This window comes from Dioscorea cayenensis, chromosome 5 (genome assembly GCF_009730915.1).
Source record: "Dioscorea cayenensis subsp. rotundata cultivar TDr96_F1 chromosome 5, TDr96_F1_v2_PseudoChromosome.rev07_lg8_w22 25.fasta, whole genome shotgun sequence".
NCBI lineage: Eukaryota > Viridiplantae > Streptophyta > Magnoliopsida > Dioscoreales > Dioscoreaceae > Dioscorea > Dioscorea cayenensis.
The window spans coordinates 9,975,687-10,047,775 of NC_052475.1; the positions used below are offsets into that span (position 1 = coordinate 9,975,687).

Genomic DNA, 72,089 nt, shown 5'->3' on the forward strand with positions numbered 1-72,089 from the left:
TTAATGCCTTGTCTTCTTGTGTTGTCCAGAAGTGCTTGTTTAGACCCCTACCCCTTTGTTGTGAGTCAGGTTCCATTCTATAATTAGGAAAAAAAAATTTAGCAAAAACACATATTATGCAAACTCATAATTTGCAAATAATACACATGCAAACCCAAGCAAATCCAATTTAAGTCACACATAACCAACATTAAAAAGGAATAATACACTCATTAATTATATAGTACTAGTAAGCATTCAGCAACACACACAAAGTAACATTCATTTATTTGTATGTATATATATATATATATATATATATAAAACAAAGTTGCAAGCTTCATTTATTTTTATGTATGTATCTAGCTCAAAGAACATTACCACTACCTTACATTCATAAAAGCATATTTGCAAAATAAACAAATTACAAAAACACCAGTGTGTCCATTATGCACATTGCACAAAAGCATCCATATTTAGTACATGCATCCTATTTTTTTTGATCAATTTGATCTCCATACATTAAACATGTCCGTAGCCATGTCTAGCCTAAATTGGGTCCAACCATCAGTTGGCTCAATAGTTGTAATGCTATCGTTGTCCTCTTCGGTGCTCTCCTCAAATATTAGATTGTTCATTTCATCCTCTGCAGGGTCTTCTGTCATTTCTCTTCTAATAAAATTGTGGAGTAAACAACATGCGTTAATGATACGCCTTTGAGTGATAATATTGTAAAAAACTTGGACTTGCTAAAAATCTTTCCAACGAATTTTTAAGAAGCCCAAATGTCCTCTCGATCACATTTCTAGTCGCAGATGCTTCATATTAAAAAAACTCTTGAGTCAGTATTTGGTTGTCGACCATTAGCCCAAGAGCTTAAGTGATATCACTGACCTCTAAAAGGTGCAAGAAACCCGGGTGAATTTGCATATCCAGCATCGACCAAATAATAACAACCTAGACCACAAATGAGTAGTTGATGTTAGCTAGTGTTTTTTGTTAATTTTTTCATTAGTAATGTTATATTCAATTGAAGAACACATTTATCTACCATTTGGAACCTTTAGACCGTTGGGCTTTGTAATGGCATCCCTAAGAACTCGACCGTCATGTGCTGAGCCTTCCCAACCGAACAAGACATATATAAATTGCATGTCTTGACTGCAAACACCGAGTACATTTGTAGTTATTTCAGATTTTCTTGTTCTATATCTTGGTCGATCAACTTTTGCCACATTGACACGAATATGTGTTCCATCCAATGCTCCAAGACAATTCTACATTTGTAAAAACAAATTATTACTACTAAGAAATCTATTGTATTTTTTAATCCAAATAACATGAATTTAGTAGTATTACCTTAAACATTTTCCACCTATAATCATCTGAATTTTTCAAGAATAGGTTCGAGGTTTCTTCAACGAGGACACCATGGCAAAGGATAATTGATTTCAAAAGCTGCATGGAAGTGTCTACTAACTCGTTTTTGACCCGATCGGACAAAGTCAAATTTAATTATCCTATTTTTCACATGATGGGCCACAATGTTTAGAAACATTGCTATCATTTCCTCTACCATGACATTTCTTGTACCGCATAGCCCACCGGTAATTGTTAATAATTGACATAGGCTATGAAAACAACGTCGATCCATGCGTACTTTATCAATACACTTTATGTCACTTTCGTAAACTACCCAATAAAGATACTCATGTTGTCTGCGGCGTCTAGTAGATGTTGATTCAATCTCATAATGGATCACATTTTCTCTATCACTTTCTTCACTTATTACACATACAGTGATAATGATGTTCACAGCAAAAAAAATGCATGCATACATCATGTAAAGTACTTGTTCCACTTGGACATCTTCCATATTTCCATTATCCATAGCTAACAAAGAAAACAATATTCATTTTGTAAGAAACTTATTCATGTCGAGGAAAACATCAAATAGACATTAAAATTGTAATTTTTAATAGTACCATAACACGTATGATGTAGTTTGTTTTGCATTGGAGATCCACTTAAGGTGTAACAAAATGTTGAAAGATACCAACAAAAATCCAAATTTTAGGGAAAATTTGAATTTTTTTTCCTTCTTTTCTATGCTTACTGTCAAACATGCCCCAAATAATTGAACCAAATCGAGATATTAAATGCAGAAATATATAGATAACAATTTTCCATTTCTCATACATGCATTAAACTTTGGGGAAAAAATCCAGTTTTTAAATACTTTGGTTTTCTTGTTTCTGCCAAGGTATATGCAGGTTTCTTGAATAAGGATGAATTACATGTTGAAATTTCAGCTTTTTTGTTGAACTAGGATGAAGTAAAAGTCTCATGTAGACATTGCTTTGTTAATGTACGATGTTGCAGTAACAACTTTGTTCAGGGTATTAGTTAGCATATGTGGGTGTCAACTCTAGTCAAATAGTATGAACTTCAAACTATTATACTGAATAGATGTGACTTTATATATATATATAAAAGCATATCTTTGTTTTAACTATTAAAAAGATATAGGGACTTAATATCATATTTATTATGTAGTTTGCACCAAACAAAAATCTAAAAAAACATGATAATGGTATTAATTAAATCAAAAATTAATAAATTAAAAATTTATGGAGTTATCTAATTAGTTGTAAGTTGGATTTTTATAAGGATAATATATATATATTTAAAATTTTAAAATAATTTTAATAATTTTTTTTAAAGAAGATCCGTTTAAAATAAGTCAATTAATTAAGATTATTGTTAATACATGAATATGTGATAATTTTAAAAATAAATATCATCCTAAACTGGTCATTTAAGTCAACACAAAATTATACAATTTATATTCTTTATTTATCCATTATCCTTTTCAATTATGGTTGAGAATTTTAAACCTAAAGGTTTTAACTTTTTAAAATCTAATAGTACTTGTACTAAGATTTGATTTTTTTATTTTTGTTTTATTAACACTTAAGATAAAAAAATAAAAATTTGTTAAAAAAATATAATATCAATTGGTGTCTCGGTTATCACTGTCTGACACACTGGTTAGGGTTTTCTCTCATCCATACTTCAAGGGTTACCAACACTGCCCCATTATATACTAAATTATCCACAAGTACTATGCTAATAATCCTAGCCATAAAAAGAAAAGTTTTGGTATGCTAGTATGAGAATCTTGTACACCTTGTTAAAGCTAATTCATAATATCATACTCATCACTCTGATAAATTCCCAATATATAAAATTCAAGTAAAATGTTATAAGAATAAAAACCAACATTTTCATCAATTATATAACCAAAGAATCAAATGTTGAAGACCCATTTAATTTCAAATACTATGGAAACTTTCTACACTAGATCCAGCCATCAAAGCAAACCGTGTGAACCTTATCTTCAATAAACAAACAGATTTCAAAAACAAAAAACAAAAAAGAATTTTTAATTATAATACACAATCACAAGATCCTCAAAGACATACGCATAGATAAATAATAAAAAATTTGATATAATACTAGATCTATACCTTGTGCCTGGAAAAGAGATTGTATGACAATAGGACAGACGAGATCCAGTCGATTGGCAATGCCCCAAGCCTCCGTGATCTGCTATGCCGGCCATTATCAATCACAAAATCCATTGACTATGATAAAATGAAATCAAAGAAGCTTGAAATGAAGGAAGGAAAAGTACCTCTTGGACGCGCAGGAGGGTGCGAGATAGCAAAACCGGGATTAGGCAGGGGTTCGGCTGGAGTAGGGTTCGGCTGCCGGAGAATGGGAAAGAAAAAAGCGTGAAAGTGAGAAAAGAGGCTTTATATATGCTAAGGGTAAATTAGTACTTTCATAACTAAGGCATACTTCTCCTCTCATTTTTGGGTGGAATAGGATGCCTCTCCTGGGAGTAATCTTCTTCCCATGCATGGAGGCAACCTATGCCTCTCCTGGTTACCAAACAAGGGCTTGGGAATAAGATTCTCATTCCCAAGCCCTCAATCCATGATCCAAACGCCCCCTAAGTGTGTTTGGATGGGGGTAATGGTTACCCCCTTGGGGTAACCATTACTTACACATTCCCATATTGGGGGGAATGAACCATTTTACTATTATGCCCTTGTAAAATATGAAACTTACTATTATGCCCTTGTGAAACATAAAATTACTATTATGCCTTTGTAAAACATAAAATTACCATTATACCCTTGTTAGACACAAAATTACTATTATACCCTTGTGAAACAAAAAATTACTTTTATGCCCTTGTGAAACACGAAATTACCATTATGCCCTTGTTAAACATTAATTAATAATAATGAAATATATATCTATGATTTAATTATTTTATGAATAATAATTATTTAAAATAAAGATTATCAGAAATTAATTAAAAAATTCTAGTACGGAATGTAAAAATGTTATTTGAGATAATTACTCATTTAAATTTAATTAATAATAATAAATTAAATATTTATGTTTTAATTATTTTAAAATAATAATTATTTCAATTAAATGTTATTTGAAATTAATTAAAAATTTTAGTTATGGAATGAAATTAATTATTTGAAATTAATTTCTAATTAAACATTAATTAATAATAATAAAATATTTATGTTTGATTATTTTATAAATAATAATTACTTATTAAAAATATCATTTTTTATACAAGGGGTAAAAATGTAATCTTAGTATAACCCCACTTTTTTCTTTTCCCATTCCCAATGAATTATCTCTCCAACCAAACACTTTTTTCATTACCATCCCCTACCCATTCCTTTCCCTTCTCTTTCATTACTTCATTCCCCCTTATTCCATTACTGTCATCCAAACGCTACCTAAAAGTTTTGGTATATACTATTCATACCTTACCGGTTGCCATAGGGTTTGCTTGGTTGGAGGTTTTTGGGGGTAAAGTAAGGGAAGGGTTTTTAAAAACCCATGCTTGGGTAGGAGGTTTTAGGGAGAGTTAAGGGTTGAGAAGTTTTAATGGAGGTTTCAAAACCTCCACTTTTCTCTCATTTCTCAACTCTCCAAATTGGAGAGTTATGGAGGTTTTGAGTACCAATATTTTTTTATTGACCAAAATGCCCATACTCATTTACAAAAATTACAAGATATTTGATTAATTAATAATATAATACTATTAATTTATATTATTATATTATTCAATTATACATATTAATATTGTTATATTAATTAATATCATTATTAATATTATTATATAATATTAATTTTATAATTGTATTAATTAATATTAATATTAATAATATTAATTATAATAATTATTATATTAATTATAGTAGTTAATATAATTATATTATTTAATTATATTAATTAATATTTAGTAATAATTAATGTTGAGATTTAATTAATTAATATTATTATATTAATTAATATCATTAATAATATTACTAATAATAATATTAATTATAATAATTATTATATTAGTTAATATTAGTTTATATTATTATATTATTTAATTATATTAATAATAATAATTAATTGTGAGATTTACATAAACAATTAAGTGAATGATGTATAAGTTTCATGTAATTGTAAATAAAGTTACAATTTTTGTCTTTCATCTTAAGAGTAATTTAGTAATATTACTATATAATCTTACCTCCAATTACCTTCAAATCAAACACAACAAGATTTCAAAATCTCCATTTACCTTACCTTATCCCAAGCAATAAAAGGTTTAAAATTTCCTTTTACCTTCCATTACTTTAACTTACTTTATTTTATGAAACCTTCTTATATCTCCGTCCAAACAAGCCTAAATGGTTTCTAACAAATGCCTCGTGATCCGTTCTGCGATGATGAAAGTGACCGAATGGCAGCTGATGAGAATAACTTGGGTTATATATCTACCGTCAAATTTCGATCAGACCGTCAAGATCTACTGTCAAGCTCGAAAGTAAGCCCTGATTCCCGCGTCCAAGATCAAAAAAGAAGCCCGCAACCCTAATGCCATTACCACCACCTCGAAGTTCACATCCTCGCCGCCCTTCTTCTCCCTCTCCGACGGCATCCGACACGCCGATGGCGAACGGAGACCAGTTTATGGCGGAGGTGCCGGCTTCGGTCGACAAGGATGTGGACTTCGCGAACTACTTCTGCACCTACGCGTTCCTGTACCACCAGAAAGAGATGCTCTCCGACCGCGTTCGCATGGAAGCCTACTACAACGCCGTGTTCAGGAACCTTACTCACTTCCGCGATAAGGTTTTCTCTAATTCGAATCAAAAAACCTTTTTTTTTTCCTTGTTGGTGTCTTCTTCGATCAGGTGACCTAATCCTGTGTTTTGGATGAAAAGGTTGTGTTGGATGTTGGTACTGGCAGTGGAATCCTTGCAATATGGTGTGCTCAAGCAGGAGCGAAGAAGGTGTATGCTGTTGAAGCTACGAAGATGTCGGAGCATGCTCGTGAGCTTGTTAAAGCTAATAGCGTCGGGGATGTAGTTGAGGTGATTGAGGGGTCGATGGAGGATGTTCTTTTGCCGGAGAAAGGTGTGGACTTATAGTTTCATACCATTTCTGTTTCTTGAATTCTTGGAGTACAGCTTAAATTGTGACTATTGGTTTGGTTTTTGTTTGCAGTTGATGTTATAATATCGGAATGGATGGGATATTTTCTTCTTCGAGAGTCAATGTTTGACTCTGTTATTTGTGCAAGAGATCGATGGCTTAAGCCAGACGGAGTAATGTAAGCTTTTTAGATGAATTATTGCATTTTTTTTCCATATCTACTCTTAAGTATGGCAATGTAAATGATTAGTAAAGTTTTAGATTTTAGTTAAGAACATGTCACTAAAACATAAAAGTAAATTCCTGTTTTTATTGGCAGGTGGCCATTCTTAAAATGTAAGTGATAAGAATTTCAATTTGTGAATTTCATATTAAGTGAACTGTGCATTGTATTTTGTTTGTTGCAGGTATCCTAGCCATGCTCGCATGTGGATTGGGCCTATAAGATCTGGCTTATCTGAACAAAAAATGAATGACATGGAAAATGCAATGAGCGACTGGTATTGCTTTGTTGACGAGATGGAAAGTCAATATGGTGTTAACATGAATGTTCTATCAAAGCCTTACCGAGATGAAAATGAGAAATACTATCTAAAGGTGCATTCTAATTTTCTTCAACCTCATGAGTTTGGCCCTTCTTTCATTGGAACCATTTAATTGGATGTAATCAAACAGTATCTTAAATCTTGCCTTGGCTGTTATCTTGCTTTAGTCCAGATCATATTTACTTGATGTCTTACCATATATATATATATATATATATATATATATATCCTTAATGTGTTGCAATATATATATTCTATGTTAAAACTGTACCTTGGTTTGCTTATTCTCATGCTGATAGCATTCTCGTATATTCCTTTTCCAGACATCATTGTGGAACAACCTTCATCCCAATCAAGTCATTGGGACCCCTGCTGTTATCAAGGAGATTGACTGTTTGACAGCTACTATAGATGAAATTCGTGAGCTTCGTGTAAAGTTTTCATTAAGAATCAACCTAGACAGGACGAGACTCTCTGGATTTGCTGGGTGGTTTGATGTTCATTTTCGGGTATATTTCTAGTGTAAATGAGCTGCTATTCTGAATGCTTTATAGATTATTCAGTTATTTGACTGATTCTTTCAGGGTAGCCATCAGAACCCAGCAAAAAATGAAGTTGAGTTAACTACTGCTCCTAGCGAAGACAATCCGACACATTGGGGCCAGCAGGTTGGTTTCTTTCTTGAATTTGAATTCCTTTGATAGTTTGGTGATCCTAGACTGGATTATGGAAATAAATATCTTCACTAAAATTGTGCGCAATCCATATAAGCCTGTTTGTTCATTTTCTCCTGGCTAAAAGCATTATTAATTGAAGCCATCTTTTTAGGTGTCAGTGAATGGATATTTGTTATTACAATACCTTGGCCTCCAGAAGACATTTGATATTCATGAAAAATAACTCTTCATAAACCTTTCTAACAATATCTCTGTTTTACTTTTCTTTTCAGGTGGATTTTTTATTTACTTGGCATATTCAGTAACATTGTGCTCCAAAGACTAATCTTAATATTGTTTTGTTATAGTTTTGTCAGTAAATTTGATCATCCTCTTCAAGTGGCATGATATTGTTTTCATACAAGCAAAGCAAAGTTGTTTGGATCATTAATTATTGGCATTCATGTTCCTCTGACTGTAATTTGAGCAGACATTCCTATTACATCCTCCGCTAAGAGTCAATGAAGGGGATAAACTGGCGGTCTCTTTCTCAATGGTTCGCTCCAAACACAACCACAGGCTGATGGATGTGGAATTCACTTCTGAATTGCAGCAGTCATCTGGGAAGATGCATTCACCTGTCTTCTCCAAGTTCTATATTGAATAAAGATTCAATGATTCAGGTACTTATCTGTATCAGTCGCTTGTTTAAGAAGTCATTCAATTACATTGCTTCAACTGTATAACTTATACAATTCCCCATATCATTTTTGGTTTCTATTTCACATTGTTCACATTTCTCCTGCTAAGTCATGTGGCCTACCTTGAAATCAACTTATTGATGTGGAGGCCTGTTTTGAGAACTTACGCCACAGTACTACTTCTCATACCTATTGACAATTTACACCCCTCCTTGCTTCTACTTGGAAATGAAAATGGACGGATAACTGAAACAATAAATGTATCATTCATTACTTCTTTTCTCTCAAGTGAATTGAGTTGCATGTGCTCTGCTACTAGAGTTTCACCTTTTTCTTTGCTTCGCCATCTCTTTAGTTTAATGTCATGCATTACATCGATATGAGGATCATTCTGAATTGCAGCACCAATTATGCAGGCATATTTCACCAAATATTCAAAAGAACTGTGTTTTAATTACTTATCTTTTGTTGTTTTTAATTTCAGCTGAAATTTTTTGATGCCGTGCAGATTTTGTTGCAGGAGGGAATGTAACCCCACACGTTAATCCTGAAAGCTACAAAGTCATGCATTGGTCATGCACAACCAATGTGTGAGACCCCTTTCACCGGACACCCAAGCCAACATGTTGCAAACCTTGCCAAACCGTAGGGTGCAGTGCTTCTTTCTAGTTTGTACTATGCAAATATCTTTGAATCAAATTGTGTGGTTGATGAGAACTTTCCCTATTTTTTATGAGGACAAAGCATGTATCTGTCACTCTCGACCAGTGTTAATTGACTCACTGAAATATCTTTAACTGTTATTCTGCTAATTACATCACAGTCTTATAATATCAAGCTGAGTACACAAAGTTCATTAGTAATAACATGCTTTAATCATTATTAGTATTATAAATTGCAGAGCTTTGTCTCTTTGCTTAGGAATTCAAAAGATTAGTGAAGTCCCATTCTTGAAGTTACGACACATAGTTTGACCCGGTTGAAATAATAATAATAATAATAATAATAATAATAATAATAATAATAATAAAAAATCCAAGAACCTCTAAGCGGATCTAAAACAATTGGATCCGATAAAGAGGGCATAAAAGGGAAGACGTCTGTCTCTTGGAGATCCATCTCTAGCTTCAGTGACGCTGCGATGCACAGGTCTGGGAGCTCAACTCACGTCGGAGTGGCCCGAGAAGCCAAGGCCTCGTCTCCGCCCTCGGCCTCCAGATTGATGCCGGCCCTTCAGTTGCCACCGGACCTCCCCACCTATGATCCTCTGTCTAACCAGACGACGTCTGTTTAGATCAACAAATCTAAATGAATATGTAAAAAAACTAAAAAAAAAATTTAGACAAACAAAAAGGACCGAGGGAGTATTTAACATGTTAACTTTAAGCACATGAATATCCACAAGCAAAACAAGGGATGGGCAGGACTTTCTGACTTTTCTGAAGATAAATACAAAAGCAAAACAAAAATAAATAAATAAATCCTTTAACAACCAATTCCTTGAAAAACTTTTCAATCTGATTAGAACCATGAATGACATGGCTACGAGTTGTTAAATTGTTAATGGCTGAATTTATATCATTGGCATCAACAAATGTTACATCTCAAAAGAGCATGGCATAAACTACATGGAAAAACAAATGGATTAGACCTTTCTTAAAAAAAGTATACTTATGATGGAACATACTTCCACATCCAGAGTGATGCAACAAACCAAGGACATCATGCCATTCTGGAAGATGGCTGTCTCATGTCTCATAAGGGTGCTCTGTGATCTTATTCTGCAACACTGCCAGGGATTGGATAAACTTAGCATTGCATTATTTGTTAGAGAGTTGAACATGACTAAGATCTCAAGAGATAAATATATCCATATCTCAAGCAATTGCACTTTTATCTTCATGTCCCTGCACCCACTCAGCTGGCCACCAATCTGGTTTAGTAGCCTTAACCTTCACATTGTTATCTCTGATACTTAAAGCAGGTGAAGGCTTGAAAACCTCTTCCAACTTCACTAGGCCCATTCCCCGGCAGCCCAGGGTGGTCCTGACAGTGCCGATCAACAAACTTTAATGGAACTAAGCGCTTGCGGATAACACCACGATGGTGTGTTCGAGCAACTAGCTCTTGGCCGACATAGCACCCTTTATCGAAGGAGATGGCATTTAATGCAACAAGATTATACTCAAGAGGTATAGCTTCACCTGTAGAATATTAAACTAAAATTAGGAGCTAATGAGGTAGTTAAGAAGGTTTTAAATGCAAGTCAAATTCCCACAGAAGCAGGTTCACTGACTAAATCATGATAATTAATAGGATAAAATGGCAAAGCAATCACAAGATTCACAAATCTGTGAAAGGTCTAAGATGCATGATGAACAAGTTACAGCAACATGGCTATTAATATGAGAGGCTAGTCTAAATATGGCAAGCACAGTTGCATGGAAGATTTAAACATGCAGGGAACAAGTTACAGCAACAAGGTGAGATTCAGGAGCAAGCAGAGCAAAATCTATAACATTAACATAACCATTCTCATAACAAGGACTCATTCAGGAGAAGTTATTATTTCAGTAAGTTTAAACTCAGTTATACATAACAAAGTTAAAGAGTTCTAGACAGGAAGCTAGCAAGATAAGGAATGGGTATGCCACTCAAAAAAAGGACCTTACTTATACAATAATTAAAGCTATATGGGTGCATCACAGACAGCGAAATCAACCCATTAATGGCCTTCATCAAACTGCACTGGAGTCCTACAGGCATATTTGTCCTGTTAAGGACAAATGAAATTGCATTGGAGTTTTAACATGTAAAGTTATGTAGTACAAAGAATTTCCATATTCCTTTCATATTACAATATAGCCTGCTATCATGTTTGCCACCATGACATCACACACTTGACATAAATAAAATTCCAAGCCAATCAATCTATCTACCACTCTAAATTCAGGCATTAATACACATTGCATCCATGAAACTTAATACTAGACGGCCAAATATGATGCATAGTTACTGGTTAGGATTCTTAACCAGCCAAGACACAAATGAAGACATAGGAGGAGTTTCCTTTATTTTTTTCTCCCTTTTTTGATAATCATGTTATCAGCCTCCGCACAGCTCACTCATCAAAATTATATATTACAAATTCTTGCTGAACTATTAAGTTGCCAATAAAGGAGACGTCAACATTTTCTATATAAAAGCTAAGGGATTCTACAAACGTTAATGTGAGATTCTACAAAGCAACACAGTAATATCATGTTGTTATCATTGCAGTACATGTAGCTTTGTTTCATGTCATCTTGCTCATGGATGACAAAACCCTAGCAAGTTCTTTAGTTTTGCTTCAAAGCTTTTCAACCTACCATTAGTCACATATTGAACAAGATACCGCGATTGAGAACAATGTCTAAACATTTTTCTTTGAAAACCAAAACAAGCTCTTTATAGACAATTGCTGACACAAAACTGGAGTGAAAACAAAGCAGTTCCTATTGATAGGATGAAAGGCAGGTACCTTGTCGAGGCCAACCGGACCAAGCGATGATTTGACGATATTGGCAACCGCTTGACAGGCCACCACTGAAATCAATGAGACACAATCACTAAGGATCCAACGAGAAGGAGGGACTGCGAAAGCAAGCTAAGGAAGAGAAGAACACAAGTACCATTTTGGGTACGAATGTCCTGGCCATACTGGCCATCGCCTTGGATATCAGGGCTCCGAGAAAAGATCGCCATCGTTTGTGGTTGAAGGTGAGTGGCAGCGACAATAACCCCGGTGAGAGGGAAAGAGGCCCAGCGGCGAAGTGAGGCGCGAAGGACATTTTATGTTACTATAAGAATTGGCAGTTTAAGCACTTAAAACAGTAACAATTTGTAAATTACTGCAAAGTGAACATCAGATTCTCCATATATTCCTCGTGGTAATCAAGATTGAAGGTTTATTACATAAATATGGAATTAAAATCATCATATAAAACCAGAGATTCCACAATATACCCATAAAACAGAAGCATAAACAAACCAGCCAATTGTAAATTTAGAATCAAGGGCCTTTCCAACATACTCAACAGACATGATTTTTATTCAAAATAGAATTCCAAGCATTGAGAAATCTACAATTCTTGATTTTATGGTTAGTTTTTTCCAAAAGTCCACTGTTTGATCACAATGAAAACTACCATCCACCTTTGTATCAAATTTCATACCACTATCAATAATAAAATTTTAAAACAATACACATTAGTTTATTTTATTTGTTTATTTATTTTCCACACTCAATGGCCAGCATCACACATTACCACATCTAAATGGTCAGTGTATAGTTAGCAATTCCAAGCTTTTACATAGAAAAAATGCTCAATCATCTACCATGAACCCTGGTGGATAAATGAAATACTCATCAACCAGGTATACAAAGACCAATCATCGATCCAAAATTTCAGCTTTGAAAAGGTATGGGTTGTCTCCCAGGCCATGTTTCAATCTTCTCGAAGAATTTGACAGGCACAACACCATTAAAGCCCTCCGTCAGGATAACTTTGTTATCTGATATATATAGCTTCATGTCCTCTAAAAATGAAAGTTGATCCTTGTTAGGGCATAAATTGGACAAAGATTTCCATTTGACATGAGACAGGGCAATCTATATACCTTCCAGTGCCTTTCTGACGTTCAAGAAGACCAAGACATTAACATCTCTCCGCATACCTAAGAAAGCACAAATAAGAAAAAAAATTGCTATCAAAAGCAATGAATGCACTGAGTTGGAATTAATAGTAATGGCAATAGCTAATCTATTAAAGTTTTTGGGGAACAAAAAAAAAAGGTATGGCGAATCACAGCCACTTAGCCGGCAAGTATGATAATAACTTGGACAAAATCAATGAGATAAAGCAAAAGATCTACATAGTTCAAAACATAGATATTCAGTGGACGAGCTACCTATCAATTCAAATTAACAAAAGTAATTTTCTATTTCAATTGTAGAATATCAAGGAGTGATGCTACAAGTAAAAACTAATCTTTCAATCAGACCTTGTTCAGATTCTAACGTGGATATGTTCCCTCACATAATTACACAAGCGTCAAGCCTACATACCAAAGGCATGCTTTATAAGAAAATTATGTCTCAAAGTTTTGTTCAAGAGACAGAGATTTGATCTTCAACATGTATATTGAAAAGATAATGATTTGGTATGAAAATAAGAAATCTATACTTCATAGAACTACTCACAAGTTCCACAACCACTCACAAAAGAACCACTAAGGTGTTTCCCATAGTCCTCAAGACATAATCCTATCTATAAACTACTAAGAGATTGTTTGGTAATTAACAAATAAAAAATTCCAGGTGCTTGCGTGCAAAAATCTCATACACCTTATAAAACCTAAATATAGGTATAATGAGCAAAAACATAATAAAAAAAAACCAAAAACCAGGTTTACATGATCCTGTTGCGGTTTTTCTTTTCCTTCACTAAAAATAAGAAACAAAGCAGATTAGCCAAAACATGATACCAAACAGGCCCTAAAATTTCTGCAATTTAATTGACAATTGCAGCATTCCAGCCTCATGTTTGGGATTTCCAAACTGTGTGCATGCAAGCAAATTTCCCTTTCCTCGTTACCCACATCTCACCCTATATCCACTACTTAAATTTAAAGTAGAAGAAAATAAAGGAAGTAAACTGTTTTTAACAGTGTGCATCTTCACTATACCAAAAATAAAAAGAAAAAGAGTGGCGTAATTACACTATTTCCAAATGAACTGATAAGCACAAGTGACTAACGGGAAAAGGAAAGCTTTGTTGTCAATTGTAATGGCAGATCTAGATAAGTCATGTTATTATCCAGTTCGTATACTTTTTTGCAAAATCCATAACAATTGTATACAATAAGAATACTACACTGAATGCCTTCAAGAGCATACCGCTAATTATTTGACCATCTGTAGGCAATCCACATGAGAAATGGACGTGTAACCTTGCCATTCGCTTTAACCCAAATTGCAAGATTGATTCCAAATTCTTCTTATAAGTGCCATGCACACAAACTGAATTGTGAAGGATATAGAAATTTTAACAAGCCATAAAAGCACTTGAAACATAAGAAAACTTAGTCCAATTGCTTTACCTAGTTCATCAACTGACAAGATGGGCTGTAATAAGCTCTCAGAGCTGATAATCTACAAACAAATGTAGCAAAATTTTCAAGATATAAAAGTGAATGATAAAGAACAAAACTTTAAATTCACTTAGAACGAACAAATTCCTCAAGGTGAAAAGTCTAAATCAAATGCAAAAAAAACAAAAATTGCAGATCAGTAAAACCTCCACCAAAAAATATTCTGTATCCATCAATGCAACAAGAAATTATCATATCAAAACCAACTAGGTAAATTTTTATGAAAAAAAAAAAATCTGATTTAAGCAAACTAGGCATTTCTACTTATTGGAGAACCTCAAATAATTAATGACACTCTTTACAATATTCAACCACTGCTAGGAAACAACAAAGAACCAACAAATCTATGATTTTTAATTTTTATTTTTATTTTTTTTTTTGGGGAAAAGAAAACAATACCGATATTGTGTGGCCCTGATTGGCACGGATCAAAAGCTCCCCATTTTCTTCCAAAAGGCCGAAGCGTTGTTTGTTATCCCTCCTCACTGCCTAATTCACAGTAGACACACGCATAAACACAAATTGTTAGGCATTTCTCGTGATTTATAGAAACTGAAAGCAAGAGAGCGACTAACCTCCTTAACTTCATCCACTGAGTGGGATCTCAAAGGGACCTTCGCAAGCGTCATCACATTCAACATTAACAAATCATGAACCCTAACATAACCATCGCTCCTCATATCCAACTTCAACTCTAAAGCCTGGTGGCGCAAGATCCTTGTCCTAAACCCAAACAAATTCCATAATTACCAATGAATTAGAAAAAAAGATCAAAGACAGAGGATTACAAGAGTCTCCCAAGAGCATCGATCCGATCAATGCCGCCTTTTCCACCGTGCGGGGACCGATCATCCCTAGAGCCAAAACCTCGGCCCTTTCCTCGAGAACTATAAAGCAACAATATAAGAGCAATCAGAGAAAAATTTGAAGACGGTGGTCAGAGACAAAGCAAGGTCATGCTGCTACCTTGAAGCTAATGGGGAGGAGGAGAAATGATGAGGTTCAGCGGTGGAGCTTTGCATTAGGGGAAAAGGGCGAGGGTTTGAAGAGAGAGCGGAGAGGAGGAAATGGTGGGAGAGCCGGAGAGCAGGGGAAAGAAGAAGGGATGAAGAAGAAGAAGAAGCAAAACAACAGAGAGCTCGAAGGGACAATGATGCTGAAGGCCACATTGAAGAGCGGGTGTGTTTTGGTTTCGGGTTCAAACGCCTGTCGAAATTAAATTTTCTTTTGTGTATGATCACATCCATAAATTATTTTATTATTATTATTATTATTATTATTATTATTATTATTATTATTATTATTATTAAGCAAACTCCCTAGCTCCGCATTGCGGTTTTACAATTTTGAATGTTTTGAGGTAATATAGTATATAGAATACAATGGAAGCCAATATGATTAAATAACTTTTACAATATTAATAAAAAAACTCAGAATGAAAACTATTGGTAAACCTTGGTTTTGAAAGGTCTCATGAAAATTTATTATACAAATAAATAAGTGTAATTAAATTTTTATAATCATTGATTTCATAATTATTCTAAAAAAAAACTTAAATGGTATAAAAAATTGCATTTGTTCCTTGAAATACTATAGGAGCATATTATACATCTACTTTAAAATTTTAACTACGTAAATTCCCTTGCTCCGCGTCGTCTTTTTTTTTACAATTTTGATAATTGTAAGGTAATATAATATATAGACATAATTTAAAATATAAATAAAGTATTTTATTACAACATTATATACAGAGTTCTTATAAGAAAATGAATAAAACAAATGCAAATGAAACAATACCCAGTAGAAGAACCATTTATAAAAAAAGAAAAATAAAAAATGAAAGGGTAAGCAAAATTTAATCACACAATAATAAATATCACAACCTCTACAACTCATTAAAAAAATCAAAATCAAACCCAATGATGTTAGGATTATGACCACATGTTTTATTAGAAATTCATATAGGTTCTAAAGTTTCAACATCTCTCAAAGTTTAAGTTTCTATATTTCAAAATCTTCAATTTCTTCTAATTTGCTTAGATATAAAGAAAGACAAAAACCCATTTTCTATTATAACTTACAAATTGGCCTTAAAAATATGATTACATAGCTCATAATATAGACAGTTGGCTTACATTTTCCACAAACCAAATATCTTTCAATCACTATAATTGGTTTGTGAAAGCTTTTATAAAATATTTAATGCAAAATGCGATTAAAATTTACTAATGTCATAATTAATGCAAACAAATATTTAAGCAGCAAATTTCTGATAACCTAATATTGGTTACATATACTAAATACAATCTTAATAGGGGTAGATGATGGCATATCAACCACCAAAATCACTCTAAAAGACCACTGTTAGCATGAAACTTGATCAAGCTTCCAGCCTTAATGAAAGAGTCTATCGGAAGACTTTTACACATCTATTTGTAAGTATAACTTAACTGGCACCATAGCATCATCATGGGTTCTACTTCCTAAAAGTATATCAATGTTAGGATTAGTTGCCTTCATATCTTGTGTATCTCTAAGTTTAGCATGAAAACAAATACACGAGAAGGCATAATTGGTTCCAAAGCAAGATCTGTTAATTGTCAGGAACTTATGAATGAGTGCAATTGTCAATGGTGTATCAGGCGATAAAATTGCTTTCCTTTTCTTTTCTTTATTTTTCTTTTTTTCTTTTTCTTTTTTTGCATGAAATAGCCCATTATCTTCTACAACCTAGCTGACATAAACATAAAAGGCAGACTGGTTTTGAAACACAGGCTAAACCAAAAACCTTAATAAACTAAAATCTATCAGGGCTTGCAATTTTTTAAGACAAAACTGTATGATATTCAGTTTGAATGTACCTCCAAAAGGAGTTCAAGGTATAGAGGGTTTGGTGTCAAAGAGGTGTCAAGACTTAATGGGCTATATTATGGTCCATCAACATTTTAGAAGTTTCATTTAAAAAACAAAAAAAATTGCATTCATTAAATTAGAAAAAGCAACACAAGTTTCACCTTCTCAACCCCTTTGAGGGTTTGGGTTTATGAAATTTAGAGATGGTAATAAATACCCTATTCGATGGGTACATCTATACCCATACCCGATCAAAGAGGGTATTACCCGCTTTGACAGGTACTAGTAAGAGTATTAATCGTTATTTTTGAGCGGGAACAAGTCGGTTAAAGATATGCCCCTACCTTACCCATACCCTGTACCCTTACCTGTTGAAAAGGGTACGGGTTTTACCTATACCCATACCAATACTCGTACCCTCATATATATATATATATAACGTTTTATTACTTTTTGTGATATGTTATATAATTTTAAATTTATAGACATGTATTTAAACATTGTATTGTAATGAATTATAAATTATTATTATTATTTAAATTTAATTTAATTTAATTTAATTTAATAATTTGAACAGAAGTAAACAGATATTTTATAAATATAGATAAACGTACGGATTTATTTTCCTGAAGGGTACCGGCATAGACTAGAGTTTTGACAAACCTTGCCTGTTTCCATCTCTTGAAATTGTTTCTAGCAAATGCCTCGTGATCCGTTCTGCGATGATGAAAGTGACTGAATGGCAGCCGATGAGAATGACTTTGGGTTATATATCCACCGTCACTTGTCGATCAGACCGTCGAGATCCACTGTCAAGCTCGAAAATAATCCCTGATTCCCGCCTCCAAGAACAATGAAGCCCGCAACCCTAATGCCATTACCACCACCTCGAAGTTCACACCCTCGCCGCCCTTCTGCTCCCTCTCCGACGGCATCCGACACGCCGATGGCGGACGGAGACCAGTTCATGGCGGAGGTGCAGCTTCGGTGGACAAGGATGTTGACTTCGCGAACTACTTCTGCACCTACGCATTCCTGTACCACCGGAAGGAGATGCTCTCCGACCGCGTTTGCATGGACGCCTACTACAACGTCGTGTTCAGGAACCTTACTCACTTCCGCTATAAGGTTTTCTCTAATTCGAATCAAAAAACCTTTTTTTTTCCTTGTTGGTGTCTTCTTCGATCAAGTGACCTAATCCTATGTTTTGGATGAAAAGGTTGTGTTGGATGTTGGTACTGGGAGTGGAATCCTTGCAATATGGTGTGCTCAAGCAGGAGCGAAAAAGGTGTAAAATGTTGAAGCTACGAAGATGTCGGAGAATGCTCGTGAGCTTGTTAAAGCTAATAGCGTCGGGGATGTAGTTGAGGTGATTGAGGGGTCGATGGAGGATGTTCTTTTGCTGGAGAAAAGTCTGGACTTGTAGTTTCATACCATTTTTGTTTCTTGAATCCTTGAAGTTTAGCTTACATTGTTAGTATTGGCTTGATTTTGGTTTGCAGTTGGATGTTATAATATCAAAATGGATGGGATATTTTCTTCTTCGAGAGTCAATGTTTGACTCTGTTATTTGTGCAAGAGATCGATGGCTTAAGCCAGATGGAGTAATGTAAGCTATTTTAATGAATTACTCACCAGTGAGCCTCCTATACCTTGAATTTTGATGTCTTATTTCTAATTTTGGATGAAACACCTTTGTAACTCCCAACTTACTTTGTGAAACCCTTTATACCTTGAACTCCTTTTGGAGGTGCATTCAAACTGAATATCTTATAAGATTGCAAGGCCTGATAGATTTTAGTTTATTAAGCTTTTTGTTTTAGCCTGGGTCTCAAAACCAATCTGTCTTTTATGTTTATGTCGGCTAGGTTGTAGAAGATAATGGGCTATTTCATGCAAAAAAAAAATAATAATAATAATAAAAAAGAAAGGGAAAACAATTTTATCGCCTGAAACACCATTGACAATTGCACTCATCCATAAGTTCCTAACAATAACATATCTTGCTTAGGAAGCACAGTTGACAAATCTATTACCTAAGTTCTATAGTGGACATCATTCAAATTCAAAGCTTGTATCAACAACCATATGGAAAATAAATAAAAACCACATAAAAATTTGTTGACATGCAAATCAAGTTCTACAATCCAATGTTATGAATGATGCTTTTGCTAAAATAACAAGTAGACAGCAAGTTCCAGTGCACAGCAAAAAATAAGTGCACAGGCAGTATGCTATCTCAATAAATAAGAGCAACAAAAGGATAGGTGGTCAATTAATTTACCTTGAATTGGAGAGTGTTGTTGATAGCATTGCTCACTAGCTCCCAATTTGGGCCCAAATCATGAACAAGGACAACAAGTTCCTGATGAAGCATTTCATTAGCATTTCATTAACTTAATAAATTAAATAAGAGGATGAGGAAAATGATATTTAAATCAAACTAATAAAGCAACCTGGTCCTCAAATGCTGCCCATGGATTTCTAGACCCTAATTGTCCTATAGTCATCTGCTAGAGAAAAATCTATAACATTAACATAACCATTCTCATAACAAGGACTCATTCAGGAGAAGTTATTATTTCAGTAAGTTTACACTCAGTTATACATAACAAAGTTAAAAGAGTTCTAGACAGGAAGCTAGCAAGATAAGGAATGGGTATGCCACTCAAAAAAAGGACCCTACTTATACAATAATTAAAGCTATATGGGTGCATCACAGACAGCGAAATCAACCCACTAATGACCTTCATCAAACTACACTGGAGTCCTACAGGGCATATTTGTCCTGTCAAGGACAAATGAAATTGCCTTGGAGTTTAACATGTAAAGTTATGTAGTACAAAGAATTTCAATATTCCTTTCATATTACAATATAGCCTGCCTGGGAAACACGGACACGGCAAAACTGCCGACGTACCGGTGTCGTGCCGGTGTCGGACACGGTCGGATACCGTCTCCGACACCCTCTCATACGATTGAACACCTCTCGACATGCCTGGATACGGCCGAACTAGATTTTTGGTGGGGAAGCTTCGTCTTACCTTAGGTTGCAGAAGTTCGGGTTGAGATTTTCGCCGGCATGAGGCTTGTAAGAGGATGAAATTGAGGTGATGAGAGGTGGAGCATGATGACAGAGACGGCAATTGCGAGGGTTCGAGGGAGGGGCTTTATGAGCCTCTACGCGCGGAGGTGACGAGGGCTAGAGAGGTGGATGACAGGAGCTGCGCGCGGCGGTGACGAGGGCTAGAGAGGTGGTCCGGTGGAGGAGAGGCGCCACGCGGGTAGGTGACGAGGGTTGGAGAGAAGGAGAGGCGGGGCGGCTCATAGTGTTCCAAGCCTTTTAACATCTAGGGTTTCTCCACAAACATCAATCCTGACCGTTCATTTATTTTATTTTTATTTTTTTTAAATTTTGTTTAGACTCATTTGCACTTTATTTTTTTAAAATATTTATTATAAGATATTATAAAGTGAAATATCAAAATTAAATAACAAATTTAATATTATTATAATTATACATTATATTATATTATATCATTATTTATTTTTAAATTAAGGAAACGTTTTTTAATATTAGTGTATTTACTGTTGTTATGTCAATGTTGAAGACTTTCCTTTGGCATAATTGCAATAGATTTATTATAAAAATTATTTATATTTAAACAATAAATATAATTATTTATATTTATAATAAATATTTTTCATTAAATATATATATTTATATTATTTTTTTATTGTCATGTCCCGCTATACCCGTGTCCTTAATTTTCAAAAATTACCGTGTCCGTGTCGTATCGTGTCCTCATGTATGTGTCCATGCTTCATAGTAGCCTGCTATCATGTTTCATAGTAGCCTGCTATCATGTTTGCCACCATGATATCACACACTTGACATAAATAAAATTCCAAGCCAATCAATCTATCTACCACTCTAAATTCAGGCATTAATACATATGGCATCCATAAAACTTAATATTAGGCGGCCAAATATGATGCATAGTTACTGGTTAGGATTCTTAACCAGCCAAGACACAAATGAAGACATAGGAGGAGTTTCCTTTATTTTTTTCTCCCTTTTTTGATAATCATGTTATCAGCCTCCGCACAGCTCACTCATCAAAATTATATATTACAAATTCTTGCTGAACTATTAAGTTGCCAATAAAGGAGACGTCAACATTTTCTATATAAAAGCTAAGGGATTCTACAAAGGTTAATGTGAGATTCTACAAAGCAACACAGTAATATCATGTTGTTATCATTGCAGTACATGTAGCTTTGTTTCATGTCATCTTGCTCATGGATGACATAACCCTAGCGAGTTCTTTAGTTTTGCTTCAAAGCTTTTCAACCTACCATTAGTCACATATTGAACAAGATACCGCGATTGAGAACAATGTCTAAACATTTTCCTTTGAAAACCAAAACAAGCTCTTTATAGACAATTGCTGACACAGAACTGGAGTGAAAACAAAGTAGTTCCTATTGATAGGATGAAAGGCAGGTACCTTGTCGAGGCCAACCGGACCAAGCGATGATTTGACGATATTGGCAACCGCTTGACAGGCCACCACTGAAATCAATGAGACACAATCACTAAGGATCCAGTGAGAAGGAGGGACTGCGAAAGCAAGCTAAGGAAGAGAAGAACACAAGTACCATTTTGGGTACGAACGTCCTGGCCATACTGGCGCTCGCCCTGGATATCAGGGCTCCGAGAAAATATCGCCATCGTTTGTGGTTGAAGGTGAGCGGCGGCGACAATAACCCTGGCGAGAGGGAAAGAGGCCCAGCGGCGAAGTGAGACGCAAAGGACATTTTATGTTACTATAAGAATTGGCAGTTTAAGCATTTAAAACAGTAACAATTTGTAAATTACTGCGAAGTGAACATCAGATTCTCCATGTATTCCTTGTGGTAATCAAGATTGAAGGTTCATTAGATAAATATGGAATTAAAATCATCACATAAAACCAGAGATTCCACAATATACCCATAAAACAGAAGCATAAACAAACCAACCAATTGTAAATTTAGAATCAAGGGCCTTTCAAACATACTCAACAGACTTGATTTTTATTCAAATAAGAATTCCAAGCATTGAGAAATCTACAATTCTTAGTTTTATGGTTATTTTTTTCCAAAAGTCCACTGTTTGATCACAATGAAAACTACCATCCACCTTTGTATCAAAATTCATAACACTATCAATAATAAAATTTTAAAACAATACACATTAGTTTATTTTATTTGTTTATTTATTTTCCACACTCAATGGCCAGCATCACACATTACCATATCTGAATAGTCAGTGTATAATTAGCAATTCCAAGCTTTTACAAAGAGAAAATGCTCGATCATCTACCATGAACCTGGTGGATAAATGAGATACTCATCAACCAGGTATACAAAGACCAATCATCGAAGACGTATCATTTTGACTTAGATGTTTTTCATGGCTTGGCATCAAGTTCCATTTTACACAATAATTAATCCAAACTTGATAACCTATGTAAAACAATAAAATTACAAACTCACCAAGGTAAGGCCATCCAAAATTTCAGCTTTGAAAAGGTATGGGTTGTCTCCCGGGCCATGTTTCAATCTTCTCGAAGAATTTGACAGGCACAACACCATTGAAGCCCTCGGTCAGGATAACTTTGTTATCGGATATATATAGCTTCATGTCCTCTAAAAATGAAAGTTGATCCTTGTTAGGGCATTAATTGGACAAAGAATTCCATTTGACATGAGACAGGGCAATCTATATACCTTCCAATGCCTTTCTGACATTCAAGAAGACCAAGACATTAACATCTCTCCTCATACCTAAGAAAGCATAAATATGAAAGAAAAGTGCTATCAAAAGCTGGCAAATGAAGTGAAAGAAATTGGTCGGTTATAATTAGCAATGAATGTACTGAGTTGGAATTAACAGTAATGGTAATAGCTAATCTCTTAAAGTTTTAGGGGATAAAAAAATAGGTATGGCGAATCACAGCCACTTAACCGGCAAGTATGATAATAACTTGGACAAAATCAATGAGATAAAGCAGAAGATCTACATAGTTCAAAACATAGATATTCAGTGGGCGAGCTACCTATCAATTCAAATTAACGAAAGTAATTTTCTATTTCAATTGTAAACTATCAAGGAGTGATGCTACAAGTAAAAACTAATCTTTCAATCAGTCCTTGCTCAGATTCTAACGTGGATATGCTCCCTCACACAATTACCCAAGCGTCAAGCCTGCATAACAAAGGCATGCTTTATAAGAACATTATGTCTCAAAGTTTTGTTCAAGAGTCAGAGATTTGATCTTCAACATATATTGAAAAGATAATGATTTGGTATGAAAATAGGAAATCTATACTTCATAGAACTACTCACAAGTTCCACAACCACTCTCACACAAGAACTACTAAGGTGTTTCCCAAAGTCCTCAAGAAATAATCCTATCTCTAAACTACTATGAGGTTGTTTGGTAATTAACAAATAAATAATTCCAAGTGCTTGTGTGCAAAAATCTCATACACCTTATAAAACCTAAATATAGGTATAATGAGCAAAAACATAATAAAAAAACCAAAAACCAGGTTTACATGATCCTTTTGCGGTTTTTCTTTTCCTTCACTAAAAAAAAAAAACAAAGCAGATTAGCCAAAACATGATACCAAATACACCCTAAAATTTCTGCAATTTAATTGACAATTGCAGCACTCAGCCTCGTGTTTGGGATTTCCAAACTGTGTGTATGCAAGCAAATTTCCCTTTCCTCGTTACCCACATCTCACCCTATATCCACTACTTAAATTTAAAGTAGAAGAAAATAAAGGAAGTAAACTGTGTTTTAACAGTGTGTATCTTCACTAGACCAAAAACAAAAAGAAAATGAGTGGCGTAATTACACTATTTCCAAATGAACTGATAAGCACAAGACACTAACGGGAAAAGGAAAGCTTTGTTGTCAATTGTAATGGCAGATCTAGATAAGTCATGTTACTATCCAGTTCGTATTCTTTTTTGCAAAATCCATAACAATTGTATACAATAAGAATACTACACTGAATGCCTTCAAGAGCATACCGCTAATTATTTGACCATCTGTAGGCAATCCACATGAGAAATAGACGTGTAACCTTGCCATTCGCTTTAACCCAAATTGCAAGATTGATTCCAAATTCTTCTTATAAGTGCCATGCACACAAACTGAGTTGTGAAGGATATAGAAATTTTAACAAGCCATAAAAGCACTTGAAACATAAGAAAACTTAGTCCAATTGTTTTATTTGTACCTAGTTCATTAATAGACAAGATGGGCTGTAACAAGCTCTCAGAGCTGATAATCTACAAAGAAATGTAGCACATGTTCAAGATATAAAAGTGAATGATAAAGAACAAAACTTTAAATTCACTTAGAACGAACAAATTCCTCAAGGTGAAAAGTCTAAATCAAATGCAAAAAAAAAAAAAAAATGCAGATCAGTAAAACCTCCACCAAAAAATATTATGTATCTATCAATGCAACAAGAAATTATCATATCAAAACCAACTAGGTAAATTTTTATGAAAAAAAAGAATCTGATTTAAGCAAACTAGGCATTTCTACTTATTGGAGAACCTCAGATAATTAATGAAATTCTTTACAATATTCAACCACTGCTAGGAAACAACTAAGAACCAACAAAACTATGATTTTTAATTTTCATTTTTATTTTATTTTTTGGGGAAAAGAAAACAATACCGATATTGTGTGGCCCTGATTGGCACGGATCAAAAGCTCCCCATTTTCTTCCAAAAGGCCGAAGCGTTGTTTGTTATCCCTCCTCACTGCCTAATTCACAGCAGACACACGCATAAACACAAATTGTTAGGCATTTCTCGTGATTTATAGAAACTGAAAGCAAGAGAGCGACTAACCTCCTTAACTTCATCCACTGAGTGGGATCTCAAAGGGACCTTCGCAAGCGTCATCACATTCAACATTAACAAATCATGAACCCTAACATAACCATCGCTCCTCATATCCAACTTCAACTCTGAAGCCTGGTGGCGCAAGATCCTTGTCCTAAACCCAAACAAATTCCATAATTACCAATGAATTCGAAAAAAAGATCAAAGACAAAGAGGATTACAAGAGTCTCCCAAGAGCATCGATCCGATCAATGCCGCATTTTCCACCGTGCGGAGACCGATCATCCCTAGAGCCAAAACCTCGGCCCCTTCCTCGAGAACTATAAAGCAACAATATAAGAGCAATCATAGAAGAATTTGAAGACGGTGGTCAGAGACAAAGCAAGGTCATGCTGCTACCTTGAAGCTAATGGGGAGGAGGAGAAAGGATGAGGTTCAGCGGTGGAGCTTTGCATTAGGGGAAAAGGGCGAGGGTTTGAAGAGAGAGAGGAGAGAAGGAAATGGTGGGAAAGCCAGAGAGCAGGGGAAAGAAGAAGGGATGAAGAAGAAGAAGAAGCAAAACAACAGAGAGCTCGAAGGGACAATGATGCTGAAGGCCACATTGAAGAGCGGGTGTGTTTCGGTTTCGGGTTCAAACGCCTGTCGAAATTAAATTTTCTTTTGTGTATGATCACATCCATAAATTATTTTATTATTATTATTACTAAGCAAACTCTAATATAGTATATATATTGAATACAACAGAAACCCCAATATGATTAAATAACTTTTACAATATTAATAAAAGAACTTAGAATGAAAACTATTGGTAAACCTTGGTTTTGAAAGGTCTCATGAATATTTATTATACAAATAAATAAGTGTAATTAAATTTTTATAATTATTGATGTCATAATTATTATAAACAAAAACTTAAATGGTATAAAAAAATTAAATTTGTTCATTGAAATACTATAGGAGCATATTAGGCATCTACTTTAAAATTTTAACTACGTAAATTACCTTGCTCCGCGTCGTCTTTTTTTTTTATAATTTTGATAATTGTAAGGTAATATAGTATATAGACATAATTTAAAATATAAATAAAGTATTTTATTACAACGTTATATACAGAATTCTTACAAGAAAATGAATAAAACAAATGCAAATGAAACAATACCCAGTGGGAGAACCATTTATAAAAAAAGAAAAATAAAAAATGAAAGGGTAAGCAAAATTTAATCACACAATAATAAATATCACAACCTCTACAACTCATTAAAAAAATCAAAATCAAACCCAATGATGTTAGGATTATGATCACATGTTTTTTAGAAATTCATATAGGTTCTAGAGTTTCAATATCTCTCAAAGTTTAATTTTCTATATTTCAAAATCTTCAATTTCTTCTAATTTGCTAAGATATAAAGAAAGACAAAAACCCATTTTCTATTATAACTTACAAATTGGCCTTAAAAATATGATTACATAACTCATAATATAGACTGTTGGCTTACATTTTCCACAAACCAAATATCTTTCAATCACTATAATTGGTTTGTGAAAGCTTATATAAAATATTTAATGCAAAATGCGATTAAAATTTACTAATGGTGTGGGCTCCTTTCATTCCACCCGGCCTTTGATTAGGATTGACCGGATAAAAAGCATGGATCACAAATCAAATTTTAATATTTTGTAGACTTCAAGAGATTGTGGGTTCATGACTTCCATTAGGGGCAAGCCCCTAATGTTAATTACCCTAGACATTGTCACATGAACCTCCGATTAAGAAAATAAGTGTGAAGAAAGAAACATATTCCAACAAATAAATTTTATTCATGAAATCATAGACTTCGTTGAAAATACAAGAAGTTTGGAATTTAATCATAGTGACGCAACAATAATTGTAGCCTTTTATCTCCTTCCGACTATTTTGCCAAAAATCGTGCTTTGACTTTTGTTGACTTTTGGTCTTCGTCAACGGTCGAAATATGCATCTTGAACATGACTTAGAAACTGGTGAAGTTGTGTTTTGGATATTTGAATTTGCATCTTGGACTTGATTTGGAACTTGATTTAATTCTTCATAAGCTTCGGCTTTCAGGCTTGTGAAATTTTTCGCAACTTGTGAACTCTCCAACGCTTTATCCTTAATGTTGTTGAGCTCATTTGTTGATTTATTTGAAACTTGAAACTTGGACATTTGATCTTTTGCATCTTAGATCTTGATTTGGATTTCAAGCTGTGGATTCTCTATGTTGATGAATCACAAACTTGGTTTGACTTTTCATGAGCTTCGGCTATCATGCTTGTGAAGCTTCTTTTTTTTTTTGCAACTTGTGAACTCTTCAACGCCTTAGCTTTGAGGTTGTTGAACTCATTTGTTGACTTGTTTGAAACTTGGAACTTGGATTTTTCAGTTTGCATCTTGAATTTGATTTGGAACTTGATTTGATTTTTTTTATAAGCTTCGGCCTTCAGACTTGTGAGGCTTTTTGCAACTTGTGAACTCTTCAACACTTTAACTTTGAGGTTGTTGAGCTCATTTGTTGATTCATTTGAAACTTGAAACTTAGATCTTTGACATTTGACTTTTTGCATCTTAGATTTTTGATTTGGAACTTGATTTGATTTTTCATAAGCTTCAGCTTTCATGCTTGTGAAGCTATTTACAACTTGTGAACTCTCCAACACTTTATCCTTGAGGTTGTCGAGCTCATTTGTTGATTTATTTGAAACTTGGATCTTTGATTTTGTATCTTAGATTTAATTTGGATTTCAAGCTGTGGATTCCCTATGTTGATGAATCACAAACTTGGTTTGACCTTTCATAAACTTCGGCTGTCATGCTTGTGAAGCTTTTTTTTTTTGCAACTTGTGAACTCTTCAACGTCTTAGCTTTGAGGTTGTTGAACTCATTTGTTGACTTGCTTGAAACTTGGAACTTGGACTTTTCAGTTATCATCTTGAATTTGATTTGGAACTTGATTTGATTTTTTTTTTTACAAGCTTCGGCCTTCAGGCTTGTGAGGCTTTTTGTAACTTGTGAACTCTTCAACTTTTCATCCTTGAGGTTGTTGGGTTCATTTGTTGAATTTGAATTCTTTGATTTGATTTGGAACTTCATTTGACTTTTCATAAGCTTCGGCCTTTAGGCTTGTGAAACTTTTTGCAACTTGTGAACTCTTCAACACTTCAACTTTGAGGTTGTTGAACTCATTTGTTGATTTGTTTGAAACTTGAAAACTTAGGTCTTAGACTTTGAACTTGCTCCTTGGAAATTTGATTATGTATCTTAAACTTTGATTTGGATTTCAAGTTGTGGATTCTTTGTATTGATGAATCACAAACTTGGTTTGACTTTTCATGAGCTTTGGCTTTTATGCTTGTGAAGCTTTTTACAACTTGTGAACTCTTCAACTCTTCATCCTTGAGGTCGTTGAGCTCATTTGTTGATTTATTTGAAACTTGAAATTTGGACATTTGATCTTTTGTATCTTGGATTTGATTTGGAACTTGACTTGACTTTCCATAAGCTTCGGCTCTTGGGCTTGTGAAACTTTTGTGCAACTTATGAACTCCTCAATGCTTCAACTCTGAGGTTGTTGAGCTCGTTTATCTTGGATGTTTTGAGTTTGTCTTGAATTTGATCTGGACTTTAAGTTATAGATTATCTGCATTGAGGAATCGCAAATATGGTTTGGCTTTTCATGAACTTCGGCTTTTATGCTTGTGAAGCTTTTTACAACTTGTGAACTCTTCAACTCTTCAACTCTTCATCCTTGAGGTTGTTGGGTTCATTTGTTGAATTTGCATTCTTTGATTTGATTTGGAACTTGAGTTAATTTTTTTTATAAGCTTCGGCTTTTGGGCTTGTGAAACTTTTGTAACTTGTGAACTCTTCAACACTGTAGTCTCGAGGTTGTCGAGCTCATTTGTTGATTTATTTGAAACTTGGAACTTGGACTTTTTAGTTTGCATCTTGAATTTGATTTGAAACTTGATTTGATTTTTTTTACAAGCTTCGGCCTTCAGGCTTGTGAGGCTTTTTGTAACTTGTGAACTCTTTAACCCTTTAACTCCGAGGTTGTTGAACTCATTTTCTGATTTGTTTGAAATTTGTATCTTGAACTTTGAAACTTGCATTTTGGGCATTTGAACTTGAATCATGGATTTGATTTGAATTTCAAGTTGTAGATTCTCGCGATTGATGAATCACAAACTTGGTTTGGCTTTTTCATGAACTTCGGCTTTTTATGCTTGTGAAACTTTTTTGCAACTTCTGAACTCTTCAACGCTTTAGCTTTGAGGTTGTTGAGCTCATTGGTTGATTCATTTGAAATTTGCATCTTGAATTTTTGAAACTTGCATTTTGGATTTGATTTGGAACTTGATTTGATTTTTATAAGCTTGACTTTCATGCTTGTGAAGCTTTTTAGTAACTTTCGTGAACTCTTCAACACTTTAATTCTGAGGTTGTTGAGCTCATTAGTTGATTCATCATTTTTTTTGATGCCTTGATTTTGATTTGATTTTTTTTTTCTCTCTTTTTTTTGTTTTAAAATGCTTGGCTTTTGAAGATCTTGAAATATCTTCATCACTCTTAAAAGAATCAATGGCCTCAAACAGGGTCCATGAGCTCAAAAAGAGTTTTATGGGTTTTGAAATTTTTCATCACTCGAAAGAGAGTCAATGACCTCAAACAAGGTCCATGAGCTCAAAGAGAGTTTTACCGGTTTTGGAATTTTTCATCTCTCGAAAGAGAGTCAATGGCCTCAAACAAGGTCCATGAGCTCAAAGAGAGTTTTATCGGTTTTGGAAATTTTCGTCACTCCAAAGAGAGTCAATGGCCTCAAATAGGGTCCATGAGCTCAAAGAGAGTTTTAAAGAGTTTTGGAATTTTTTGTCACTCGAAAGAGAGTTAATGGCCTCAAACAGGGTCCATGAGCTCAAAGAGAGTTTTAAAGGGTTTTGAAATTTTTTGTCACTCGAAAGAGAGTTAATGGCCTCAAACGAGGTCCATTAGCTCAAAAGAGAGTTTTTAAGGGTTTTGAATTTTTCTATCACTTCTAAGAGAGTTAATGGCCTCAAACAGGGGTCCATCGACTCACTCAAAGAGATTTGTCGTCACTCCAAAGAGAGTCGATAGCCTCAAACGAGGGTCCAAGAGTCGAAAGAGAGTTTTTAAAAAGGATCTTCATAGCCGATCCGGCTTAGTGATTGTTAAGAGGCAATGAAGAGGCCCTCCAAAAGAGAGCAATCGACATGCATTAGACATCACGGTAAGCTTAAGGGGGTCTTGTGAAATTACCAAAGTACCCCTCATCTTCGCTAAAAATCCTTCTTTTTTTCTTTTCTTTTCTTTTTTTTTTTTTCTTCTTTTTTTTTTTTGCATTGAGGCCCTCTAACTTTTCATTTTTTCACATTTTATGAAATTTTTTGCAAATGAACCCCCAAACTTTCATATTTTTCATATTTTTCCATGGCTTTTTGCGATTAAACCCTCGAGCTTTCATATTTTTCGCACATTTTTCACAATTTTTGCATATGTGTCCTCAAATACTTCGCTTTTTTTACTTATCCATAGATTTTTGCAATGAAACCCAATTTTTTTCTACAAAAATTTTTTTGCCCAAATTTTATAATGAGGCCCTTCTCTCTTTTTTTCCTCTCTTTTAACAAAGAATCCAAATATCGAATGAATAACATTCTGTCTCGGATTACATCGAAATATTAGCCAAATCTAAAGGCCAAGACATGAGATGGAGGTTTTGATTACGAAAGCATGCTGGCAAGTAATACATAAAGACATGCTACTATGGTATATAACTCATTAATAATTTAAGCAAGGAATGCATGGTTCACAAAGCAATCCACAGTGCATGTCCCACCATGACTAATATTCACATAGGAATGAATGAGCGATGAAGCACGGGTTATGAGAATTTTTTTGTTTTTGTAAAACTAAAATCTAGGCATTTTTGCATGGATGCAACTAGAACATGTATATGTATAAATATTTTTTTGAATAGAATTCTATAAGAGCATCTACCTCTTCAAGTCATAAGCACTCGACGAGTTTCTCAAGCATGCCTCGAGATTTGTGCTAGGGTTCTGAACATCATCTTGCTTGTCGTGGTGGAGCAATTGATCTTTTCTTTCTTTCTTTTTTATAGGGAAACATCAAAATGCCAACAAGTCAATTTGATGAAGAACTTCATCGATGATCTTATGATTGAATGTTGTCTCTCGCCATTGATCTTCTCATTGCCTCGGGATTGAGATCGAGATATGGGATCGGAGAAGAGAACAAGCAACGAGGCTTCTTAGGTTCTGCCAGGGTGGTGACGGCGGCAGAAGCCATATACATCGTCACCACCACGCTGTTGTACTTCATCTTATCCTTGACTTTCTTTGGCTCATCTCGTGGTAGAGAAAAGAGAGTGGGAGAGGAACTAATAGAGCCGAAGGACCATTGTCAGACTCTTCTTTCTTCCTTTTCGATCTCCCTCCTTCTCTTCTTCTCGTTCCCCTCTCTCTTTTTTTTTCCCCGTTTTTTCCCCCTTTTTTCTCTTCTTTTTCCACAAATCCTCAACTTCCCCCCAAAAATCCTCAACCCCCGAGAGATTTTTTTCCTTCTTCACTTTTTTTTTAAAAATTTCAAAATCCCTTCTTATCTTATCCATTTCTTTTTATTTCTTTTTTTATATTCTCACTCGTTTTTTTTAATTTTGATTTTAATTTAGTTTATTATTTTTTTTCACGTGACAATTTGTGCCGCACATTTTTTTTCATTTTAGCCCTCATATATATTTTTTTATTTGATTTTTTTTCTAATATTTTTTTCTTCTATTTCTTCTTTTTTTTTAAAAAAAAAAAAAGTCTATATAAACAAATGGCATAATTAATGCAAACAAATATTTAAGCAGAAAATTACTAATAACCTAATATTGGTTACATATACTAAATACAATCTTAATAGGGTAGATGATGGCATATCAATCACCAAAATCATGGTAAAAGACCACTGTTAGCATGAAACTTGATCAAACTTCCAACCTTAATGAAAGAGTCTATCGGAAGACTTTTACACATCTATTTGTAAGTATAACTTAACTGGCACCATAGCATCATCATGGGTTCTACTTCCTAAAATTATATCAATGTTAGGATTAGTTGCCTTCATATCTTGTGTATGTCTAAGTTTAGCATGAAAACAAATACACGAGAAGGCATAATTGGTTCCTAAGCAAGATATGTTATTGTCAGGAACTTATGAATGAGTGCAATTGTCAATGGTGTATCAGGCGATAAAATTGCTTTCCCTTTCTTTTTTTTTTTGGCATGAAATAGCCCATTATCTTCTACAACCTAGCTGACATAAACATAAAAGGCAGACTGGTTTTGAAACCCAGGCTAAACCAAAAAGCTTAATAAACTAAAATCTATCAGGGCTTGCAATCTTATAAGACAAAACTGTTTGATATTCGGTTTGAATGCACCTCCAAAAGGAGTTCAAGGTATAGAGGGTTTCACAAAGTAAGTTGGGAGTTACAAAGGTGTTTCATCCAAAATTAGAAATAAGACATCAAAATTCAAGGTATAGGAGACTCACTGGTAATCAAGGTTTTTAAAAACCCAAGGCGGTTTCGAGGCGCTTCTCAACCATGAGGCGAGGTGTAAGCCTCGAGACGTTTTGAGGCCTAAGCCTCAATTTTTTGGAAAAAACAACAATAAAATTATCTATCAAATACAAAGTAATAAAATATTATCAATTAATCCTAATTTCCATAATTCTATTGTCAAAATCACAAAACAAGTAACAACAGTGAAAAACCACAAAAAATGTCTGGCTTGCTAGAAATGACTGTGTTTTTAATGGCAATGTTATGCCAGTTCATGCTATTATTATAAAAATTAATCGCATGTTATTACTTTGGTTTTCTTCAGACATGGACAGTGGTCAAGGTCAGCTGGATGAATCCTTGAGGTGTATTCGTCGCAGCTTAGAGTTCTTGGGACCGAGGGCGACAGAGTTCAGTGAGGGTGATCAGATCGGTGGCGAGGAGTAGCTCTTGTTTTTCTTTTGGGTTAGGAGGAGACCCGTTGTTCCTCCATTTCTGCTTTTTTTTTGTTTCCACAGCTAGTGGATGGTTTGTTGTACATTTTGTTTTTTCTTTAATGCATGTGGTTCATCCACCTTTAAAAAAAAAAAACCACAAAAAATGGCACTGAAATAAGTTCAAATAACAAGCAACCTAGTAAACAACATTGGAAAAATAACACCAAAAAAAAAAACTGAAAAATACCTACTGGAAAAATACAAACAAAGAAACTTACCAAAATTAAAGACTGAAGATTGGTTCAACACTGCTCCGTTGCTTTGTATTCTTGGCTGAGATCCATAGAATCATTAGATTTTATTATTTTTATTTATAAAATAAATATTTTTTAAAACTTATCTTAAACGTGAGGGAACTTATCTGATTAAACTTTATTATTTTTATTTTTATTTTTAAATAATAAAGAAATGACTTCTTGTTTTGTTTTAAAAAATTAATAATATTATAACTTATCGTGGTAACTTATCTTAGTTAAAACTTATCTTAAAAAGTATTTTGTTTTTCATCAATTAAAAAATATATATTTCACAGTTAATTCTTTTAATTTTTCTCTATTAAAAAATATCATTTATCATATTTCACTCTTATTTCTCTTAATTTTTCTTTATTTGTTTTCATGTAATTAAAATTTTGGAAAATATAAAATTTATTCATCTTGGGAGGTATGTGTGAATAGTTTTTAAAAAAATACAATTACTTAATTTTTTTAAAACATGAATATTTGTGTGTATCTTGATAATTTTTTATGCTCATGCTTCCTTCCCCAGCTTCCCCTAAAAAAATGAATAATTATCATTAAATCTAAAAGAATAGTTTATCTTGATAATTTTTGTCATTACATAATCTAAAAAATCAAATTGGTATGCACTACATGCAAAACTATAGGTGTTGATGAGTTTTTTTTTAATTGAATTTTACCTATATAAATTTTTATTAATGATAGTATATACATATAAATATTTTTTATTTGCTATATTACAAAATCTAGATTTTTGAGGCTTAAGCCTCACGCACTGAGTGACCGAATTGTTTCTAGCAAATGCCTCGTGATCCGTTCTCCGATGATGACAGTGACGGAATGGCAGCTGATGAGAATGACTTGGGTTATATATCTACCGTCACTTTTCGATCAGACCGTCGAGATCTACTGTCAAGCTCGAAAGTAAATCCCTGATTCCCGCCCCCGAAGATCAATGGAGAAGCCCGCAACCCTAATGCCATTACCACCACCTCGAAGTTCACATCCTCGCCGCCCTTCTGCTCCCTCTCCGACGGCATCCGACACGCCTATGGCGAACGGAGACCAGTTTATGGCGGAGGTGCCGGCTTCGGTCGACAAGGATGTGGACTTAGCGAACTACTTCTGCACCTACGCGTTCCTGTACCACCAGAAAGAGATGCTCTCCGACCGCGTTCGCATGGACGCCTACTACAACGCCGTGTTCAGGAACCTTACTCACTTCCGCGATAAGGTTTTTCTCTAATTCGAATCAAAAAAACCTTTTTCCTTGTTGGTGTCTTCTTCGATCAGGTGACCTAAATCCTGTGTTTTGGATGAAAAGGTTGTGTTGGATGTTGGTACTGGGAGTGGAATCCTTGCAATATGGTGTGCTCAAGCAGGAGCGAAGAAGGTGTATGCTGTTGAAGCTACGAAGATGTCGGAGCATGCTCGTGAGCTTGTTAAAGCTAATAGCGTTGGGGATGTAGTTGAGGTGATTAAGGGGTCGATGGAGGATGTTCTTTCGCCGGAGAATGGTGTGGACTTATAGTTTCATACCATTTCTGTTTCTTGAGTTTTTGAAGTTTAGCTTAAAATTGTGAGTATTAGCTTGATTTTGGTTTGCAGTTGATGTTATAATATCAGAATGGATGGGATATTTTCTTCTTCGAGAATCAATGTTTGACTCTGTTATTTATGCAAGAGATCGATGGCTTAAGCCAGATGGAGCAATGTAATTTATTTTGATGAATTAGTGCATTTTTTTTTATCATATCTACTCTTAAGTATGGCAATGTAAATGATTAGTAAAATTTTAGATTTTAGTTAAGACCATGTCACTAAAACATAAAAGTAAATTCCTGTTTTTATTGACAGGTGGCCATTCTTAAAATGTATGTGATAAGAATTTCAATTTGTGAATTTCATATTAAGTGAACTGTGCATTGTATTTTGTTTGTTGCAGGTATCCTAGTCATGCTCGCATGTGGATTGGGCCTATAAGATCTGGCTTATCTGAACAAAAAATGAATGACATGGAAAATGCAATGATTGTCTGGTATTGCTTTGTTGACGAGATGGAAAGTCAATATGGTGTTAACATGAATGTTCTATCAAAGCCTTACCGAGATGAAAATGAGAAATACTATCTAAAGGTGCATTCTAATTTTCTTCAACCTCATGAGTTTGGCCCTTCTTTCATTGGAACCATTTAATTGGATGTAATCAAACAGTATCTTAAATCTTGCCTTGGCTGTTATCTTGCTTTAGTCCAGATCTTATTTACTTGATGTGTTACCATATATATATATCCCTAATGTGTTGCAATATATATATATATATATTTTATGTCAAAGCTGTATCTTGTTTTGCTTATTCACATGCTGATAACTTTCTCTTATATTCCTTTTTCAGACATCATTGTGGAACAACCTTCATCCCAATCAAGTCATCGGAACCCCTGCTGTTATCAAGGAAATTGACTGTTTGAAGGCCACTATAGATGAAATTCGTGAGCTTCGTGTAAAGTTTTCATTAAGAATCAACCTAGACAGGACGAGGCTCTCTGGATTTGCTGGGTGATTTGATGTTCATTTTCGGGTATATTTCTAGTGTAAATGAGCTGCTATTCTGAATGCTTTATAGATTATTCAGTCATTTGACTGATTCTTTCAGGGTAGCCCTCAGAACCCAGCAAAAAATGAAGTTGGGTTAACTACTGCTCCTAGTGAAGACAATCCGACACATTGGGGCCAGCAGGTTGGTTTCTTTATTGCATCTGAATTCCTTTGATAGTTTGGTGCTCCTAGACTAGATTATGGAAATAAATGTCATCCCTAAAATTGTGCGTAATCCGTATAAACCTGTTTGTTTATTTTCTCTTGGCTAAAGGCATTGTTAATTGAAACCATCTTTTTAGGTGTCAGTGAATGGATATTTGTTATTACAATGCCTTGGCCTCCGATATTCATGAAAAATAACTCTTCATAAACCTTTCTAACAATATCTCTGTTTTACTTTTCTTTTCAGGTGGATTTTTTATTTACTTGCAATATTCAGTAACATTGTGCTCCAAAGACTAATCTTAATATTGTTTTGTTATAGTTTTGTCAGTAAATTTGATCATCCTCTTCAAGTGGCATGATATTGTTTTCATACAAGCAAAGCAAAGTTGTTTGGATCATTAATTATTGGCATTCATGTTCCTCTGACTGTAATTTGAGCAGACATTCCTATTACATCCTCCGCTAAGAGTCAATGAAGGGGATAAACTGGCGGTCCCTTTCTCAATGGTTCGTTCCAAACACAACCACAGGCTGATGGATGTGGAATTCACTTCTGAATTGCAGCAGTCATCTGGGAAGATGCATTCACCTGTCTTCTCCAAGTTCTATATTGAATAAAGATTCAATGATTCAGGTACTTCTCTGTATCAGTCGCTTGTTTAAGAAGTCATTCAATTACATTGCTTCAACTGCATAACTCATACAATTCCCCATATCATTTTTGGTTTCTATTTCACATTGTTCACATTTCTCCTGCTAAGTCATGTGGCCTACCTTGAAATCAACTTATTGATGTGGAGGCCTGTTTTGAGAACTTACGCCACAGCACTACTTCTCATACCTATTGACAATTTACACCCCTCCTTGCTTCTACTTGGAAATGAAAATGGACGGATAACTGAAACAATAAATGTATTATTCATTACTTCTTTTCTCTCTAGTGAATTGGGTTGCATGTGCTCTGCTACTAGAGTTACACCTTTTTCTTTGCTTCGCCAGCTCTTTAGTTTAATGTCATGCATTACATCAATATGAGGTTCATTCTGAATTGCAGCACCAATTATGCAGGCATATTTCACCAAATATTCAAAGAACTGCGTTTTAATTACTTTTCTTTTGTTGTTTTTAATTTCAGCTGAACTTTTTTAATGTCGTCATCACTGATTTTGTTGCAGGAGGGAATGCAACCCCACACGTTAATCCTGAAAGCTACAAAGTCATGCATTGATCATGCACAACCAATTAGTGAGACCCCTTTCCCCGGACACCCAAGCCAACATGTTGCAAACCTAAAGCCTTGGATATTGCCCTTTGCACAACTCTTAGCAATCAGCTCCAAATTCGCCACATTTTCACTGCCAGTAAGGAGATCTTGCAAGTCTTAAACCCCATCAACAATACCATTACCTGGCGCTTCTCTCCAGCCATCACTGCTGTCAATCTTCATCTGGAGCAAGCTGGCCATCCCAAGATTGTTGTCGTTCCGAGAAGCTGGTTGTCCCCTGCCACATCACTTGCTGTTCTGGGAGCCAACCTTCATTGCCTTAACCTCTTCTTAACCGGTCGCGACCTTACCCGTTGGGTGATGAAGGGCTTCATTGATGCCGGTTTCTTCATCTGAGTTTTCCCCCGGTTCCTTTCTTTTCAGTGCTATTTCTAGTTCTTGTTGTATAGCTGTTGTTTTGTTGGTTTTCTTTTTTCTCCAGGTCTTATCCTTGTTTCTCTTAAACTTTTGCAACTTTTTTCTTGATTAATGGAGCTCTTTTATAAAAAAAACATGTTGCAAACCTTGCCAAACAGTGGGGTGCAGTGCTTCTTTCTAGTTTGTACTATGCAAATATCTTTGAATCAAATTGTGTGGTTGATGAGAACTTTCCCTATTTTTTATGAGGACAAAGCATGTATCTGTCACTCTCGACCAGTGTTAATTGACTCACTGAAATATCTTTAACTGTTATTCTGCTAATTACAACATCACATTCTTATAATATCAAGCTGAGTACACAAAGTTCATTAGTAATAACATGCTTTAATCATTATTAATATTATAAATTGCAGAGCTTTGTCTCTTTGCTTAGGAATTCAAAAGATTAGTGAAGTCCCATTCTTGAAGTTACGCCACATGGTTTGACCCGGTTGAAATGATAATAATAATAGAAATCCAAGAACCTCTAAACGGATCTAAAACAATTGGATCCGATAAGGAGGGCATAAAAGGGAAGACGTCTGTCTCCTCTTGGAGATCCATCTCTAGGTTCAGTGACGCGGCGATGCACAGGTCCGGGAGCTCAACGCGCGTCTCCGACGAGTACTACGTCGGAGTGGCCCGAGAAGCCAAGGCCTCGTCTCCGCCCTCGGCCTCCAGATCGACGCCGGCCCTCCGGTTGCCGCCGGACCTCCCCACCTATGATCCTCTGTCTGGCGCTGGCAAGAAGGAGGCCCTTCGAACAAGGTTCGCTGAATCCATGGTTCATCTGATTCCCCTTGTCCTCATCCTTTGCGCTGTTGTTCTATGGTTCTTCTCCCATCCTGGTCGGTAATATTCTTTGTTGCTCTTATTTGGGTTTTATACTCTCTGTGAATCTTTTTCTGATGATACAAATAATTTCTGGGATGCTATATAAATATTGTGATTTGACGGAACTCGGTGATTGTTTTGTGCTAAAACTTCCAGATAAACATAAAGTCAAAAGGAAAAAGAAGTTTTTTTTTTTTTTTCTTTTCCCCCTTTCATTTCTCTTTCAAGTTTTGGATTTGATTTGCTTTGTTTTTCAGATGAATAACAGTAATAGATGGGAATGGATGCACTTGTTGCTTGAAAGAAAACTTCAAATCATGTTTGATCCCAATATGTAATTATTTGGTAGCTTTATATGCTCAATTAATTCATTGATCTTACTCCTTAATTCTTGATTTGTATTAACTGCTTTAATTTAGAAACACTGCCACATCTAGTAGAGTGTGTGATCTTTTCCTCAAAAATATATATCTTGCTTATTATTACTATGGTCATTGATCTGCATGCTTCTTGGATGTGCTTGGATTGAGGGAGAAATTAGAAAAACAAAAAAGAAAGCAATAAGAAAGCAGAATGTTCCGGTAGTAATAATACCTGATGTTTTAGGAAAAGAAATGTACCAAATAACATTTTGGCATTCTTTTAAATTTTGGAAAAATTGGTTATAAACTCCTTAAAAGTTCTATAATTACATATTTACCTTTAGAAAAAATATAATTATATATATACCCCTGAAAAATATAAGTAATTACGGATATACCCATACGGTTAGATTCCGTTAATCAAACTTGATTAACTATGGTTATAACTTAGATTAAGATATGCAAAAAGTCCAAAATAATTTTTGTACAACTTAAAAAAAACTTTTCAAGAGTATATATGCAATGGTATAATGGTAATTTTATTGTTTGTTAACGGATGGTTTTTCAACTAATTTGAAGTTTTGAACCCAAGGATATATATGTAATTATATATATTATTTAAGATTATGTATAAAACTTTTATTCAGGGGCAAATATATAATTTTAAAATTATTTAAGGGTACACCTGCAAAAACATAGTCTCCCCAATATTTACTTAAGGATGCATGTCCATGCCTAATATTATTAAGTTCATTGATGTCCATACTTTTAGAATATGCTTGGGTTGTTACTAGATAAAACTAATGGAAAGAAAACAAAAAAAAAAAGTTTTCTTGAGTTGGTTAAATGAAAATAAATGTATCGAATAACATTTTCCCATTCCTTTATTTTCTTTTCATCAGCATATCACCATTTCTTTTTCCTGGTGTTTTTGTGCATATTTTCAATTGAGTGTGTGTTCATTGATGGCCATTATTTTAGAAAGTGTTTGTAACCAATGATATTTTCCCATTCTTTAATTTTCTTTTCATGTCATAAATCTTATTTAATGTTTTCTTGTCATGCAGAAATTGGCATCAGTAGCAGCAAAGATGGTTCCATCATCACTAGAATTGAGAACACAACAATTGATGGCTATAACAGCTTGAAAGGAGGTGCCTCAGCGGCAGGAGCATAGTATTTTTATCTAAGGTTTGGAAGAGTTTCTAAAGATTTGACATTTGGACAAGACTTCTTTAGATTTTAGAGTTAAAAGTGTAATGAATATCTAAGTGAAATGTATTTCTCGCATTACTCTTGTAATACTATTGTTATAGCCTTATAGGGAATGATATGTGTTATATTTTTAACATATTTAATAGAGTATTGCTAATAAAAAAAAAAAAACACTTCTTTTAAGAATCTGTACTCTATCATGTGATGCTCATTCAATGAAATTATCTTTTTTTTTTTCCTCTGGTTTAATATATTTAGTCGAACCCATTTTTGGTTTTTTTTTTCACTGATTTATTTATGGGGGATTAGTATTTGTTGCAAAATACTTATATATATATATATATATATATATAAACATTGGGATGTGTAGATTGCAAAGTTGACTTTGGTGATGATAAATTTGGACCAGATCCGTCTTGTAGGCCTTAATTTAAAAGTTTAATTATTTATTTATTTTTTGTTTAGATTTTATAATTCCATTATATTTCAATAATAGACTAAATAATTTGTTGATAAAGGTCAAAGAAAACTTTGTAATTTTTTATGTTTTTAATTAAAAATCAAAACACATGTTAGAATTAATTATAAAAAAAGGGCTAAAAAAGTTGGGTTAATTTGACGAAAATTAATTGTATTTCATTTGCTCCCTATCTTTCACAAATTTAATAATTGAGGGTCTGATAGCTTCATCCATTGATTTAATTTAATTTAATTTAATTTAATTTAATTTAATTTAATTTAATTTAATTATTAATTAATTATTTAATTGAAAATTAATTAAAAATTAATATATATATATATATATATATAATAATCTAGTCATAGATTTATAAATTTTAGTGCTTGTTTATTATATAATATAGAGATAACCGAATATGTTAATAATAATTTTAAAATATTGATATTATTTGTTGTAAAAGTCATTAAATTAAGGCAATTCAATAAAAGGTATACCTCGGTTTCGCGCTAATTATTATCGAACCATATCCTCAGTTGCGGACTCAGGAATTTAGTTTAGCCCAGGCTTAAATAAAAGTCAATATTTTCATATTCCTCCCCTTTTAATTTTCTGGCATTCTTAGCCCAACCATGGCCTCTCCTCAGTCCAACCACGACCAGTGGCAGAACCAGAACTCATCGGTAAAGGGGGTTGAAGTCAACTACTATCATTGTGAGAGATGTTTTGAATAATTTCTCAAATTTTATTAAAACTTAAAATTTTATTAATTTTTAAATTAAAAAAAAATTCATTACTAAAATTTTTTACATTTGTCATGCGACATTATCAATTTAATTTTTTCTTAATTATTAAAAAAATTATAAAGTATTGAACATTGTATTTTTATAATTTTTAAAATTTTTGAAAAAAACTTGTTTTTAATTATTAAAAACTTAACATTGCAAACTCATAGATTTGAACCATGGTGGACTCTTATTATCCAATTCTCAAAAACCACTCAAGCACATGGCCATTACATATTTGCTAAATAAAAACAAAATATTATTAAACATTAATATTCATATGAGAAATCTTATTGGACACCGTTCTTTTAAAGTTTTTCGTTCAGCCATATCCTTGTGATTATCACTCCATTCGGCATCCTACAAGTAGAAGGATAAAGGCCTTGTTTGGGTAAGCTTTTGAAAAAAAGTGATTTTGTGTTAAGATGTAGAAGCACTTTTTTTTAAAGTGTTTTTGAAAGTAAGTTAAGTGATTTTTAATGTTTTATGTTTGGGTAAGTTAATGCAAAAGCACTTTTATAAGTGTGAAGTTATTTGAATGTGGATTTTTAAAAGGGCTTTTAGAGGTGACAAATTACTAAAATGGACATTCATTGAGTTTTTATTGGGTTAGTATTATATATTACTATTACTAATGATAATGAAAACATTGTTAGTATTAATAATAATAACTTAATGTATTATTATTATAACTTAATGATTGTGATTATAATAATAATTTTTATTAATTATCATTATTATTATGATTATCATAATAATTAGTATTAATTATCATTATTATACTATGATTATAATAATAATCATTATTATTAATAATAATAATAATTATTATTATTATTGTTATTATTATTATAACTTAATGTATTATGATTATCATAATAATTAGTATTAATTATCATTATTATTATAATTATTGTTATTATTATTATAACTTAATATACTATGATTATAATAATAATCATTATTAATTATCATTATTATTATTATAATTATTGTTATTATTATAACTTAATATTAATTATCATTATTATTATTATTTTTATTATTATAACTTAATGTATTATGATTATAATAATAATTATTATAATAATTATTGTTATTATAATAATAATAATAATAATTATAATTATTATTATTGTTGTGATTGTTGTTGTGCTTGTTTAATAAGCACAAAAAAAACTTAAGACTTGAATATTAAACTTAAGATTTTTCCAACCTTCTTTTGTAAAGTGTGTATGCGGCCTATTGCCAATCTGGACCTCCTCGACACATATTTTTAAAAACATTTCAGTATTTGTGTCATCCCATCTTCCTTTTGGAGTATTTTCACTTGCTACCAAATTCACATCACCCACATTTGTCCCTAGTTTTGAGGCCATGTTCAAAAATATTTATCCTCTTGAGCCCTTAATAAAAAAAATAACATAACGAAATCAACATAGAAATCATGTTTTAATTACATACAAAAAAAATAATCTTGTGACCATCAACATAAAACCTAAATCTTAACACTTCTTGACATAAATTATATATATATTATTCATTAACCAACAACCAGGACAACATATATATATATATATATATATATATTAAAACCATTCTAATCAAAGTCAATGGTTGTATATATACTAATATAATGTGAGTTTTATTTGATACTAAGTTTTTGTTAATATGACTTCTTTCTTATGGTTTTAAATATCACCCTGTTGCAATGAATAATCCTGCTGCACATGCATGAAAACAAATATCGTATCCCAATGTTAGTATATATACCATACTGCAATGAATAATTTTGCTACACTGTCTTTGTTTTATAATAATTAATCACATTATGTAACATTGAGAAGTGCTATTTGTCTTCTCAAGTTGTCCAAATCAACTCCCAAATAAATGATAGTAGTTCAAATACTATTGCTATGTGACATTTGTTTAAAATACTAATTCAAATCGGTGAAAATAACATTACTGTATAGTTAATGAAATCATAATTAATGTTTGTTGTATAAAAAAAAAAACATGATTATAAACCCAAGTGAGAGAAACTAATCTACTAAAGAATCAACTTTTGGGTTATAATCAAAATGACAAGGTTTTCAAATCCCATGGCCTACCTAAAAAGCATGATGATCAACTCTGCTTTCCTAATTAAGTCATGTCTGGTCAACTCCTTTGTCAATCAATGAGCCAATTCATTTCTACAGGAATGATATAATAGTAATAGGCCGCCATGCTTGATTCAAGTCATAAAAAACCAACACTCATTAGTTAAACAGCCTATACTTAATTGAATGGAAATTTCATTTATACATATTTGATGCTTGTTTTATAAAATTATTTTGTAAAAGTTTGAACAGCATGAGATTGTGAAAGGCTTGCCAAACACACAACAACAAAATTATTATGCTATGCACACTTGAAAATACCTGCACTAATTATTATCCAATAGCTTAATTTCAAAATTCAAAAACATCAGACAATTTTGTATCATTATTTTCTTGATTGTTTTTTTTGTGAGATCATGAAATTGTCACTAATGTTATAATATGTAGTTTTCCACTTTTTCAAAAAACAAAACTAAAAATAAAAACAAAAACAAATTCTTTTCCTTATCCCCATCATTTTCTATGTCCCCTCTTAATTTTTTCTAATTCCTGTCCTCAATGCAAAATAATCCGAACGCCATTAAAGCAACACATAAATCCCAGATCAACCACCACATAAATCTCCATTGCAAGCATCAAAGCAGCACATAAATATTAAAATTAAAAAAAAAGATTTTTTTTGCTTTTAGAAACATAAAGTAATTCATCAAGCATAATATAATCAACCATAGATCTGATCTCCTCATGAATCTCAAACAAACACCAACGATTCTCCCTCAAATTTTTAAAAAAAGGCCATGAATCTCAATCACCCATTCACATTGCCTAAAACATTCATCAGCTCAAGCAACTGAATAAATACGAATACATTAATTCCTAACAAAACACATCCCAGTGAACAAAGTTTTCTCCCTAAATTTTGAACCGATCTAGGGTATCAAAACATGGTCTCACACAAATCATCACATATCCAAACTAGAGAAAACCGAAACTAACGATGAATCACATGAGACATACCTCTAAATTTTACCCAAAGATCACCGGAGTCCAAGGCCAAAGCTCTTCTTCCCTTTTTTTCCTTTCTTCCTTTCTCTATTCCTTTGTCTTGATGAAGGATGTAGGAGAAGAAGGTGGAGTAAAGTGTATAATTTCTTAATTTGTTGAGGGTAAAATGGGAATTAGGCAACCATTAAAATAGCTTTTGTAAAGTGTTTTTTTTAGAAGCACCTGTTGAGCAGCTTCTCAAAAAAGCTGAAAAAAAGCTTTTTTAACATCTTTAGTTTTTTCCTAAAAGCCAATACAAACATGAATTTTAAAACCCAAAAGTGCTTAACTTATAAAAAAACACTTCTGGGCTTTAAAAAAGCTCATCCAAACATGGCCAAAATGGTACTTTTAAATCTTGAGCCCAAAGTCGGACTTCATAAAGTAACTAATAAAATTTTCAAGTAATTTTCTTAAAATGTTATCTGAAATTAATATATCCAAATAAGAATCCAACGTGGCCGTTTCTTAACCGCTAAAACCCGTTGTCCTCCATGTTCAAATATTAACCATTGGATCGTTGAAAAAACTCCCTATCTGCTCAGCGCGGGAAGCACTTATTCATCACCATCACATTCACTAACCTAGAAACCCTCATCTCTCTTCAGCGATCTCTCCAATGGAGTACAACGCCATGGTTTGGTTTCGCAAAGGGCTTCGAATTCATGACAACCCAGCCCTTGACCTCGCTTGCCGGCGATCAAAGCATCTCTTCCCGGTCTTCGTTCTCGATCCGCGATACCTAGACCCGGACCCCTCGGCCTTCTCTCCCGGTTCCACTCGCTCTGGCCTTAATCGGATCCGGTTCCTCCTGGAAAGCCTCTCCGATCTAGATTCCAGTCTCAGGAAGCTTGGTTCTCGTCTCCTTGTCCTCCGCGGGGATCCCGTCCGTGTGGTTTCCCAGATTTTGATGGATGTGAGCTTCGATAGTGTTTTATCGTTTAGGGTTTTTGTAATGACCTGCTTTTCTATAGTTTCATTGCTTGAAATCATTTGAATTTATTCTCAAAGGTGGATTTTTATTACGAATTGATATTATTAGGTTAAAAATGGGACCTTGGTGCTAAAATCTTTGTTCTGGATTTGCAGTGGAACATTGGAACCCTTTGCTTTGAGTTTGATACGGAACCCTACTCACAAGTTCGAGATAATCAAGTGAAGGTGAGACATTTTTGCCCATGTAAGAAATGTAGGATTTTGTCATTTGTGTTTTATATAATTACTATGTCGTAAATTACTTGTGAGTAGGATTTTGCATCAAAATGTGGGATTCAGGTGTTTTCTCCCATCAGCCATACTCTCTTCAATCCTGTAGATATCATCAAAAAGGTAAAATGTTGGATCTCTACATTATGTTTTATTGTGCATTCTCATGAAGAATGCTTTCCGTTGAATGATATTTTTTATTGTGTTCTCTTTGTTATTTATGGAGGGTAAATTAATGAGAACAATTGGATCAATATGTTTCATGTGAATTTTTCTACATGGACGAGGTGGTGTATCTACTGTTTTTGAATAATTAATCATGGTTTTCATTTTTTTTCCTTCCCCAAACAGTTGTATCAGCTAACCCTAAGTAAACAAGTATAAACTATCAAAATTTGATTGCTTTTGTATATGATTCATCATCTTGGTAGCTAATATTTTTTTTATCTTTCTTACTGAATGTAAACGCAAAGAATGGGGGAAAGCCACCTTTGACATATCAAGCATTTGTGAAGCTTGCTGGGAAACCTCCACCACCCCTTACTGAAACATACACTTGGCTCCCTCCAATAGGTGACCTACAGGGCTGTGAATTGTTAGATATTCCACAAATTGATGAACTTGGCTATGGAGATATAAGTCAGGTTTGTGCCATTCACTTCTGGAAGCTGAAGTTCTTTTTTAACACCATTGATATGTTTAGTTTCTACCTCATAGGAAGAATTTTCTCCCATTCGAGGAGGTGAATCAGAAGCTCTTAAGAGGTTGGAGGAATCCCTCAAAAATAAGGTATACCAGGAGTTTGATTGTTTTATATTTCCAACTTTTACTCATTTTATTACTGACTATTGCAGGAGTGGGTGGCAAAATTTGAGAAACCTAAGGGTGATCCCTCTGCATTTCTTAAGCCTGCAACCACACTCTTATCACCATATTTGAAGGTTTGTTAGCCATTTTGTCATTCACTTCTTCTTTCTGTTAAAAATCAGATGCTTATGGGACTAGTATTTATCATAGACATTGTCCACCATTGCTTATCGTTATTTGAATGTGAACCTGCAGTTTGGGTGTCTTTCATCAAGATACTTTTATCAGTGCATTCAGAATGTTTACAAAAATGTTGGAAAACATACATTCCCTCCAGTTTCACTTGTTGGGCAGGTGAGCTTTATAGGTGGCTCACCAAATCTTGTTCCCAGTGAATGATATGAGCTAACCATGTGAATGTTTCCATATCAGTTATTGTGGCGAGAATTTTTCTATACTGTGGCTTTTGGAACTCCAAATTTTGATCAAATGAAAGGAAACAAAATTTGCAAACAGGTATGTTCAGGCAAGGTGCATGCTTGTGCTCTTTTCTTTGTGATGAAACTGGATCTTAATATCTTTCTTGAGAGACTGATTTATAATGTGTTGTGTTCTTACCTGCCCGTGCTTTATTATTTTGCCAATATACACAATGCTTTCTAGTAACAGTTTTTTTATCAACCTTTCTACTGGTTTTTAACTGATTTGTTTTTCACTATCAAATCAGTGCTAATTATTTCATGTCATAACAATATCTTTTAATCAATCGGAAATGTCTCATAATCCTTTAGAAACTAGAACTTGGGAACTGGGGGTTTTTCCTAAACTTTCACTCAAGAGGCAATCTTGGATTCATCTGAAGTAATATATCATCGAACATTTAGATTCCATGGAATGATAATGAAGGATTACTTATTGCTTGGAGAGAGGGTCGAACTGGATATCCATGGATAGATGCTATTATGATCCAGGTTTGTACAGTTCTATACAATTTTTTTTATGCCAATTGTTATTCCTTATATGTAAATTATTCAAAATTTTATGATTATAAAGTTATATGAGTAAGCCATCTGATGTGTATTTTGTTATAAAAAAAGCAGCTTAAGAAGTGGGGTTGGATGCATCATCTAGCACGCCATTCAGTTGCATGTTTTTTGACTCGTGGTGATCTGGTATGGATTTGAAGCTGTTGTTCATTTATGCTTTATTCCATCAAGCTTATCTGTATTTAAAGTGGCTATGCATAATTTAATATGATACAATTTCAAGGATCCTATTTGTCTTTCTTGATTTTTTTAAAATTTTTTTTACTATCTAAATTTCTCAGTGATGAGAGCATTTTTGTGGAGTTTTAGTTTTCAAGGAGAAAATTGCGAGGACTTGTCTCAAATTTTTCAGTCTTGATAACATGAACTGAATTGAATATGATAGGATACATCATAGTTTTTAAGCTCTTTGTTTGATTTCTAGTTGGAGCCTGAATACTCAAAATCATCAGGTTTTCAAACTAGAATGTGTTCTCTTTTCTGATCAGCCTTCTTATGAATACCTTGTTCGCTTTTCTAGTTCATTCATTGGGAGAAAGGGCGTGATGTGTTTGAGAGACAACTTATAGATTCTGATTGGGCAATAAACAATGGAAACTGGTTGTGGCTTTCTTGTTCATCCTTCTTCTACCAGGTTAGGGCCTTATTTACTTCTAAAACTCATTGCTTTCCATGAACAAGTTCTGATATGTTTCTTGACTCATTTCAAACAGTATCACCGCATATACTCCCCCACTACATTTGGAAAAAAGTACGACCCTGATGGAAAGTTCATCAGGCATTTTCTACCCGTGTTAAAAGGCATGGCATAGGCTAGCTATTATTTGCTCCTCGAGAGAAATTTGGTTGTTTTATATTATCAGATAAACCAGGGAATATTTTTGTTGTTGTAGATATGCCGAAGGAGTATATATATGAACCTTGGTCTGCACCACTTAGTGTCCAAGAAAAGGCAAAATGCATAATCGGAAGAGACTACCCTAAACCAGGTACTCAATTGCTTGTGTAATTTCTGTTCATCTTACTTGAGATTTTTCATAGGAAGTGTAGATAAACATTTAATAATGAATTGACATGAATGGAGTGTTTCCTGATCAGTTCTCTTTGAGGTTTCTCTGAGTTGGCTGTGCATATGTACTAGTTAAAATTACTTACATGATGAGTGTAATGGGAGATGAAGGTTCTACTAGATACCTAGATAGATTCAGAAAGCAAGAAGGTGCATATTTAGGAAGCAATCTTTTAGCCACAAGTACAGAATTTGAAATTTAATCAATCAATTTGGACCTTGAATCATAAACATCCTTTAAATAACACTTAACATATGTTTTATGGTTGTTTTAGTGGTCGACCATGGCATAGCAAGCAAAGAATGCAAGAGGAGAATAGGAGAAGCTTATGCATTAAACCTTCCTAGTGACAGCTTGGAAACTGAAGAGAAATTAAGTGGGCTCAGGAGGAAATTGGAAGAGGATAATAAGGACATTACTACATACATCAGTTCAAAACAGAGAAAGAGAAAAGATAAGTAACAGGGCTGCATCTTTTATAATGGATTAATCAGATAGAAACTTTGAATAGTTCAACCTTGTTTTCAAAAGTCAGCGTCCTTTACCAGCTAACAATTTGTTTTCCCCTCTGCCCACAATTATGTTGTTTAAGGTAAGAAACACTCATCAATCTTGCAATGGAATTACGTCATGATGATACCTTCGGCTCATTAGCTAACTGAATTTGTGTTATTGGAATTCAACCACATTTTGTGTATAAGTAACAGGAATCAGAAATTAATGCAATTTCACTATGTTATTTATTGGGCTGCTAATAATGATTTCCAAAGATGTAGAAAATTAAACTTTTTTTTATCAGCGGGGTTTGCATGGGTCTTTATGCTTCCTCTATTGCTGCTCCAAAATTTATGGTGCAGGCACATTCATGATCATAAACGAAGTATGTGTTTATTTATTTTCATATTTAATATTTGTTATTATTAAAAGAAAGGAGGATAGGCATATTTCACTTCTCCGTCATTTGGATCATTTCATCTGTTTAGAATTCAATTCCTGATCCAATCTCGGTTGAAAGTCAATTATCTTTATTAAATCTCTGAGCTTTCGAGTTTGATCATGCCTTATACTATTAAATAATGGGATGATTTGCACATCTTGAAAATGCCACTGCCTCAATCATCTGATCCACCTTTGTGTACTCAGTATCATTATCTGATGGCTCATGATTAAAGTGCATAAATAGAATATTGCTCGGCTTTCAATTTATGCTGTGGTTACTAGCTTCTCTTCTATCTTGAACATTCACAATTATTTATCTATGTTTCTCTTCGTTCTTTATGCACTTTTAACACTTTAACAGCAAAACGTGTATCATGTCTCAGTTCTCTTAGGTACGTTCATCGGTTCATGTTCATATCTCTTAGCCCTTTATGCACTTTTTGGAGTTTGACGAGTGATTTCACTAACCAGTCATAAACTATAGATAAACCCGCTTTCTTTTTCAGCTTTCTTTTTCAGCTTTTTAAGCATTGCTTATGCATACATAATATTTTTTATTTAACTTATTTGGAGAGGATTTTAGTAGCTACCTCTACAATATATTAATTGGAATTTGGTTTCTTTCTCAGGCAAATATCAAGGACTTGAATCCAATCCAAATACCATAAATTTTAAATTCAATAGTTTAGGATTTTAAAAATTACTCAACATAATCAGAACTGTTATTTAATTAATTATTTAAAATGAGTGATTGCTTAAATTATATATCAATGAAAAGTAACATATAATAGGCATATGACATTTGATTTAGAAACTAATACATTACATCATATAAATTAGTGGCCAAATCAAATTTAAGCAAATTTAAGCTAATCTTGTATAAAAACATATTCTAAAATATGTTTATGAACATTGCAAGTTGGGTGAAAATGTACTATTATTCCAAAAATATCTTTACATATTCATCAAGCGAAAGGGTTTTCAAATTCTTCATGTATGACTTCATCACCGGTGGCAGTGGTTGTTGTGGTGGTTTTAAATAGTATTTTTTGTTATTTCGACCATTCCTCTTTTTCGTTTTGAAATTTTAGCCTTGTATTCTCACAAATGTAAACGGTAAGAGCAATAATCAGATATTTGTCACTTGATTTTGACATGATTCTATATGTATGAAATTAAACGTAGTATTATATTAGTAATATATATCAAGTTAAATTTATTTGAACTAACTTCTGATGATACTATTGACCTAGTTTTAATTGAGATTATATAAAGTGGTGCATGACAGGGCAGGATCCAAATTTTTTAATTAAAAAAATATATATTAAAATTTTAATATAGTTCTTATTTTTAAAAACTATTTGAATACATTAAGCGCATATGACTATGTATATGGTATGTGTAGTACAAGCATGGGCAAGGTGGACATAAATCTTAATGGACAGGCAAAAGTGGGCTAAGAAATTTTCAGGTACATCCACCTTTAAATTATATTCTCCATCGGATTTATTTTGTAGATTGTTTTTATTTCAAATTAATTTTTTTATTAAGAATTCTATAAATATTAATTATAACTTTCAAATTTTACACATCTTATTAGTTTAATAACAAAAATTTAATAAAGTATGTATCCGTTCAAAGGATGAAATTGGCCGAACATACTCCTACTATTTAAATTTTCAGAGTTTTAATAATGTCATTAATCTTTACAAAAAAAAAAAAAAACTTAAAATTTACAAATAATTTGCACCGGCACTATGATTTTAATGCTCCGGAGTCTAATCTGTACTATTCCTCAAAAAATCTGTAAAATTGAGATCTTTACACCAAAAAAGATCGGAATAATATATTCTCCGGCTGTCAATGGTTCATATTATAGATTGCTCTTGTCAATAAAAAAGAATTCAAAAAGTTAAAAAATCAAAATGAAGAAAAGGATAATGATCCAAAAAAAGGTTTAAAAAAATGAAATATAACGATAATATGGGAAAAAAAATTAAAAAAAAAAATCAAATTCAAATAATAATAAAAAATAGCGAAGTTCGCTAAAAAAAATAATTATGATAATGATAAAAAAAATTCAAATTCAAAATTCTTGATTTCACGAGCAAGAAAAAAAAATTGAAGCAAAACAATCAGATTAAAACAAAAAATTCTAAGATGATAAAATCATAATTTATTTCTCCTAACCTCTTCTAAAGTTGAATCCAAGCTTTACCAATGGTGACCTCGTCTCTGTTGTACTTGACTCTTCTCCTGTACTTCTGTCAGGCCGAACTAATGAGGGCTCCCCCAAATCATAAAAGTTTTAATGGTTTTTTTATATTTAAGTTAATATATACTTTATTTGAAATGAAGATGCGTATCAAATCCAACTTAGTGCGGTGTTTTTATATCTCATTTTTTTATTTTAAAAAAATTACTGAAATTTTAAAAATTGTATAAAGAAACTTTAAAAAGATGTTATAACATTGATAAAAAAAAATTAGCAATTAAACAAGTTTAACTTGGTGGTGTGGTATAGTAGGTATAAGTCATTTATTTTAAAAATTTACTAGAATTCCAAAAAAAATTTAAAAAATTTAAAATGTTATTAAACTTATGATGAAATTATTAATTAAAAAAATTAAGTTGATGACATGACGTGGTAAATGACTGCACCATTCTTCTTCAAACGATTTGAGCCCATGGCCTATCATTCACTCAATTAAAACTTCTTGTCGGGACACACTGTGTATCTCGATTACTTCTTTTATGCAAACAAAATTCACCTAAAACAAGTGAGACCACTCATAGGGGAAATTCATCAAATACATGAAGGGCATAAAGAAAAAAATGTGAAAAACCCTCAAGACGAGGGGAAAAACCACCCGGACACAATGTCCTACAATCTTCCACTATAACAACAATAATGGGATTACAAGCTTCTCTAATACACTAGAGGATCACATACACCATTAAGAGTAACACATTCTTAGTTTACACATTACATCATCATGAAAGATGAAATACAAGGAAAAATAAAGAAGAGGTTACCAAAGGAGCACCAATGGAAGCCAAACCACTAGGTCACACCTTCTCTTGAGCAAGAGGATTGAGAAAGACCACCAACCTCTCAAAAAACTCTCTCATTTTCTTTCTTCCTTCTTTTTTTTTATATTTATTATATCAAATTTATGTTTCTTCATTTTATATATATGTGAAAGGTAAGTGAGTTAAGTTACTTATCCATGTGACCCACACATGAGAAGGGACCCAAGTTGGGTTGATCCAACCCCAACAAATCTCCCCCTACTGACTCATGTGGCTTTCCTTGCACTAGGAGAGAGCTAGCACCTTCCATTCCGGCCCAACTCCTACAATACTCATGCTTGTCTTTCGGTACAGGTTTAGTCAACATATTTGAGATATTCTCCTCCGTATGGACCTTTGCTAGCTCTAAGAGTTTGTTTTCCAAGGCATCTCTTATCCAATGATACCTTATATCAATGTGCTTGCTTTTTGAATGAAAACTTGAATTCTTGCTCAAATGAATTGCTCTTTGACTATCACAATGGATAACATACCTCCCTTGTTTGAGTCCCAATTTATTTAAGAACCTTTTCATCCATAACATCTCCTTGCATGCTTCGGTAATTGCAATGTACTCAGCTTCGGTTGTAGACAATGCAACACACTTTTGCAACTTTGATTGCCAAGATACGGCTCCCCCCACAAAAGTGAACAAAAACCTGGATGTTGACTTTCTTGTATCAAGATCTACGGCCATATCCGCATTTGTATATCCTTCCAATACAGGTGTACCACTTCCAAAACATAAACATGTCCTAGAAGTGCCTCTCAAATAACGAAAGATCCACTTGACCGCTTGCCAATGCTCCTTGCTTGGATTAGCAAGGTGTCTACAAACCACTCCAATGGCATATGCTATATCTGGTCTTGTGCAAACCATAGCATACATCAAGCTCCCTACCACCGATGCATATGGGATAATCTTCATTTCTTTCTTCTCATTCTCACTTGGGTTGCTTTGTTTTAATTTGAAATGACTTCCAAGTGGAGTATTCACTGGCTTTGCACCCTTGATGTTGAAACGATCAAGTACTTTCTCAATGTACTTCTCTTGTGATAGCCATAGCTTCTTAGCTCTCCTATCACACCTTATGGACATACCCAAGATTTGCTTTGCCAGTCCTAAGTCCTTCATAGCAAAAGACTTACTGAAAGAATTCTTCAATTTAGCAATCTTGTTAGTATCATGTCCAACAATCAACATGTCATCCACATAGAGCAATAGAATAATAAGGTCACCATCATCATACCTCTTGATGAATACACAATGGTCCGAAGATGTTCACTTGTACCCATGACTCTCCATGAATGAGTCGAATTTCTTGTACCATTGCCTTGGGGCTTGTTTGAGGCTATATAAACTTTTCTTTAACTTGCAAACCATGTGCTCTTTTCCTTTGAATTTAAACCCTTCCATGTAAATTATTTCTTCCAAGTCACCATGTAGAAAGGCGGTCTTCACATCAAGTTGCTCAACCTCCAAGTCTATGCTTGCGGCTAATCCCAACACAACTCGAATTGAAGACATCTTCACCACCGGAGAAAAAATTTCATCAAAATCTATGCCTTTCTTTTGCCCAAAGCCTTTCACAACCAACCTTGCTTTGTACCTTGGTTGAGAGGAATGTTCTTCAAGTTTTATCCGGTAGACCCATTTGTTCATCAATGCTTTCTTCCCTTTAGGAAGTTCCACCAACTCATACGTGTGATTTTCATGCAAAGATTTCATTTCTTCTTCCATAGCTTTTATCCACTTCTCCTTTTGCATATGAGTTTGTGCTTCTTGAAAGCTCTCCGGTTCATCATTCTCGGTGATGGTAACATACTCTGATGATGGATACTTTGTAGGCAGTTTCCTAGGCCGATCCGATCTCCTCAAGGTTGTTGGCTCCCCCTCATGTGAAGCCTCCCTATCTTGAGCATCATTATGTTCAATGACTTCATCATCAAGTTCATCATCATTGTCATGATCCATATTCTCATGAGTACTTTCATTTGCATCTTCATCAACATGTGGAGGTAACTCATCATTTTCTTGGCCTTCATCTTAGATTACCTCATTACCATGAGTTGAAGATGATCCATCTTGAATCTCTTCAAAGTCTTCAAAGGTTGGTTGCTTTGGAGTTTCATCCTTCCCAAAATCTTCCAAAGTTTGATCCTCTCGAAAGACAACATCTCTACTCCTTATGAGCTTTCTATTTTTAGGATCCCAAAGTTTGTATCCAAACTCATCATCACCATAACCCAAGAAGATGCACTCGATGGATTTCATGTCAAGCTTAGACCTTTGTTCCTTGGGCACATGTACAAAGGCCTTACAACCAAACACCTTCAAGTGTGAATAAGAAGCATCTTTACCACTCCACACCATCTCCGGTGTTTCACAATCTAATGCATAAGTGGGAGATTGATTAATCAAGTAACAAGCAGTGCTCATGGCCTCACCCAATAACATTTAGGTAGCTTTGCCGAAGACAACATACTCCGAATTTTCTCCGATATAGTACGGTTCATCCTCTCCGCCACTCCATTGTGTTGAGGAGTGTAAGGAACGGTCTTCTCATGTCTTATACCATGCTTACTACAATAATCCTTGAACTCCCAAGAACAATATTCTCCACCATTGTCACTTCTAAGACACTTGAGAAGCTTGCTGGTTTGCCTTTCAACCATGGCGTGAAATCTTTTAAAGATTTCAAACACATCACTTTTATTCTTCATGCCATAAGCCCAAACCTTCTTAGATGCATCATCAATGAAAGTGACGAAGTACGAGGAGCCTCCAAGTGACTTCACCTCCATTGGCTCACAAACATCCGAATGAACTAGTTCAAGAATATTAGTTCTCCGGGTACTAGTACTCCTAGAAGAGACCCAATGTTACTTTCCCTTCAAACAATGATCACAAGGACTAAGTGATGAACCTTTGATTTTTGAAAGCAAATTCTTCTTCTTCAAGACTTCTAACCCCTTCTCACTTATGTGCCCAAGCCACCGGTGCCATAAATTGATAGTGGAATCTTCAAGAGTAGCATTCACTTCACCTTTAACTAGATTAGCCTCCGTTTTGAAAAGAGTACAAGTCTTCACAACTTTTGCCACAACAAGAGATCCTGTGGTAAGCTTCCATACACCTTGAGAAAAATGTGATTCAAACCCTTCATCATCAAGCATACCGGTGGACATCAAATTCAATCTCAAATCCGGAATGTGTCTCACATCTTTAAGAACTAGCTTGTGACCCACACTAGTCACAATACAAACATCTCCTTTGCCAACAATTTTGGAAGTGCCACCAACCTCTCAAAAAACTCTCTTTTTCTTTCTCCTTCCTTTTGCTCAAGAGAAGGTGTGACCTAGTGGTTTGGCTTCCATTGGTGCTCCTTTGGTAACCTCTTCTTTATTTTCCCTCGTATTCCATCTTTCATGATGATGTAATGTGTAAACTAAGAGTGTGTTATTCTTAATGGTGTATGTGATCCTCTAGTGTATTAGAGAAGCTTGTAATCCCATTATTGTTGTTATAGTGGAAGATTGTAGGACATTGTGTCCGGATGGTTTTTCCCCTCGTCTTAAGGGGTTTTTCACATTTTTTTCTCTATGCCCTTCATGTGTTTGATGAATTTTCTCTATGAGTGGTCTCACTTGTTTTAGGTGAACTTTGTTTGCACAAAGGAAGTAATCGAGATACACAGTGTCCCAACCTACTTGAACTATAATTGTTGTTAATACGTGAGTGGGAATAAATATATATAGACATGTATATTATTTTTGTTTTTTAATGTGAGAATATAACCACGGATATAACCTTAACGATATAACCTAAACAATCATTCAAAATGATGAGAAGGTAATAAAAAACTTGTATGATATTATTTTTATTAATTATATAAAAAATATTTTTATATGTTCTATGTCTGCTATAATTTATGTATAAGTAGATAATCGTTATAAGTGCTAATATAATGTATACAATATTTTTCCAACCATCACCATTAAATATTGAAATGCAATTTCTCATAGATTATTAGAAGTGTGTTTAAATTCAACGACAAAAAACAAAGATGAAAAACCTTAAAATTAATAATTTTTTTCTTTTTCATTGATAGCAAGATGAGTATAAACAAAAACACCGGATTATTTATTTTTTAAATAAAAATATTTTTAAATTTTTAACACTCAACGATTCTAAGTATTAGACTTTCTCTTCCATCTCAAATCAATAAGATTAATTCTAAATTTACATTTTTTTTATTTGCTATTGTTTATATGGTTTTCTTTTAATTCCTAATTCCATTAGGAATTTATTATTGAAATAAAAAAATAATAAGATATTTAAAAAAATGAATAAAAGAGAGGGAAAAAGAGGGAGTTTGAAGTTTAAAAAAAAAAAGAATTTAAATTCAAAAAAAAAAGTGATAAGAATTGAAGAAAATTTTAAATTTTGAAAAAAATTCTCACGTGATTGAGGATTTTCTGGGTGTTGAGGATTTTTGGGGGAAACAGATGCTAAAAAAGAAGAAAAAAGAACAGAAAAGGAAGAGGAAAGAGAATATATATATATCTATATATTCGTTTGAAATTTAATATATATATATATATATATGAATAATAATAAAAAAAAGGGATGGAAATTCAAAAAAAAATGGAAAATAATAAATAAAATAATCATAAATATAAAATAAAGGGGGGAGATTGTGGATAGGGATAAAAAATTTTAAATTCAAATTTTTTTTTAAAAAAAAGTCTCTCCCGAGAGTTGGAGATTCTTCGGAGTATTGAGGATTTTTGGGATGAAAAAAAGGGACAAGGAAAAAAGAGAGGAGGTTTTTGAAAAAAAAGAGGAGAGACAGAAGGAAAAAAAAAAGAAGAGGAAGAAGAAGGAAAAAGGAGAGGGAGAGAGGCGACAGAGACCAAGAAAAAAAGGGGGACTGAAAAAAGACTGAGATTTTTTTTTAGAAAAGAGAGAAATTAAACAAGAAGAGAGAGAATTTTGAAGAAGAAGTGAGAAGGAAGAAGGAGAAGAATAGGACAAGGAGGTCGGAGAAGATTGATCTGCAAGAAGAAGAGGTACTGTAATTTTCTTTGTAAAGTAAAAAAAAATAGATGCAATGGTTTTTAAAACCTTATTTTTGCATGATGAACATAGTGTCTCCATGTTGATGTCTCCATGCCTCTACATATGCTGGGCCCCACTTTTCAAAAAAAATGATAGGTTTTTTTTTAATTTGAGAGCATGCCATGCATATTCCATGCCCATGATGCTTCCTGCATACATTAAAAATGAAAAAAAATGGAATGGGTCCCACGTGATTCTTTCATGCTTTGTGTTTTTTTTATCTTTTCTAAAAAAAAACATGCACGTGTATGCATCATGATGAGCATGCATTTCTTTTCTTCTCTCTCGTGTTTGGGCTTCTCTCCTCTTTCTGGTTCTTCTCTCCATGCCATCCATTACGGAACCCGAGCTCTTGAGATGAAGATGAAGAATAAGATCAATAGAGATTATTACCTCGCTCTCCATATCTATCCGATGATGTCAATCCTTCCGAGCAGCGAGGCGATTGAGATCCGAGATGTATGGGCGGAGAACCTTGAAGACTTGTTCGCTCTCACTCGTTCGATGAATTGCCCTACGTTTCCATGAGTGCAGAGTTCCCTGGTGTTGCTCATTTCCTTGTTAGTGTTTTCCCTATTACCGATGGCTACCACTACCTCACTCTCAAGGCCAACATTGACATCATGAAGTTTATCCAGTTCAGCCTTACTCTCCCCGCTGCTCATAGCTCTCTCCCTGCCTCTCCTTGGGTATAATCTCAGTTATGGGCTGATGAAGATGAATCCCTTGCATGAAGAGAAAGATGGGGATGTCTCCATTGTCCTCCAATGAAGCTAGGTAGCTTGCAAGGATTTCCCTAATTCACAGCATTTTATGTGTGAAATATCTCTTCAGCAAGACATCACATGAGTGCTATTGCAAACCATATTATTGCTATGTCCGTGACGGTATGGCTCGCTGCAAACATCGAACTGGGTTGTTAAGACATTGTCATGCATTAAATACTGGCAGTAAATGGCAGAATATGAGAAAAAATCTGGTTGGTATGGCAGTAGAAACTGAACTGGAAGACTTCAAGCTCTAAATTGAGGATGCTGAGAATGCTACCTTTGCGGCCATTGAAGAAAGTATTGTTCCTGGTGTTGGTGCGGCTTATGTTCACCTCTCTGCGTATGTCCCTGCAATCAAGAATAAGATTGAAGACAACGATGAGAATTTGGTGCCAATGTTATGTAAAAAGCACTGGTGACACTGCAGCCTTGATAGTGCACGTTGCCGGAGTCGAGGAAAGGAAGAAGTGGTGAGGGAGAAAACTAAGGATCGTGATTGGGAGATATGTTATAATGCCATAATTGACAAGCATGAGAACCTGGTTAGATCCGGTGTGAGTGACCCCGCAAAGGTGATAATATATATGCCTTGAAGAGCTCTGTTTCAATGGCTGGACTTGTCTTAACAACACAATCCATTGTCTTTGGGAAGCCCAAACCCAAGGCTCTTGTTGCTGCTCCGACCCCTGGTACTCTTATGGTATAAGTCTAACCAATTTTCTTTTCGTCTTTGTCAAATTTAGGATTAGTTATCCAGAGTTCTGGTAAATGGGAAACCAAGCTAGGGACTATTCAAATAAGCTGATCTTGGAATGACATGCTATAACATGGGTATTCTACATTAGATATTCTTGTAGCTTTGCATTTGGAATTTTCTTGTCACTTTGTAAAATAAAAAAAATGAAGGATGAGAAGAAAAGGGAGGGATAAAAAAAAATGGTGAAAAGTTAGTGAAAAAAAAAGAAAGGGGAAATAAAAAAAATGAAGGGTGAGTGAAAAAGAGAGAAGGAAAAAAATATGGAAAAAAATGAAGGGTGAATTTGAAAAAGAGAAGAAAAAAATATGGAAAAATGGAAGGGTGAGTTGAAAAAAGAGAGAAGGAAAAATATGGAAAAAATGAAGGGTGAATTTGAAAAAAAGGAGAGAAGAAAAAAATATGGAAAAATGAAAGGGTGAGTTGAAAAAGAGAGAAGAAAAAATATGGAAAAATGGAAGGGTGAGTAAAATGAGAGATGAAAAGGAAAATATGGGAAAATGAAAAGGATGGGTTAAAAAAAGAGAGTAAAAAAATGAGGAAAAAAAGTAAAGGATGAATTTGAGTGGGGGGGTATTTTTGGTAATTTTTTTCTTCATGAGGCTTCCTTTAGAAAAAAATCCTATGAAATTTCTCTAATTCCACCTTGACTTTCTTGGGGTAACTGAGACTTTTTCATAAAAATTTTCTCTAATTCCACCTGAAGCCTTGCTTTCTTGGAGTAACGAGAAAATTTTCACAAAATTTTCTCTAATTCCACCTTGAGCTTTGGCTTTCTTGGGGTAACGAGAAAATTTTTCATATTTTTCTCTAATTCCACCATGAAGCCTTGGCTCTCTTGGGGTAACGAGAAAATTTTTCATATTTTCTCTAATTCCACCATGAAGCCTTGGCTCTCTTGGGGTAACGAGAAAATTTTCATATTTTCTCTAATTCCACCTGAGGTTTGGCTTTTCTTGGGGTAACGAGAAAATTTTCATATTTTCTCTAATTCCACCATGAAGCCTTGGCTCTCTTGAGGTAACGAGAAAATTTTCATATTTTCTCTAATTCCACCTTGAGCTTTGGCTTTTCTTGGGAGTAACGAGAAAAAAATTTTTCATATTTTCTCTAATTCCACCTTGAAGTCTCGACTTTCTAGTGGTAACGAGAAATTTTTCATAATTTCTCTAATTCCATCTTGAAGTCTTGACACTTTTGGGGTAAAGAGAAATTTTTCATAAAAAATCAAACCCTTTCTTCAAGCTCACTTTGAGGTCTTTTGACACTCATTGGAGTAAAAAAAAAGTGAAATGAAAAGAAGAGTAAAAAAAATTTCCTTGAAGTGATAAAAAAAAAAATGAAAAGTTCACAAAAAAAAATATCTCTCATCAACACTCATAAAAAAAAAAAAGAAGAGTTGACAAAGATTTATTTAAGCTAACTTGGAGGTCTTTTGACACTCGTTGGAGTGAAAAGAGGTGCAATGAAAAGTACTTTTCTTGAAATGAAAGGAAGAGTAAAAAAATGAAAATTTCACGAGAGAAAAAAATGATGATGAATAAAAAAAGGAATGAAAAATTTTTCACCAAAAAAATGTTTCTCTTCAACACTCATTGAAAAAAAGTTGAGTTAGCAAAGATTTTCCTAAGCCCATTATGAGGTCTCTTTCAGGTTGAGGTCCATTTTTAAAATCAAGTCAAAATTATCAAGTTAATGACCCTAACCATGTTAAAGGTCACGACTTATCAAATGGTCAAGGCTCAAAAAGCATTGAAGAGCTAAGACTTAAATGCATCATGTAAACGACAAATGCAACTCGAAGTTTTTAAAGGCACCAGAAGCCCAAAGACTTGAGGAGTTTCACAAGTCAAGGAGTTGGAGATTTTACAAACGCAAAGAGCCAAAGTCTTCAGCGGTAAAAGAAGCAAAAGTGGCCAAGTAGGCAACTTGTAAATGTAGAGTGGCCGCAGCTTGGACTAAGCTATGTTTCAAGACACAAACCCACATAAAAAAAGAAATCGAGGAGAGCTACATCCACAAAGCTAAAAGGATCTTCTGACACACTTTCAGTATAGGAGTTAAGAGCGTCAGCTAAAAAATAAATTTTGAAGAGCATGATAGAAATAGCTCTTTCTAAAAAAAAATCTCTTGTTAAGCTCTCTTAGAGAATAGCTCTCTTCTTTTGTATTCTTGTTTATGATCATGTATTCGCATGCATCTTTGAAATTAAATATAAAAAAAATTATCATGTTTATTCAGTTACTTCTCATTCACACTTGTTTCTTAATCGGAGGTTCCCATGACATTGTCTGGGATAATTAATATTAGGGGCTTGCCCCTAATAGGAGTTATGAACCCGCAATCATCTGAAATATAAAAAAAAAATTAAATTTTGATTTGTGATCCATGCTTTTCAACCGGTCATACCTTTAATTAGGCCGGGTGGGAAGAAAGGAGCCCACAGCTATTAATTGTTATTATTTTTTATAAGTCTGTTATATAATTCTATTAGTAATTATAGTCAATTATTTTAATTGTAGCAAAATAGTTAATTTACGTATTTTATTTGCTATTTTCACTTTTTCTAAAATTTCTTACAGCTGCTTAATGTTTTAAATTTTTACATTTTGTGAATTATATTTTAATTATTTTGATTGTTATTCTAATTTTTAAGTTTTTAAATTTTCTTATATATTTATAGTTTTTTGGCCATGCTTAATTTTGTCAATTTTATATTAAGTGATATCCTAAGTATTTTTTTGTAATTTAATTTGTTTTTTTATAAATCTTGGCGCAATAGTATTATTTATTTTTATTTTGTATTTAGTATTGTTTTAGTTATTTTATTTTTTTTCGTTGATATTTCATATAATTTTGTAGCATTGTTTGATTATTTTCATTTTACATTAGTGTTATTTTATTTATTTTGTTTGTGCTCTATTTCTTTTTGCCATAAATCCTTAGTATAATACCATTGTTGAACTTTACATTAGTGTTATTTTTTTTTAAAGTTTATTAGAAATTATTTTAATTATTTTCATTTTTGTAAAAACCTAGTTCATGGTTATTTTTTTCATATGTTTTTAATATCATCACAACAAATCAATGTGGGCTGATTGGTTAGAGTGTTTACCGAGTTCAATGTTTACTCACTACATTCAATATACATTTTTTGAATTTAATAATAATAAACATTTTTCTTAAAAATAGAAAATAAAAAACCCACCCTGTCGATTTGGGTGGTAGGCGAGGCCAGGTCTGTGTCATCTTTAGATGGATGACCATCGATTCGTCAGATTCGTTGGTCCGGTTGTGGGTTGGCTTTAGGCCAATTTGGACCCATGTAGTTGAGCTGGGTTAAGCGGGTCGTGCTACTTCCGGTCCACGTTCTCCATCTACCCGTTACGAGATTTTTTTTTTAATTTCATTGTTTTAATTATTTTTTTTTAATTTTATTTTTTTTAAATTAACCCCTTTTTTTAAAAAAGTGCTTCTCTAATTTTTTAAGGAATTCTTTTATATTTTTTTTAAGCTTCTCCTCTTTTATTCTATTGGTAATTATAAACAATGATAAAGAAGTCCAGGATTTATATTTAAATTTTTTATAGTAATGTCCATTTAATTATTAGTGATTTGATAATTAAACAAATATATGAAAGTTGTTAACTTTTTTAATTAGATATATATATATATATATATATATGGTCATACATCATCTGCGGACGTTCGTAGAACGCAGATGATGTACAGTAATTTTAATAGGGTTGGACGACTGCGATTGATTCGATTCTTGTCTCGAGATTGATTGGATATTGATTAAAAATCATCGTACATCCCACTTTTTCTTTCGTGTTTATAAATAGCTGACGATGTTCTTGCATTTATAGAACGGTGTGCAGCCGTTGGATTGAAATCCAACGGCCCATATCAACGTTCACAGATTAGGAATCTGTGAACGTGGACAGACGATGCATCCTCTATATATATATATATATATATAATATTTAAATTAAATATCTCAAGGGCAAGCCAAGAGGGTATTCGCGGCTAGTGTAGGACTCTAACAAGGAATTATATCTCTTATCAGGCACGACTCCAATTCTCATCCCTTGCTTTAACTGAGCAGGGAATTAGGCTCCCTATTGGGGTAGGAACCGAGACCCATTAATAATCCTAGAGTTAGATTAACAATATATATAAGCTCACGAATATGATCTCCATCTGGCAAACCAATACAAACTTTCAAAATAATCAAAATTAATAATCTAATTAACTCTAATATATAATAACTTAGTGTAAAAACTAAAAATGATTCAATGTAATTTATTTTAAAAATTGGCCAAATTACCCCTATTACTCCCATAATATAGAATGATCAAGAATTAAATGTGAAATAAAGGAAGAAGAAGATATGAATAGAAGCACATGATGATAAAAAATTAAAAATTAAAGAGAGAGAAGAACCTTGTGTACAACAACTCAACTACTAGTAGGGGTGTAAATGAGCCAAGCTACTCGTGAGCTACTTGAGATCGGCTCGGTCAGTGCTCGAATTCAATTTGATTTTTTAAGAGCTGAGTCGAGCTCGAGCTGCTCATTTACGTTGTTGAGCCAAGCTCGAGCCCAAACATACTCAGCTCGTGAGGCTCGCTAGCCTAAACGAGCTTATATATATAATATTAAATTATTTATATATTAATTACAAAAATATATAATTATATACTATATTAAATTACTTACATTATATATATTTATATATTATCCTAACTCGAGCTTAAACGAGCCGAGCTCGAGCACAAAAAAAATGGCTCGAACGAGCTCGAGCCGTGCTTGAGCCTTCGAATAATATACTCGAGCCGAGCTCAAGCCTGGTGATACTAGGCTCAACTCAGCTGGTTTACAGCCCTATGTACAAGTACATATGAGAAGAAGAATGAAATGAATGTGCTTATTTTAAGAATTGTCAGGGTTCTCGGCACTATAATACTGTAACACTAGTATTGTTTACATAGACGTACAAGCACACACTTGCTCACACAATTATTTGCCAACTCTGTGCGGGTTTTTGTGTGCCTACACAATATCACACATGATTTTCTAATGATGTTTTGTAGACATAACCTTGATGTAAACGGGCGCAGACTTGCTTGTATGCCTCCCAAAATGAGTTATGTGGTCTCCTATACAGGTATATGACTTCTATATACCAATACAACTCTTGCAAATATTGTGATCTAGAATAAGATAATAAACTTCAAAACCAACAAATGCAAACAATTGATGCAAGACACGAATTTTAGAGTAGAAAACCTTTCAAATTAAGAAAAAAACCATGGGACTCCTTAGGGCCACTTGAAATGTTTTTATTATATCAACAATGATGTAACAAAGTTCTCTTTAGCTAACTAGAGGTATACAAACACAATGACATGAATTATCAACAACAGAGACTCTCAACAAAGCACATTCATCATCATCACACAAAGATGGAACCAATGACTTCAAGGAGATTAAAAAAAATTTAACCGGTGGATTAGAAGATCTACTTGCAAGATACACCATCCAAAATATGGTTGTCACCAAACACTATCCGATCGTCTTGCAATAACAAGCTCTAACCCTTTCTCTTCTTTTCCTTGAGTTCTCACTTTCTCAAGTTTGTCTATAGTATCTCTCCTACTCATATGGATGAATGATTCATCATATAAGCCTTTCTCTTGAAATTTCCCTTTTACTCTTCTATTAATTGACATAACTTCTTTTTTTAATTAACTGGGATAACCCACTTTTATTCAATTATTGGGGCCCCAAATATGGCAGCACCATTCAATTTTTGGGGCCCCAAATACGGTAGCACCCCAACAAGAATCTAGTGGTTGCTTTTAAAATCATGTGTTCATGTATATATAGTTTTATATAAATTCAAGCCCTTTTTTGCTTTTCTTGATGCTTTGTTTTGACTTTGCAAAATCCTATGCTCATGATTTCTTATTCTTCTTTTGCTTACAATTTTAATAATTCAATATATTCATTTTATTTTATTTTTTTTATGAGCATTCCCTATGTATCACTTTTATCATTTGGTCCGCCCAAAAAATTGAGGCTCACGTCCAGCTCAAGCCCAAATATGAGGGGCCTCATAAATTGTTTGGGCCAAGCAGGATCAACCCAAATTTTAAATTATGAAGCCCATGGCCCATATCTTGGGTTAGGCTCTTTGAATCAATTATTAAATCAGACTAGGATCAGCTTATTGGTTTGGGCTCCGATCGGCCCATTGTTATTTACTCTTTAACTTTACTTAATTAAAGTTTGTGATGATATAAAAATAAAAAAGTAAAATAAATATAAAAATTAATAATTTTATTAATTAGTTACATTTTACTTGAGAAAAATATTGTATCAATACAATATGAGTACATCCGAACTAGGTTGGCACCTACTCATTTGTCAATCAAATGCATTTTTCTCAAGTTATAATGATACAATAAATAAAAATTACAAAAACAACTTGACCTTTGGAAGAACTGCAATCCTTAAATTCCATTCTATATAAATTTAAATTTTCCATTTCTTCCTTCAATTCTTCAATTTTTTGTGCTTCATGCATTAATCTTTTACTTGTCAACTCCCAAACTTTAAGGCATATTAGTGCTTCAATTGTTGATGGTGCTAAGCTACTCCTTATCTTTGATAAAACTCTACCACCTGCACTAAAAGCCAATTTTGATGCTATTGTCAAAACTGGAATTATCAATATATCATGAGCCATAAAATGTGGTACCATATAAGTATTTTGATATAATTTCCACTATTCTAAAATATAAAAAAATTATGATCCTTCTATTGTTGGTAATTCAATATGTCATACCCCATCCCATGGGACCGACACGCGACAACCGTCGTAGCTATCCAAGGAGGGATATCCATGCCGCTCAACCTTCGAGTTGCCGCAAGGCTAACAAAACCTGGGATGAGATAGTTCTTGATGAGTGCATTTCATATCATGTTTTATATACCTCCAAATTATAGTTTATCTTGTCCTTAAACATTATTTTGTTATATTTGATGCTGTTCTGGGTATAGTTTGTTTATTATACAGAATTCTAGGGCTTGAAAGTAATAGGAGTGGAATAGGATGAAAATCGGGAGGAGAACAATATTTTTCTAAGTGTTCAAGCTAAGCACAACTTGAGTATGGTTGTGCTCCTTCACCATGCTTATTGCGGTCTTCAGGAGAGATGATCTATAAGGCAAGCACGAGTATGCTCCAGGGCAAGCACGAGCGAAGCACATGCATGTTTTTTCCCCGTGTTTTTCTTTGCATTCGGAATTTTTCTCCTTTCAACCCAAGTATAGTTACAATGTTCCTTCACGAGCGTGCTTTGGCTGAGCACAGACAGAGCACGATCGTGCTCTCCCTGTGCATTTCTCAAGATTTCTAGGGTTTTCTACACTCAGCTAAAGCACAGGTTTAATGTTCCTTTCACGAGCGTGCTTGGCTGAGCACGAGCAGAGCATGATGGTGCTCTCTCCCCGTGCACTTCTCTGCCTAGACACTTAGCCGATTTCCACCAAAGCCCCAAGAGAAGCACTGCTTAAGCATGCCCGTGCTTAGGCCATGTTGAGCCTGAAAAGTTCTTTTTATTTCCCAGATCTAGGTTTTTTTGGGGAGAGCTTGACAAGGGTTTGGAGAGCCACTTTTGGATATTCGCCGAAGGTCAAGATAGGACTTCACCACATATTCTTAGGATACTAAGATAGCATTAGAGGCACATTTGAGGAGTGGAGCTAGCCAATCTAAAGAGATTTTTTAGTCCAATTGTGGAGATTGTGCAAAAAAGAGGGAGTCATGATTTCTTATGTTCTTGTACCTCTTTTTCTCTTTTAGTTGTATGAACTCATGAGGGGATAATCATTCTATGGTGCCCCGGGCTATGAATCTTGTTGCTTAGTGTACTTTGACTTACTTTTTTTTTTTAATAATTATGGAGTTTCATTGTGTTCTTATGTTAAATCTTGCGTTGTATAACTTGATGTGCTTGATTTGCATAATTGTGGTTGTAAAACTTTACGTGTATTGATTGCCATAGTTGTATTCATCCTGTGTGAGTGCAAAACTCAACGTGTAAGAGATCCATAGTCACAATTCCAAAACTTGATGTATAGGAAAGCCATAGATACAACATTGCTTTTGAACACACATAAGAACCTTGAAATATACCTGATAATCTTTGGAAGCAAGTCAGTACACTAATGCACTTGGGAATTTGTCCGGGGCATTGCTTCTCATTATCAGTAAATCTTATAAGCCTTCGCCTACCTTTCATTCTTCTTATTTCAATTCACTTTACTTAGTTGAAACCAATCCATTTATTGATCGACTAGAGATTAGAGGAAAAATTAGTACTAGGAGTTTCAGTTCCTGTGGTTCAACAACCCTACGGCTTATAGAGTAGCACTTTATTACTTGTTACGATCCTTGCACTTGCGGAGAATATACATCAGTATTGAATTGAATTTATAAGTTCAAAATATTCAACATATGAAACCCAAAGATAGCATAGAGGAAGCAACATTAACATTAATTAACCTAATAACAGAGTTCAAGGAGACATGCTAGCACTAGATACAACCAAGGTTTTCAAGAAAATAGATAAATGTACAAGTCAAACATAGAAAGTGTCAATCAGACTAGTGGATCCATGTCCTTATACAACGCAACATGTTCAAGTAGAAACATATATAAGACTAGAAATAAAGATGATAGATAGGGCAATGCTTATGGATTGTCTTGATTTGGACACCTACAGGTCTTGAGCATATCCACGGAAATGGTGGGCTACGGCCTTGATGTTTTTGACATGTGTCATATCCCGCATTTTTCTTCACTAACATTCGAGGACAATAATGATATTGCCATATACTTGTCATGATGTGGTGGTAGGTGGCACCAACCTCATTCATGTGAGCACTTGGATCAAATTAATCTTAGCCGTCCATTTGTTAGGTAAGAGCCTATATAAACCCTCCAAGAAATCTTATAAAAGCACACAAGAAAGCTTTGTAACAAGCATTGATAATATAAGAGAGTTTCTCCTCATTAGCTTGCTTATTTACTTGTGTTACTTGCATAGTTTAATTCTTGCTTGATTATCTGAGCCAAGTCTTTCATTTTCATACTTGCATGTTTGTATTTTTTTTTTAAGTAACCAAATGGAAAAGGCTGCCTTGGGCGAGTAAGAACTTCGAACAAATATCGACTAAGGGCCGCATGAAACCTTGACGAGAGAACAAGCCCGTGACACAAGATAGTTTTGATGGTGATTAGGGCATTAGCCCAAACCTACTACAATGAGGGGGAACACTTATGGTCAGCCTTTTGAGAGGGTGTGAGGGGTTCCATTATGGTTCCCTTTTTTAGGAGATGTATAGAAGCCCCGAAGAGGTATTTCATCAAGAACTCTAATATTACCACATGGGGTCTCAGTGGGCCAACGTCAAGGGTATGGAGATCTTAACTGCGCTAGACAGAGTCATGACGGCGGCTAAGATTAGAGAAGTTTTTTAGGTAATGGGTTTAAGAATGTTACTATATTCTGGTTTCTACAAAATCATGATTTCTTGAATTGGATTCTTGAAGCGTGAACCATTTGCTTTGTGTTTTAGATATCCAAGATATGTGAATTTACAATTTTGGAAATCATGGTTTCAAGCAAGCCTTGAATGGCGGGATTCCTTTACACGTTTTGAAAAGATTGATTTATGGTCAATTTTGCGAAGAAATTCATTTAATACTTTTAAAACTCATATTATACCAAATGATTATTTGATTAAGTTGGTGTTTATGTTCATATTGAGACTTATGCACATACCTTCGTTATACACATAACAAAATGTGTGAGGTTTTGATTATACTTGTGAAAACCTATGTTTTAGTTTTGAACAAATTGGTCTTATGTCCTACATTTAGGTATTGTTTTAAATCTTGAAATGTTCAAGACTATATGTATTATTGCAAAAGCTTGGCTATTAAAAATTATTGGTTTGTTTTGATATTCTTTTACAATTGTGCTAATCCATTCACTAAGTGACTTTGGTTACTCACCCCCCCCCCCTCTTTCTCTCCCAGGCTTTAGCATGTAGTGGCGGGCCGAGTGTCCAACACATCATATATTGAGAATGAAAACCATTTTTCTTTTCATAAGTACCAAAAACATGATAACACAAGCGATTTTTTACAAACCATTCCACTTCCAATATACATTTTAATTCAAATGTCAACAGTTTCACACACACACACACACATATACAGATCAATAGCATAGAAAATCTTTCCAAACTGATCAAAACATCAAAGTAATACGATAAAGCTATGAATTATTTTTAAATCCAATAATGAAGATATTTATATAATATTCTACTTTAAATGTGCAATCAATTTAACCCGCTCACAAACTTAGGAGATAAAACCCACTAGTGTTTTACTCCTCTGCTGATTCCTTGCCTCGAACTGAGCCCTCACCACCTACCAAACACAACCACACACACACAACAAATCCAAGAAACAAAGGAGAGTAAGCAAATAACCAAATAAAGAACAAGGAAAGAAAACACCAAAGAAACCCTAAGTCTGAACACGCCATGCAATCTAAGCAAGGCCTAAGGTTGGATCAAATTTGGGTTCAAGGGTTTCAAATGGTTCATAAGGATCTTGGTTCCAATCCACACCAAGGACGCAAGGAAAAGAAAGAGATTTACAGGTGCTACATTAATGCTACAATGCCTAGCTGTGATTACAAGATTTACAACAAGATAAAGGTTCAAGGCTGCAATCAATCTAAGTAGAACAACAATGCAAACAAACTTCCCAAATTCTAACAACACTAAGGCCCTATTTGGGTACCACTAAATTCCATAGGAATGGTGGTGACAACGCCCCTTGCGTGTGACCCGCAAGTGTATGAGTTTGTCGAAGTAATAAATCCCAAGTGAGTGGGGTGTCGTATCCACAGAGAATAGAGAATAAAAATACTAAAATTACTATTTAACCAAGTGAAAATGAATAATGATTGGTTCAATAAAGTGTAATGTAAGAAAAAACAAAAGAAACAAGAACGAAAGGCCCAAGTAAGTTAGAGGAAAGACAATCGATAGAAGTGGGGTACTCGGTCAATGCTCCCCCTAGGATTAATGTTTCAAGTGCAAGACCTACTATTATGCTTCCTAACTAACGCTTAATGATTCATGGAAATCCTAAAGTACATGGTGCCAAACCTAAGGTCAACCGTGACTAACTCCACACTATGTCCCGGCGAGAAATCGCTCAGTCTCAACACCTCACACTATGCAAAGTTGCATGAAGTCCTAGGGATTCCAAGTGATAAACCCTATTCCTATGTGTAGATCTAACCCTTCGGTCTTGACGAAAGACCCCTGGTCACAATTAAGCCCTAGATACTAAAGTCATTTCAACGCTTCACTCTGTTTCTCCCGCAACTAAGCCCTAGTGGAGTTTATCCTTTAGTTCTTCACTCTATTATAACCGCAAAGAACTCTAAGAATTGGAGGTAGGATAAATCACACCGGAGGAGAAAAGGAACACTCTGCTATCTCTCGACTCACCCTCTCAACCCTCTCCAATCTAGTTTTGTCTAACCCTCGTGGCGTGTCACCCATCCACAAAAGTCACCAAGATGAACTCTCAACCCTAGTGTCACTCTAAGGGAGAAATTATTCAACAAGTATTCAAGATTGAAACTCAATTAAAAATATCAATTAAGGAAGGCATAATAAAAGGTCAAAGGAACATTAACATCCTAGGGTTTACAAAATCCAAGTACCCACTAGGGGGTTTAGCTCTCCATGGAGCATCTACATGCATTAATACAATCAGAAGGAAGGGTACAGGTAACAAATCAGAAATTGTTTGATATTGTTTCCCCAAGTCCATCTGCAAAGTCCGGTGCAGATGAGAAGGAATATATAAAAAAAGGGAGGTGATTACGTGGATTGGGGTAATTTCCAGCTGGACGGCAGATCAAAGACAAACAGAAGACTGTCATTATTGGCTGTTTATGATGATTCCCTGAATTCGGGTTCAAAAGAGGAAGCCTTAAAGATCATCAGGAATAATGATCCAAGGGTATTTACATTACAATATTATAACCTAAGACCAAATTATGAAAGAATATTTTTCAAACATCTGGATCTTTACACATCTTTCTGGGCTTATTCATCATTTAAGATTACCAGGGTTATGAATGATTGGCTTGAGCATAATTATGTCACTAACGACGCTGCGCGGCCAGAGGGGAATAAAGTAATACATAAGAAAGATTGTATTCGACCCATT

At 34.0% G+C, this 72,089-nt stretch overlaps 4 protein-coding genes and 1 pseudogene across 12 annotated transcripts; 4 read left to right on the top strand and 1 right to left on the bottom strand.

Moving 5' to 3' along the window:
* The first annotated feature begins 5,863 nt into the window (after window positions 1–5,863).
* Window positions 5,864–8,378, top strand: LOC120262469 (protein arginine N-methyltransferase PRMT10-like). The gene is made up of 7 exons (XM_039270585.1): window positions 5,864–6,207; window positions 6,300–6,492; window positions 6,583–6,688; window positions 6,918–7,107; window positions 7,379–7,564; window positions 7,640–7,723; window positions 8,202–8,378. The coding sequence occupies exons 1-7, from the start codon at window positions 5,950–5,952 to the stop codon at window positions 8,376–8,378; spliced, it is 1,194 nt and encodes a 397-aa protein (XP_039126519.1). The 5' UTR covers window positions 5,864–5,949.
* Window positions 8,379–11,892: 3,514 nt separating this feature from the next.
* Window positions 11,893–26,016, bottom strand: LOC120262470 (tRNA 2'-phosphotransferase 1-like). Of its 8 annotated transcripts, XR_005536782.1 has the most exons (11): window positions 25,775–26,016; window positions 25,597–25,695; window positions 25,382–25,529; window positions 25,206–25,295; window positions 24,757–24,808; window positions 24,548–24,670; window positions 23,233–23,289; window positions 22,999–23,151; window positions 22,120–22,229; window positions 21,969–22,033; window positions 21,616–21,812 (listed from the first exon to the last, which is right to left on the bottom strand). XR_005536782.1 is itself a non-coding variant. In XM_039270586.1 (10 exons), the coding sequence occupies exons 2-10, from the start codon at window positions 19,768–19,770 to the stop codon at window positions 12,860–12,862; spliced, it is 969 nt and encodes a 322-aa protein (XP_039126520.1). In that variant the 5' UTR covers window positions 19,771–19,822; window positions 20,502–20,787; the 3' UTR covers window positions 12,661–12,859. The 8 variants fall into 8 exon arrangements, 5 of the variants coding, with proteins under 5 accessions (XP_039126520.1, XP_039126521.1, XP_039126524.1 ...); XR_005536783.1 differs by lacking the exons at window positions 21,616–21,812; window positions 21,969–22,033; window positions 22,120–22,229 and adding exons at window positions 11,893–11,997; window positions 12,084–12,251; XM_039270586.1 differs by lacking the exons at window positions 21,616–21,812; window positions 21,969–22,033; window positions 22,120–22,229; ... (6 more) ...; window positions 25,597–25,695; window positions 25,775–26,016 and adding exons at window positions 12,661–12,990; window positions 13,072–13,128; window positions 14,351–14,473; ... (5 more) ...; window positions 19,742–19,822; window positions 20,502–20,787.
* An 8,607-nt stretch (window positions 26,017–34,623) lies between these two features.
* LOC120262467 lies at window positions 34,624–38,281 on the top strand (annotated as a pseudogene).
* A 374-nt stretch (window positions 38,282–38,655) lies between these two features.
* On the top strand, window positions 38,656–40,545 carry LOC120262471. Of its 2 annotated transcripts, none has more exons than XM_039270592.1 (2): window positions 38,656–39,015; window positions 40,431–40,545. In XM_039270592.1, exons 1-2 carry the CDS (start codon window positions 38,754–38,756, stop codon window positions 40,538–40,540), a joined length of 372 nt encoding a protein of 123 aa, XP_039126526.1. In that variant the 5' UTR covers window positions 38,656–38,753; the 3' UTR covers window positions 40,541–40,545. The 2 variants fall into 2 exon arrangements, with proteins under 2 accessions (XP_039126526.1, XP_039126527.1); XM_039270593.1 differs by having other exon boundaries at window positions 38,656–39,019; window positions 40,431–40,539.
* A 4,972-nt stretch (window positions 40,546–45,517) lies between these two features.
* LOC120261720 ((6-4)DNA photolyase) lies at window positions 45,518–49,890 on the top strand. Its single transcript, XM_039269704.1, has 14 exons — window positions 45,518–45,882; window positions 46,056–46,127; window positions 46,215–46,295; window positions 46,646–46,816; window positions 46,890–46,961; window positions 47,027–47,113; window positions 47,235–47,333; window positions 47,412–47,495; window positions 47,864–47,950; window positions 48,080–48,151; window positions 48,546–48,659; window positions 48,739–48,826; window positions 48,919–49,014; window positions 49,370–49,890. Exons 1-14 carry the CDS (start codon window positions 45,586–45,588, stop codon window positions 49,555–49,557), a joined length of 1,608 nt encoding a protein of 535 aa, XP_039125638.1. The 5' UTR covers window positions 45,518–45,585; the 3' UTR covers window positions 49,558–49,890.
* The last annotated feature ends 22,199 nt before the right edge of the window (window positions 49,891–72,089 follow it).

Excerpts from the sequence above, each read along its gene's own strand:
- LOC120262471 (XM_039270592.1), top strand. The coding sequence starts at position 38,754 with ATGCACAGGTCCGGGAGCTCAACGCGCGTCTCCGACGAGTACTACGTC. Across the intron at positions 39,016-40,430 it reads ATGGTTCTTCTCCCATCCTG|AAATTGGCATCAGTAGCAGC; the intron begins GTCGGTAATATT and ends CTTGTCATGCAG.
- LOC120262469 (XM_039270585.1), top strand. The coding sequence starts at position 5,950 with ATGCCATTACCACCACCTCGAAGTTCACATCCTCGCCGCCCTTCTTCT. Across the intron at positions 6,689-6,917 it reads CTTAAGCCAGACGGAGTAAT|GTATCCTAGCCATGCTCGCA; the intron begins GTAAGCTTTTTA and ends TGTTTGTTGCAG. Across the intron at positions 7,724-8,201 it reads CGACACATTGGGGCCAGCAG|ACATTCCTATTACATCCTCC; the intron begins GTTGGTTTCTTT and ends TAATTTGAGCAG.
- LOC120261720 (XM_039269704.1), top strand. The coding sequence starts at position 45,586 with ATGGAGTACAACGCCATGGTTTGGTTTCGCAAAGGGCTTCGAATTCAT. Across the intron at positions 48,660-48,738 it reads GTTCATCCTTCTTCTACCAG|TATCACCGCATATACTCCCC; the intron begins GTTAGGGCCTTA and ends CATTTCAAACAG. Across the intron at positions 49,015-49,369 it reads AAGAGACTACCCTAAACCAG|TGGTCGACCATGGCATAGCA; the intron begins GTACTCAATTGC and ends TGGTTGTTTTAG.
- LOC120262470 (XM_039270586.1), bottom strand. The coding sequence starts at position 19,770 with ATGCTATCAACAACACTCTCCAATTCAAG. Across the intron at positions 15,094-15,179 it reads CAGTGGATGAAGTTAAGGAG|GCAGTGAGGAGGGATAACAA; the intron begins GTTAGTCGCTCT and ends ACTGTGAATTAG. Across the intron at positions 12,991-13,071 it reads CGTCAGAAAGGCACTGGAAG|AGGACATGAAGCTATATATA; the intron begins GTATATAGATTG and ends TTTCATTTTTAG.